Here is a 71,774-nt window from a genome sequence, read left to right on the forward strand (position 1 = left end):
AATACAAACCTAACGTGGGAACCTGAGGGCGCCAATAATACATAAGACTAAAAAAACAGCGTGCACCCGAAGCAGCTAATATCACTATTCAGGACTACGTACTATTTTTCTAGAAACCAAGGTGAAGATGTGGCAAGGGAAGAGAAAAAAATGACTCGTTATGATACATGACGGAAGCGCGGCCACCGAATCTTAGGAGCATAGGGGATGTGTTTTTCTTTAATTTGCGCTGTTTATCAATGGAAGATTAATAGGGTAATCATCTCTTTAAAGATAACTGATTAGAAAGGAGAACAATAAACAACCGCATGCGGCCTGTGGGATTCGAAACCACAACATCTGAATTACGCGTCCGGTTCCCTACCAACTGAGATACGGCGACTTTTTTTTTCTTTACTGAACTGAGCTAAGGCGAAGGATGCCCAATCTTTGCTTTCAAGGATATTTGTGTATTGTGCGTAACCTAACTTTGAGAGTGTCGTTATTAGCACGTGTCCCCGTTTGTTAGTCGTCATCTAGTCATGAACGCGAGGGAGGATGTTCGACTGTTCGCTCGTCAGCGGCCTCACCTCCGTGGACGCTGGTTCTTTCTTTCCCCACGGGGTCTATGTGAGTGGCCGAAATAGCTTGTCGCGGGACGGGGGCTCGGCGAACGATAGCGGACCGAGGTAGGTGCGCGATGCTCGAGACGAGGGAGACCACTGCAGCTCCGGCACGTCGACAGGCAATCCTCGATTTCGCGTGGGCCTTCATCATTGCGTGAGCACGGGGCCTTCGGGTGAAACGACAAAGGCTAGCCCGGCGATAAGGGCACAGCCGCAACAAGTGGTCAGCCTCGTCGCCGGGGCAACAAAGGGTCTGTGGTCGGACGCTCGCAACACGTCAGTTTTCCGGAGTCTGGCTTCGGCCAGCTGTGGGGCACGGGGGGGTCTCGCCTTGAACGCAGGTGAGTTGGCACTGGAACAGTTGTGGCCGCCGTTCTTCCCGAGCACCGACACGTACGTCTGCGGGATGGGTGTCGGTGGTACCTAGGGCAGCAGCCGCAGCTGGTTCAGGAACCGCCTGCATCACTTCTTCTCGAATAACGTCCGCTAACGACGAAAACTGAGGAGGCGGTGGCAGTGCGCAGCTCTTTCACAACAGACCGGACGAGCTCCCTCAGGGCGTTGGCGGAGCCGCTGGAGCCTGGCGCAAGGACGGCTGACGATACGGTGTTCACGTCGTGGCTGTAGTAGCGAGCGCGTTGTTGCAGGGTGTTTTCGACGCTGACGGCCTCCGCTTGAAATTCCGAAGTGGTGTCAGGTGGGGTGCGCACAAGCCCATGGAATAGTTCTTGCTTGATGCCACTGATCGGATGGCGCACTTTCTTGTCCTCGGGCATGTTCGGATCCGCCCTTTTGAACAGGCGGGTCATGTCTACAAAGCGCATTGTGACGCTGTCACTCGGTCGCTGGTTCATATGGATTGCAGTCCATACTCTGCTCGTTCTCGTCGGTCGTTTTTGGCGTAAGTCGCCAACAGCTGGCTACAGAACCAGTCCCGATAAGGTAGCGTTATTGCCTGCCTCGTGACTCTCATATATGCCACGTCCGCACCTAGTCGTCAGAGCGAAGTAAACGTTGTGGGGCTTCCGTTCCGCATCCCAGCCGCTGTACCTGGCGACGCGTTCGAATTGATCAAGCTCCGCGGCCTCGAACACCTCGTCATAGAAGGTCGGTGGTGTTTGCGGCTGGAGGGCTAGGAAGTGAGCGGCTGAGCTTCCGCTGCCAGCTAGTGTTGCTGCGTCAACCCTGTGCACAGCAGCTCCAGCGCTGGTCGTAGGAGTCGGCGGCTCGCACTGTTGTGGACCGGAGTAAAATCCACGTTCAGAGACGACCTTTTGAGGGTTCGTAGAAACTGGAATCTACCTATCAGCCCTCCACCAGAAAGTGCAACGAACGCTTGCCACAGTAGCACACATCGCCACTGGTTTCAATAAATGACTGCTTTACATTCAGTTATTTCCCTCGTGCTTGCAATGATTGGAGCACTCTCCCATACGCCGCTGTATCATCATCTACATTGACCGAATACCTTCATCGTACTGAGATTGTCGTGTTTGCCACTGAGACAGAGCAGCAGGATCACATGGCCTCTTTCAAGCTGGCTGATGTTTTTGTGCCTTTATGATGCTTAGCTCTTTTGTGTTGTGCGTGGAGATTGTATTTCCAAATGCCGTATGTTGAAAATCTGCGCATCCTTGTATTCTGTACTTACTATTATATTCAAATTCGTGCTTTCAACTCCTGTAATAGTCCCTGCTTGAAAGAAAACACACTTGGTGAAGAAACGCTTGTACTTTTTGTGACCTTTCGGCTGGGGACCGGCCTTCGTTTGAAGACATTGAGCTGCGGGCAGTCTCTTATATTTATACTGGGACGTTATCATTATCTGCACCTGTGACGATGAATATAAAATAGCTAAAATGGGGAACAGTCATGCAATCGCAAAAGCGCCAAGTGATGCAATCAGGTTTGATATAGAATACCGAGAGAACATAGACACGTGTCGAACTTACAAGGTGCAGAATAATGCGGAGCGCAAACGTGCGAAAAGGGTGCGGTGCAAAAAATAAACAAATAAAAAATAAAAAGACCCCTGGTGGTGGGGGGGAGGCCGGGGGCACGATGCGGAGCTACATGCTGGATGATACCACACCAAATGCGAGTGATTCAGAGCGGCATGCAGTCACAGTACAGGCATGTTGCCTAGTCACGAAGAACGCTCAAGTTGGCAGGCAAGTTAGCTTACCTACACTTTGGTTTATACTTGACGAGACGGCTCTAAACTTGTGAGTTAAAAATGATTCTCGGGCTTCTCAGGTGTATTGTGATCGAAACCCAGGTTCCAAGATAGTGGCTTTTAATTTATCAAATGAGTGACGTGAAAGCAATTACATGCTTAGAGAAGTGCAGCAGGTTATATATATATATATATATATATATATATATATATATATATATATATATATATATATATATATATATATATATATATATATATATATATATATATATATATATTAAGGAAACCAACAGTCGCAGAAACCAAGGTGCATAGGGGAATGTTTGTAATTTTATTTTATTTGTAATGTCAATCAATCGGTTTTAAAGAAAATTACTTATAAAGCAGCAGAAAAAACAACCATACCGCCAATCGGATCCGAACCCACGACCTCCGAATATCGCGTCCGGAGCCCTTACCAACTGAGCTACGGTGACGGCTGTCCAATCTGCTGCTTTCGTGGGTATATATGTTTACAGTGTGTAAGCGAACCTTGAGAGTGTTCACCAGCGCCACCCTCGTCCATAGCGGTGGACGTGGCACGTCCTATAATACCGGGAGTGTGACGTAGAACGTCATCTAACGACGAGGGCGGAAACTGTGCGAGAGCCCTCTTATGCTACCTATAGCATCAAGACTGCCAGAACCGAGACCCCCGTTAAGCCATTAGCAGACAAGGCAAATGAAGTGAGGGGCTCGTTTGACAAACATATTAAGGAAGCCAACAGTCACCGACACTACGGTGCTTAGGGGAATGTTTCTATTTTTTTTAATATCTGGTGCCAATCAATTAGTTTTAAAGAAAATTACTTATAAAGCAGCAGAAAAAACAACCATGCCGCCGGTGGGATCCGAACCCACGACCTCCGAATATCGCGTCCGGTGCTCTTACACACTGAGCGACGGCGACGGCTGTCCAATCTGATGCTTTCGTGGGTATTTATGTTTTTGCGTGTAAGCGAACCTTCAGAGTGTTCACTATAGCGCCACCGTCGTCCATGACGGTGGACGTAGCGCGTCCTGTAATACCACAACTGTGACATAGAACGTCACCGGACGCGATATTCGGAGGTCGTGGGTTCGGATCCCACCGGCGGCATGGTTGTTTTTTCTGCTGCTTTATAAGTAATTTTCTTTAAAACTAATTGATTGGCACCAGATATTAAAAAAAATAGAAACATTCATCTAAGCACCGTAGTGTCGGTGACTGTTGGCTTCCTTGTTTTATATATATATATATATATATATATATATATATATATATATATATATATATATATATATATATATATATATATATATATAATGCATACATTCCTCAGCAGGCCAATAGTGAATTTCGTTTTCTGCGAACGGTAATACTTTGGGGACAGAAATTTATGAACGACGTTGTGGCAGAAGCCGCGTTTTCGTGCAAAGCGCTATTTCGCAACTTTTACTTCCACGTATGCAAGCCACTATGAATATATTTTTGCAAGCTCAACGAGTTATAAGGCCTGCCAAAAATTAAGGTGAGAAAGAGTATGTCAGAGATACTTCCGACATGTCAAGAAGTTACCGCTTCCTTGAAATTTCACGAATGCCACGAATCTCAAGCCTGCATTCAAGAATTTTTTTCTGCGCGACTGTGAGCCACAGCTCTTTCAAATCTACAGAATATATTGCGCATGTAGGTGCTAAAGGACTATATCTACTTTCTGTGTTATGTAAGAAAGGAAAGCGCAAAGAACTTTTCCAAATATGTCATTATTTGATACAGTAGTCTTTTTCAAAAATGAAAAAAAAAAACATGCCAAAATTTTTAAAGATTTTTGTAACAAGTGTTTAGAAAAAGGTGAAAAGAATGCGAAAGAACGGTTAACATTGTATTCTTTCCAGCGTGATCAAACCTTGAACTTGTAGCTTCTCGAGCATCGGCAGAAGCGTCTAGATGAGGGCGCGGAAACAGTAATTACTTCTCCTGCTACTCAAAATGTTTATAATGTGGCAAGAATGAGACTCTTATGTTGAAGAGAGGGCATACCTAATTACATTATTATGGACTAACACCAATCTGTTACGTAAGCAGGGTGCGGAGGCACCGCCATCTCCGGATGCGGGCAACAGATGGCAGTGCGTCTCATATATGTTTACGTAAACACAATTTTTTATGTACTTTTATAATTTCGCAGTGCACCTATGAGGTCGCCTATCGTTAATAAAACCGTGCTCATTCTAGAACAGATTATGGACTTGTAAAACTTAATTTCGAAGACAATATTTCTAAAACACCCTGAGGCGCTCTTGCAGGAGACTTTACACTTCCACAATCTGTTCTATAGCTTTTACTCGGCTTTTGTTGACAAAAGGACGGCCTCATTTCCTCATTTCAGAATCCCTCTGATAAGGAAATCAAGAAGAAAATCACAAAACACAGTGAAGAAATGCCTGGCCCAGCATAGCTATTCGAGCAATCTCACTAAGCGTAGTTTACGTGTTGTGCATCAGATGCCACAATGTTTAGGTCTCATTTACATTGGGCAAACAGGTGGCGTTTCAAATAAGCGCGCTAGTGAACAGAACCGAAATGTGCGCGACAATAAATAGGGTTTTCTGGCTGACCAATGCAAAACACGAGAATATGTTGCCCCGTCTGGAGTTTGGAAAAAAAAACACGAAGTTTTTGGAAGGCGGTAACGACAAAATTGGGCAAGAGATTATTGAAGATTTTTTCACCAGTACACAAAGATACAGCTGCATTAGCAGGCCATTCATAATGCTGCTCAGTTACGCGGTGACCACTATTCTCGAAGGGTTACTGTAGGTCTTATGTCGTATGTTCGCACTTTTTACGGCGGTATTTTTGGTCATCTGTTTCTCGTCTTTCACGCGTTTTTGTTTGCATGCGTTTTATTTATTTTAGACTTAAAATCATATTGACGTTAATGCAGCATCACTTTAGGGCTTTTCATCTCTGGACATGTGTACAGCCATGAGCAATATGCGGGGGAACAACAATGCACAAAATTCGAATTTTCTGGTTTTGACGACAGCGGACGACAGCACATCCAAATACATCTCGTCAAATCTCTAGCAAAGTACAGAGACCAGAAAGTGCTTGCGTGAGCGCCATATCTGTCTATCTCTGTGACAAAGAACTTGCTTACCGCTGTTCTCGATAGAAGTCACTCATGTCATTTGTTGCCGCGGCCGTGGTACGTCTATAAACAATCGTACATTTTCATAAAAAAATTGTTTCAAGTTAGCGCTGTGTGCGTCCCTCTTCTGAATCCATTCCTTGATTTTGACCTGCTACAACCTTCGCAAAGCTCTGTAGTCTTCGCACTCGTACAAGTTTGTGTTGTGTTGGCTTTTATGGCACATTGGCAACACAGGCCATCATGCGGAAAATTCAAGGTAAAGAGCCCTCGTACGAGTGAAAATACCCTCAATGACTTATGTGGTGTTCGCTAGTGGCGACCGACACCTGGTGCAGGTTGGTGATGTCCATGAAAGCTGTGCTAGGGAAAATGTGCAGACTCAAAGCAGGTGCTTTTGGCACGATTGCTGCTTCGGAGACCAGCAGGAATGAGACAGTATACGGAACTCGTACATTTTACAAATATAAAAGACAGAGGAGGGGGGAGAAAAATACTTTTTTTAGGGCGAACTAAGACATATAGGTGGTCCTCCGACAGCCAAATGGAGGAGGCGAGTGGCAGGAATTATCATCCTGTTTTGTTTCGACTCACAGCTCCCAATTCAAAGATGTATTACTGTAAACAGGCTGCAGTTTTCCTCACGAGAAAAGGAAACGCATGTGAGTGCATTCAATAATTTATTGCGCTCAGGAAATAATATTTCGGGCTGCTATACGCGTCGATCTTTCAAACCAATCGCAATATAAAGTGACTAAGAGAATTTATGTATGATACAAGTGGTCACTGTAAGTCAGCCGCGCGTCCCCTGCTTAGCTTTGCCTCACTTTTCTGCGTTCGGCGTCATTTCCATAAGTCTTCAATATCGCGACGCCCTCTGCAGCATGCAACCACAACCCGATGACAGGGCCGGTGATTCGCGTTCATCTGTACTTCATAACAAACTACGATTAAAAAATGATTTGCATTAGCTCTAATTTAGTTGCGTTTCAAGGCCTTTAAGGTCTTCAAGACAGGCTTGTCGCCAGGAGTTTAGCGTCCAAATGACGAGGAGCTGCTGCAGAAGACCACGCACACAAGCCAACCCCTTTCTCTTTGCGGATGTGATTTGCTTTTTGAGACCTGCGACGAGACGAAAGCGCTAGTATTCTAATCACAGTGCATACATGCGTATGGGTAACTTGCTGGCAAAAATAACTTGTTTTGGTTTATGGGCTTTAACGCCCTAAAGGGATACAGGCTATATTTGACGAAGTAGTAGAGAGGCTTAGGTAATTTCGACCACCTGGGGTTCTTTAACGTGCACTGGCATCTAGCATTTCGCCTCCACCGTTATGCGAGTTCCGCGGTCGGGATCGAACCCGCGTCTTTCCGGACAGCACCTGACTACCATAACCACTGAGTCACCACGGCGGCTCGAAAAGGACTGTATGAACAAATAAGTAAATGGTCACTTGAGTATGACACCAAATGCGAGACCGAGAGATGGTTTAGTAAAGGAATGCGGAACAAATCGTCACACGAATGATCGCCACAGTGCAAGCAAGCGGGCCCGACATTACAAAGAAGAGCCTTCCAGAGAAGGATTATCCGCCTTCTGCAGACGCATTGTTTGGCGGAAAAAGTAATGCGCTTACACGGACGCACTTCCTGAACCAGAACAAATGCTAACAGTCAGCAATACTGGAGACTGATTGGCCGATGCTCATCAAGTTCCCGTTAGTGCCTAGGAATTTTACCATGCTACGTCTGTGCCGAGTAACCTGGGCTGGGCTTGATCCACACTCCGGAAATCCTCTTTCGCACAAAGGATGTATATCAAGCAGAGGCTGTATACTATGTAAAGAGCTTTGCTACTCACGGCTCCAGGAAACCGACTGTCGGAATGAACGACAATAAAAAATAAAAACGAAGCAAGAAGCGCACTCCGATGAGCTAATCAATTATAATGAAGCCCCTCCCTGAGGCCTTCTGAAGCTAATTATATGATATTTGAGTGCGGAGCTTTTAAAAATCTTGCACGGTGACAATTTCTAGCAAAGGAATCTGATAACGCTTTCAGAACCTTTGCGCTGTCAGCACTAGCATGCTATGAAACGTGAAACGTATGCTATGTAACGTGAATAAAGAATGAATAGTTAAAAAGTGAACTGTTACTTTTTATCGGGCGTGAAACAACTAACGTGTGCTTCATTAGGAAGAATAATGAAGGAGCACGATTTTAGTCCATTGAGAGTGTTATCTTCCTTACATTTAAAATTCTTATTTGGGGTTATATATTCTCCTATTCTGCCCTTTGCCCTGATTAGTATCGAAAAGGCGGTATTTTCTTTCTGCTGCCATCAGGATTATACGCGACAACTATGAAGTTCTAATAACCATAACACACACAAAAACAAGCTCAGAGCCTAACGCGGAATTCCAGATGTATTCAAATAACGAACCCTGGTCGCAAAAGCTATCCAATCACTGTATTGAGAAATCTATCAATCCATCAACCAATTTATTTGTGACACATTCCAAAAGGTGAAGAAATGGGCGTAACACATACAGGAGGAGGTCCCAGGTACCTCTGTCTGTAGCAAATAAAATTATTCCTGCAATCAAAGCAAAAATATCACACACAAAAGTTAAGATATGCATGGAATGAAGAAAAGCACGCAGATTTAATGGAAATGTTAGAATTAGAATAAAATTAGAATTATAATTAGGATTTATTTTGTGTAAATTATATAGGAAGGGGTATAAAAAAAGCTGCACGGGGCAGCTTGAAATACCCACCACACTTGGTTACACATGGCAGCACCGGCAAACAGACGTATGTTGAAACGTTGAAATATTACGTAGTTCCTTGATGGTGCTCGGTAACGAATTTCATAAACTAGCGCCGGTGATATTAGTTGATATTTTACGAATAATTTGTTCACGGTACAGGTAATTATTAGCTGTTATGAGATGCGAAATGTGTTGAACTAGATTGAGGGTGTTAGCTAGTGCGAATTGGTGAATACGGAAGCTTCGCATTAATTGTAACAAATACCCTTGTTAATATTGAACATGCTTGCTTACTGGTAATAAATTATGATTCCGAAGCAATGAGGAAGCACTCGAAGTGTAATTGCTGAAAACGATGGTTCGGATGGTCTGGTTGCGAAATTGTTTCAAAAGGTGTTAGTCGTGTTGGGTATGTGTTCCCCAGGATGAGATGCAGTTGTTAATATGGGTGACTATGAATGCATTCTAGACAATGAGATTGTCCAAGAGACTAAAATAACAAGGGATTAAGATTGGAATCCTAATGCTATAACCCGCTTTCTTTGTTACTCAGTTAATGTGTTTGCGTAATTTTACTTGCCTATGGAATTCAACTCCGAGAAAAGCTGCGTGATGAGCAGAATGGATTATTTCAGTGTTAATAAGTATTGATTAGATCATAGTGCTCATTCTTTGCGGTGAAGAAAATCTTGCAAATTTTGACTTTTACTGCACGATTCCTGTGGCTGCAGTTCATTACATCGTGGGAATCGATGCCTTGCTTTGACATTATTGAGCCAATACTGCTGTCAAAAAATGGAGTTGTAGGATCAGCATAGCTTAAAGAATCGGATGACGTCAAACAGTGGAGGAGTAACTAGCTCTCGTATATGAGAAACAAGACGGGACCAAGTATTGAACCCTGAGTAACCAGTATCATTATTTTAGAACGGGAGATTGTACCGGATAAAAAATGTTGGCTTGAGACGAGTCTGTCTAAAAGGTAGATACGAATTATTGTTAAAGCTGCAACTGTAATTCCGATGCCATGCAATTTATCAAATAGCATGTTATTGAGAATTGAATCAAAGTGCTTTGGAAAGGTCAAGAAACAAAGCACCAACATAATTACCGTTATTAGTCTCAACACTAATTTTATCGGTTAAGGAAACTAATCTAATCCAGTAGAATAACTCACCCTTAAACCAAGCTGAGAATGAGACAGAAGAGTAAATTTTGAAAGGTGATTAGTAAGACAAAAGAACTTAGAAAGTGATTTGCCAATTTATTTACCAAAGAATGACAGGACTTCGACTGGCCGATATTAGATTCAAGGCACTTGCCAGCTTTTGGTGAATTGCAATTACTTTTTGCTTTTCTAAGCACCAGAGCGAATGTACCGGTTCTGAAAATCAGGTTAATAAAAGCTAGTTAGCCACAGATTATATGTGCTATTAGTTTCATACGCAAAGAGAAATTATTTGCACGAGGACTTATGTATCTGCGGTTATTAGTTCGTGCCATACCTCCTCGGGACGCCGGAAAAAGATAAAAACTTTGAGACACGCGTGGGCAAACGTAATGTCGAGGAATTGTTAAACGAATTAGCAATGCCAGAGCAATGTTATATATGTGGTCGCCAGAGTAGATTGTTTTGATCGCATCATTTTTTGAGACACTGCGCAAAACAGCAGTTATTATTTTTCATTGGTTTTTTAAACCCCGGCCAGGTTGCCTAAATGCATCTTCATAATACCGTTTCTAAGAATTTTCGGAAAGTTTGGCTAGTGCCATTTTGAATCGAGCAAAGGAACAAACACAGGAAGACACAGAAGCAGAAAGGCGCTCTTTCTTTCTCTGTGTCTTCCTGTGCTTGTTCCTTTGCGGCATTCAAATTTATGATGAACCAACTAGCCCAACAACAAGTACTTCTGGCGGCTGTGTTAGAGTAACTTCTGTAACGAAGACGTAAAGAGATGTTAAACGGTTAGTTTTTAGTTGTTTTTAACTTTTTAGTAGTGTAGCGTTTTAGAAGATTACTTGTTATTTATGGGTATCGAGATGCCAAATGCAGTGTTTTTTATGACAACGTAGGTGTAGATATATAGTAACACCATTGGAAATAATGAGAGAAAATAGTCCATACGCCACAGCGGGATCCAGTACCTCATAAAAAGGTGGTCAATCTACACTATCTTTTCGGTTTATGAATAAAGATGGGCGGAGGACTTTCTAATAAATTGCATATCATTACTGCATGCACTGGATTTTACTCTAACGAAAAGAGGGTAATGATCTGATATGAATTTTTCGGCTATTCCAGCATCCGGAGGAGGTAGAAGGTTAGACAGAACTTGGTTAGTGAGGATACACTGTCCAGTCTCAGCTAGTGAAGCGAATAGGTGCTGTTATCCGACCTTGGAAACAATTATCGCTTAGACAGTTATATTCATGGCATGTTGTATTTGTGTTATCGAAAAGGATGATATTAAGATCACCTACAGTTAGTACATTTTTCCTTCTTGACGTAATTTATGAAATAATTCTAGCCTTGTCAGACCAGACCAAAAGTTCGGTCTCCCAGCGCTAATCCAAATGCATATCTCAAGCGTTGCGGTGGTGCGGTCCTGTGAATGCACACAAAAAATATGACAGCCGGAGGTCCAGTAGTTCTTCCCTCATGAGTTTTCTCCCTGCTCTTTGCTACGAGCCTCTGGGCCTACATAAACATGCAGCAACGTTTTATAGTGTACATTTTGTTAGTAGATGCAAAACAAAATGCGTATTTGAATCACAATTACAAGCAATCTCAATGCAAAGCACGAGAGCCTTGGCAGCTGCTGAGCCGCTGGGAGCAGAAATCCTATTTAGATCTACCAACCAACCTAGGCGGCTGCTCAGGGCGCCCCTATATTTTCACACTTGTTGAACAGCTGACTCCGTGGGAGCACAGTCAGTACTCTCTGACTTCCAATGGCACTTAGGCTACAGAAGTGATGCGTTTTTTTTTAGAATTCAATAAAAGACAAATGTTGATTATAATGTACGCGGGGTCTGAGGAGGCTAGAGCAACACAAAAGGAACTTACAGATTACTATAGCGATTTATAAATGGAACCAGAAACCCAGTTCTTCTTTTTGAAGAGAGTAGAATAATTCGTCTGTCTCAATCCAAATAGACCCACAATTGGATATTCTTAGAGTGAAATCAAGACGAGATCGGCAGATACATGCAGCTTTTAGAAGAGTAAGGATGGCCCCTCTGTTCTCCTTTGTTCCGACTTATTCCGTTTTACACGTAAAATCAATGCAATAATTCTGGTAAATAATAGGTCGCCGCAAGAATACAGGCGCCAAATCAGCTGAATTTAGTTACTGATTCTAAGAAGCTACGAAAACCGCGAAGTTTGATTTAGTTCTCTACACTGCACCTTCTCCTAACAGTGCTTCTTTGTTAGTACGCCAGAAAAAAAAATGACATGAAAAGAATAGTGCCCAGAGCGCCCCAGGTTCTCGTATCAAGTACTTCGCATGTGGTGATATTGATGTGTGACCATAATCTGCTCTCCTACCTGAAGACAAGTTCGTCGCTCGTGGCGCTCGTAGTTACTGCTGTAGGAGGCTGAACTCATCGATACAGGTCACATGAAAATCAAATCCAGTATATTTTTTCAACATTTTACAATGTATTTGGCCCCCTTGGGAAAATCAGTGAAGACAGTTTGACTAGGCCTGAGGACCATTTTGGCAGCATCGACACTAACACAGTGCAATGCAATAAAAAAGTTGTTCAAATGCAAGTGAGAAATGCAAACAATTATGGCCAGGATTCTGGTTCATGCGCCGCTAGTTCCCAAAGCCGCCACCACGCGCCGCATTAAGTTGAGCGCCTCCTCCATCTCTTACATTCTCCCTCCCTGGTTTGGGAGAGAGACGCCGATAAGCTTCGCCCACTGTCCACTTCGTGTGTCCTCCCCTCACGCCCAGCTTTTCGGGGAGGGTGGGCGGCTTTGAATGTCTGTTTCTTTTTTTCTTTTCTCACCCAGCGTGTTCAAGGGAGACAGAGTGTGTGGCTCCCCTACTCATTTCTTTGGCTGGGTTGCAAGAAAAGGAAAAAAGTCGGGTCGCGGCTAACGCGGCGTACCCGCGCAGTCTTTATCGAACGTTGAGCGGACATCTGTCAAAAAAGATGCCGGCCCGTCACTGTCAGGAAGACGTGTAAGTAACGAGCGTTAAGTGCCAACTTCAAGGGCCCTCTCCGGGCGTACGCGTTCAGAATCGGCGCTCTTCGTGTACGCGGGAACGGGCGTCGAAAAGGGGCATGCATCTCCATGTTCCTGGCGCTGGCTCGCTTCCCCTTTCGAGCCGAGGGAGAGAATTTCGAGCCGTGAAGAGAAGGGGTTGGGAGCGATGAAAGGACAACTTAAACCGCGACGAAAACTTCGGGGAACCTGGAAGAGCTTCAAGCCATGAAGAAAAGAGTCACCGAGGTCCCCGCGATCCTCCCATTGTTATAAACCTGACCCCTCTTCCGACGCGTGCGCGAGCGCCCGTGTGCTGACGCCGATATCTAGCACAGACAGATATCGGCGCTTCGCCGAGGCTCGCTGGCGTCTTCTGCTGTGCGCATGCGCAGACCGGTTTTGGCGTACGCCAAGAGCGCCGACGCTGAGTGCGTACCCCAAGGAAGGGCGCTTGGAGTTGGCGCTTTTGCCGTGTGGTTTACTAGAATTGATATGAGTGAGATTAAATCGAGAGGACACCAATTGAAACACAAATTTGACATCTTGCATTTATAATTGATAAAAGCAATCAATGACCAATTCAATATATTTGCGATGTTGCCAGTCAATCACAAAATGGGTTGCAAAATCGATTTACTGAGGGAGCTGCCATCTTGAATTCCTCGGACTTCCCAAGAAATTCTCAAGAAATGGAGAAACGCGATGAGTAGGAGCTAACGCTCTTAAATCTACTGCAAGTATTCACGTCACACAAGAAATGGTCTGCTTCTCGCCTTTTTTACGGCTACATAAAAGCTGCTCTGGGTGACAAAGACGAGCCTTACTTTATCGTTAATCACTCGTACGCTTTCACTGCACGGCCCCTGCGAAACAGAGAACGAAACGATGAATGATGACGATGACGACAATATATTTAACTCCTACCAACAAGCACTTATCATAACGCGGGATGCCACGGCTCTCCAGGCTCAGTGGTATGAAGCGTACGCAAAGAAAGAATGGCCATTTTTTGCAGCGTTGGTCATAATCCCTCTCTGCGCTCTTGGTTGCAAAGTTTACTTTTTTTTAGTACCGTCGAACTCATTCCGGAAGGTTTCGCCTCAGTCTGCTGAATCTAAGGGCTAGATGATTTTCTGCGCTAAAACTGTAGTTGGAAGCTCACTACGGTCATTATTTAAAAAAAAAATATTGAAATACCGGGACACTGTCAGACTGGGACGCTTTTTTCGAAAAATTTTGCGAAGCAGAGAGCGCCGCGACGCGTCGACGCTCAGCTGGGGGTACATAAAGGAAAAAAAATGGGTATGCTGTATCGCTCAATGCTAAAGCTAAATGTCATCAACGAGGGGCAAGTACTGCTAAGCGATAAGGCCTGCCAAAGCAGCGACGGTGGTCCTTCTGTTAAAGTGGCAAAAGTTGACTTCGGCGCCGCTGCACTAACAATAGGATGCGGGCATAGTTATCTAAAAGAATTAGCGTGTTCGATTGACCGAAGCAGGCCTAATTTGGGTGGCCTGCCCAGCCGCAAACACCACCAGGGATGCGGTTTTCCTCCGACGCCGACACCTCGAAGAAACACGACCATTTCGATCCGACATTAGGTCATGTCCTCATAAAAAAAAAGATTTTATGCTCTATTAATCGGTTATCTTCAAGATAGTCAGGCTTCCGTGCACGGCGACAGACTTCCCAGTTTTGTTAGCCAGGAAGCCACTCTGTTACACACCTGCACATGAGAATGAGTCAACCTGTGTATACACACGTGACGCGGCCAATCCTTTCCTTTAATTTTTTTTTAAAACGCCGCATTTTCTTGCATAAATCCTAACGTAACAAGATAGCAAGTCTGTATCCTTGTTCGAACATTGCTCAGCGCGGTTCCGAGTGCACATGTGCTTTCAGGAAGACCTTCGACCGGTCTAAACAACGCGACGTCAAGAGATTGCAACTGAAGGTGCAAAAGTGCTTTCTCTACGGAGCCGGTTAGGTAACATTCCTCCACCACCTCTGTTCTCCCGTTTAAAGGGACCTCGTTATGCATTTCAGCCTTTCTTCTTTTGCTATGCGGAATTCACAGAGCAAGAATTCCAGCAATCTCTAGGGTACGTTGTTCACACGTCCCAAACGCTTCCTGCCTCCAAGAGAAGTCAGCTCGGGGACGCAGTCAGCGCAGGGAAACAAAGCGATAGGGTCTCACCTCTTGACCATGTTAGCATGGTTTTATATGTTGTTAACACTTCTCTCAGTATAGTTCCATGCACATGTTCGTGCGCCCCAGCCAATGATTCTTATTATCTTAGAATGGAAAAAAACATTGGAAAATTGCCTTCCTTCTACCGATGCAGACACCCTTGCTGCGCCTTCGACGCTGATTTCCAGGAAGATGTTTAAGATCACCGAATAATTTTTTTGTGAGTTCACTAAACTAGCCCAGACTACCAAGTAAGACTTAGGTCCAAGTTTTAAATGCGTGGCTTGAACCCCAACAGAACTCTTCCTGAATTACCACTTGTCCTCGACGAGTTCTAGAACACATGCTAGATTTTCATCTTCGCTCTATAGCTTCGTCACTGTAGAGAGACATGCTTCAGTGGAGACTATAGACAACACACAAGCAGCGCCAACTTCCTTTATTGCAAGACTGCCGTATAGACTACAGGCTTTTCCATAAAACACGTAGGAGTCAGGGACGATTAACAAAAAACAGCAGCTCAGCAGATAGGAATCAACATGAGCACAAGCTCTCGGCCAAAATTATGCAGAGATGAGAAGGCGCCTAACCGTCACAGCCAAGTGCACTTAAGAGGTGAAAATACAATATTAAGAAGACAAAAATAAATTGCTACAAACTATAATCGTCGCAACCACGCCTACACACGCCTGCGCATGCCCGTGATTGGACCCGTGATTGGAACGCTCGCCCCGCCAGGCAACTTCCTGGAAGCTCTGCTCTGCTGGGAACGATCGGCTAAGTTTCGGGTGGCTGGTTGTGGCATTTTCGCTCTGCGTCTTTGCGCGGTAAGGCAGTAAGCACGGGCTATGTCGACCCAGTCTCCTGGCCAGGGGAGCTCCCCCTGGTCGGCTTCTCTGTCCCCTGATCTCCTGCCGTTGGAAGCTTTTTTGCGCAGTGGTGTCGGCAGTATCCCCGTCGCGCTGGTGCCTAAGGATGGTGGTGCAATCAAGATGAACAACCCTGGTGCTGTTCGGGCTGCTCTCCAGTCGGCGACTTCTCGTTATGGGTCGATCTCAGAGGTACGCCAGTTTGGACGCGGCGGGATTCAGTGCAGATCTAGCGTAAGAGATTTGCTAAACTCCTCATCCTTTGCCTCCCTTCGGGTAAGTTCCTGAGTGAGGTTTCATGGTGAGGAGCCTGAGTGAGGTTTCATGGCTTAGTGAGCTCCGGGAAATCCGCCAACACTTTTTCGAACTGAGAGGGAGGTATCAGCGTGCGAATGCCCATGAGAGCAAGGTAGGACGAGACTCCCGAGATGGAGAGATGAGTCAGACCGTCGGTAAGGCGACGATGCCGCACGCTCATGTCTAAGTCGAGGTAGGAGAGGAAGTCTGAGCCGATGATCGGGCGAACCACATCTGCGATGACGAAGACCCATCGAAAAGTGCGGCATAGGCCGAAGTCGAGGGTGAGAGATCGTAGCCCTTACGCGGGTATAGGCGAGGCGTTTGCAGCACGGAGCGACAGTCCTGATGGCTTTGAACGATCTGTCTTAGTCGGTGGAACCACGCTGATTTCCATGCCCGTGTCGATAAGAAACCGGGTGCCGGAGAACTTGTCAGTGACCATAAACAGGCGGCTCGAATGACTGCGGGAACCACACGCCGCCGTTAGTGATCCCGGCGGGCGTTTACCGGCCATGAACAGGGCGGTGTAGACTTCGTGGCCCGGTGGCGAAAACGCCTGCGGTACCAGCAGAGAGATGTAGGGCTGGGACTCCGAGCTTGACGCTAGCGCGAAAGAGCGCGATGATAAGGACGGGACGGACGGGTCTCCAGAGGTCGGCTCTAGAGTGCGGCGACTGAGGCGGCAAGCTCCTCGAAACGGGCCTCAAGGCGAGAAAACGCTGGGTCTCTTGGCAGCAAAACAGCAGTGACGGACGGGGAGATGTCCTCATGAACGTTATCTGCGAGCTCAGCCAGGCGGTCGAGGGTGACGTCACTGGCCGCCGCAAGGACGAGGCGGAAGCGCTGGGGAAGGCGTTGGAGGAAAAGCTCTCGAAGCAACGCTGAGTGGTTGGGGATGTCGTGCTCTCCGAGAAGCTCTCCGAGAAGTATGTGAAAACTGAGTTGAACAATAACCGTCTTTGCCAAAAGTAACCGAGCAGCCACGTCGGTGGCCGGGGCGTGCTTGCAGCCGATCAAAGGTGCTGCTGTCTTCGACGCTGGCCGCTGCTCCCCGGCTGCGAGTGTAAACTGGCGACGTAAGCCTGAGCCCTCGCACAGTACCCCAAATGCGCAAAATTTCTTGCCACACATGCTACCTCTTACTTATCACCCGAGGAAGGAGGGCCACAGCGCGGGCTTACGTCACCCAGTTTACACTCGCAGCCGGGGAGCTGTGGCCAGCGCCTGGGACCGCAGCGCCGCCGCTCGGCTGAGAGCCCGCTCCCGCTGCTGTCGCGGCTGCTCGGTTACTTTTGGCAGAAACGCTACATGTATGCACATACACTTGCACAGAATGAATATATGTTCGTAAAAGCAGTCGCACCGTGGTCAGAATGGCCGAGCGGTCTAAGGCGCCAGATTTAAGCTCTGGTCCTCGTAAGAGGGCGTGGGTTCGAACCCCACTTCTGACAACATTCCTTTTTTAGCTTTGGCTTATTTTGGACCTACAGTGAAGGTTACACGTACGCAGCACTAACATATTTTTATTAAGCAGCACTGCCCTGTTTTTTTTTTTCATTTTTGCTCTGTAGTAGAATACAATTAAAAAATTACAGGACTGCCCTTATGTCTGCTTAAATGTGCACTAAGAGGAATCTGAACTCGTCTTTTTACTGCAGGAACTTGGTCTACACATTCTGAGCATTCTTATAAACTTCGAAATATTTTCCTGTGTATCCGATTTGTATAATTTAAATCGGATTAAACGTCCCGGCTCCCGCCTTTCTTTTTTTAACTCAACGCTGAAGGTAGGAAGAGTCAACCAACGCAAGGAGTGCCGCTCAGCCAGTCCCGTGGCGGCTTGCCGCTGTATCATCGGCTTAGTGATACGTAAACCAAAGTCCACGCGTATTTTTACTTCCGTGGGCCTAGTTTGCTACTATGGTGTCTGCGACTGGAACTATTCAGTCACAGAAACCTAAAAACAAAACAAAAGCAAAAGAGAAATGTCACGCGACTGTCTGAAAAGCACTCCACGCGTTGAATGACTCCTGCTACATTCAGCGTTGGGTTAAAAAACCTGGCCCTCCTTGGCTTTCTTAGTAGCTTTTTGTCGGGGCTCCTCGAGCAGCCGCCACACCGGTGCCGCTCGAATTTGTTTGTTTTTAAAACAAACGTTGCAGGCGAAATTCCAGAGGTGGTTTTGGGGAAAGGAAATGTCGCAGCATCCGTCTCACATATCGGTGGACACAGGAACCGCGCCATAAGGGAAGGAATAAAGGAGGGACTGAGAGAACAAAGGAGGAGGTGCCTTAGTGGAGTGCTCCGAAATAATTTCGACCACCTGGGGACCTTTAACGTGCACTGACATCGCACAGAACACCGGCGCCTTTGCGTTTCGCCTCTATCGAAACGAGGCCGCCGCGGTAAGGTTCGTATAGTAACCGAGCGTCCTAACCACTGTGCCACCACGGCGGGTCTGGTTTAAAAGCCAGGAAATTTTAAAAGTGGTTTAAAAGCCAGTTTAAAAATTTCCTCCACGTGTAGCAGTGTTTTCGTGCAGAAGAGAACCGAGAAAATATCCTATATTTTCTTAGCTCCAGCTTGGTTAAAGCGGATAAAAAAAGCTCAGTACGAAACTAGAGCAGACCTGTACTTCGTTCTGCATTCGATCAAGCGGGAACTGGAAAGCAAGCACGATGTTGTGCCTAAGCCCCGAATTGTTCTTCAACTGAATGATAACGTGCATTATGCCCACTTTTCCTGCTTTTTTGTCACCGCCATTATTCATGATGTTGTCTGGAATAATTGTTGAATATGTTTTTAAGGACCACTAGGCTGTTTCCGTTTTTTTTCTAGACTTCCATGCCTTAGAAAATAAGATTTTTTCCTAATTTCTGTCTATTATTTTTGAGCCGTCCACTCACTAGTGGCGACCTGCGAGATTGTGATGAAAAGAAATGGACAGGAGAGCTAGGATTTCCTTCCGTCAGATCAGACAGACGGGTGCAGTCGTGCAACGATGCTTTGTGCTCCACCGAACAGGATCTGCGCGATCATGTCACAGATGTTGACTCCGAGTGCGAAGCACCTAGCTATGAGGATGAAAATGAAAGGGCTGAAGATGAATCAACTAGTGCGCGGTCAGGCTTGAAAAATCGCTGGAAAGGTCGCTGAAAACAAAATTGCAGCAGAGTAAGCTGCGATTCACAAGAAACAACCGAGCAGCCCGGCAATGTAGACACCAACTATATCTGAACAAGCAGCCAGCGGTGGCTTAATAGAGCCACAACGGCATTCGAGACATGAATGCAAGCACCGCTGGTCGCTAATTATGAACAGCGCCATGCGCATCGGGAAAGACCCGTAGCTTCCCCTTTTTGGAGGGATAATTAGGCGTGCAAGAACTATAACTCGCGCAACACGTGTTACAGTGACGAACAGGAGACATGAAGCAGCTTGCATTGAACCGCGGTATTAGGCTTTGGTAACTCAGGCAGGCGCCCGTGTGCTGTGCGATGTCAGTGCACGTTAAAGATCCCCAGGTGGTCGAAATTATTCCGGAGCCCTCCACTACGGCACCTATTCTTCCTTTCTTTCACAGGCGCCCGTGTGCTGTGCGATGTCAGTGCACATTAAAGATCCCCAGGTGGTCGAAATTATTCCGGAGCCCTCCACTAGGGCACCTATTCTTCCTTTGTTTCACTCCCTCCTTTATCCCTTCCCTTACGGCGCGGTTCAGGTGTCCAAAGATATATGAGACAGATACAGCGCCATTTCCTTTCCCCCAAAACCAATTATATAATTATATATATATATATATAACTCAGGCAGCGTGAAGGTTACTGTTGTATGCCCCGGTACCACTGACACAACGACGAATGCACGCACGCTTCTTTCGCAGTCTTAACAGTCTTTTCCGGTACTACATGTGTGGCATGGAAGGTAAAAGTGGTGCGAAAGCCGAAGGCAGAAACTCAAAACGGGGTATACAAAGGTGCTCGTTGGCTCAGCCGGTTCCCTCCGGGCAGTAAGCGTTAAAGGTGAATCAGCGCTAGACAGGAAGTTGCTTGAACTGGCACGTCGCACTGCGCTACTGTGCATGGCGCTTTCTTTTTGACCATTTAGTTCAGTACCCCTTCGAAAGTGGTAAACAAAGGCTCATTCATTCATTCAGACGATGGTCGAAACTATTGTGCGACCCACCCCTTGTGAGACGTCTCAACAGAGTCAACTTCGAACGATCCCGTATGCGAAATTCAGAGGCTTGTGGCTTCCCCTTCAAGTAAGAAAAATAGTAACGTTGGGTGCACCGGCATCCTGGGCCGCATTATCTTTTGCACATGCTCAAGCGCGCTGAGACGGTGGCCAAGCGTGTGCGTGTGTGTGTGAGGTGTGGGGCGCAGGGCGAGCCGGCTTCAAAAAATGAGACATAGCCGCCTCTCCTGATTTCTTTCCACCCTCTATTGGTCTACCGATATACATCTCCGCTAATACATCTCAGGTATGGACTGACGGACGGACAGAAATCTGTGGACAAAGAGAGATGAAAAAGTAGCCACTAAACGCATTGCTGCATTTAAAAATTGATTTAAACGCGAAATCCTTTCTCTGTTCACTCATTGTCCCTTCATTTCTCATTTTTATTTCCTTTATTTTCTCAAGTTTTCTATTTCTGGTTTATATTTTTATTTCTTGGGTTTTAACTTTCCACTCCTTGTTTTTATTTTTATTTTTAAATTTCGTGTTCTCGTTTGTTTTTATTCAAACTTTGAATTTCTGTTTTTATTAATTTACTTATATATTTCATTTCGTTTGACTGACAGGTGGAGCGGATACATCTTGGACACGTTTCTTCCATACAGGTCTTGAGCCTACTCATAACACAACAAAAACTTCGCCTTAGAAAGCCTGCAAATAATTGGCAGCGGTGACGTCGTTTTCACCGCTTTCCATACGTTTCCTAGGACCGCGGTGTCTAAAGACGTCGTGCAGATTGTTTTCATTAGTCGCCGCCAGGATTCGCGCTTGCACAGATCGGTCACACGAAATAAGCTCAATCGCGCTCAGCGTTGCGAGGAGGAGGCCAAGGTAAAGGACAGGCGGATGCACTCCTGCAGTGCAAATTGTAACCTTACCAAGTATGTGAAAACTGAGTTGAACAATTACCGTCTTTGCCAAAAGTAACCGAGCAGCCACGTCGGTGGCCGGGGCGGGCTTGCAGCCGATCAAAGGTGCTGCTGCCTTCGACGCTGGCCGCTGCTCCCCGGCTGCGAGTGTAAACTGGTGACGTAAGCCTGAGCCCTCACTCAGTACCCCAAATGCGCAAAATTTCTTGCTACACATGCTACCTCTTACTTATCATCCGAGGAAGGAGGGCCACAGCGCGGGCTTACGTCACCCAGTTTACACTCGCAGCCGGGGAGCTGTGGCCAGCGCTTGGGACCGCAGCGCCGCCGCTCGGCTGAGAGCCCGCTCCCGCTGCTATCGCGGCTGCTCGGTTACTTTTGGCAGAAACGCTACATGTATGCACATACACTTGCACAGAATGAATATATGTTCGTAAGAGGAGTCGCACCGTGGTCAGAATGGCCGAGCGGGATTCGACTTCCGGCCACCGAGCGTGACGGACGTGCGATGACGGGCTCCGTTGGAGCAGCTACAGCGGTCATGTCTGGCCGCGGAAACAGGGCTTTTGCCTCGGATGAAGAGTATCAGGTGATTCTGCCTACCCTTCCTACAGGACGTGTTGTGTTGAACACAGTTTTTTTGCACGCTGACGTGCGGGCCCGTCCTTATCGGGTCGAAGATTTCAGGGATGCGCTGGCTCAGCTGATGCTGCTCCCCGAGGTTATCGCCTTGGGGGCGTATCGCATGAGCCATGTATGGGCTGTTACTTTCGCGAGTGCTGAGGCGGTGACGAAAATTCTTTCTGCCGGAGACCAGAAAGTCAAGGACCGCCGCTGTCTCGTCATCGACCCGGCAAACCAGGACGTCCGCGTCAAGCTGCACTGGCTGCTGCACAACGTGCCCGACGAAGACGTGAGGGTAGCCTTTGCTCCGTACGGCAAGGTGAGCGAAGTCTCCAAGGAGCGGTGGCGCGTCCAGGGTGTCGCCAGCAAGGGGTCGACGACACGCTTGGTTTCATTGAAAATGAACCCTGGCGTGAAGCTGGAAGACCTCCCTCACGAAGTCAGGGTTGGCGGTGAGCTGGCTCTCGTGGTTGTACCGGGCAGAGCTCCGCTGTGTCTGCGCTGCCACGGTACTGGGCACATTCGCCGTGAGTGCAAGGTTCCACGATGCGGCGCCTGTCGTCGCTACGGGCACGAAGAAAGCAGCTGCGTACGCACGTACGCGAGTGCTGCCGTCCCAGTCAACACTGACATTTCGTCCGAACTTGTCATGGACGAGGCTGACGCGGAAGACGCTGCAGCAGAGGCAGGGGACAGCGTGGAGAAGGCCCCTGCTGTGCCCCCTACGGAGATATCCACAAGCGTAGAGGAGCCCAGCAGTAAGCGGCAGCAACAGGTAGCGCAGCCTGCAGAAGTCAAGGCGCCAACGGACGAAGTCTTGAGCGGTGGGGCGTCAGCTCCCGTCGTTCCCCAGCATGGTGACAGCATGGAAGTGTCACATGCATCAACCAGCAACCAAGCAGGGAAGCGACCGCACGAGCACAGTGCGAATGGAGAGCCCAAAGTGAGCGAAGGCGACGAGCCGCCGCAGAAGACTGTTGGTGTCAGGCGACCGACGTTGAAACCGCGGCCGAATGTACAGGCCGATCAACGAGCGGCGGCTAAGCCGCCGCCTTAGTTGGAGTGAGTGCCCTGTGAGTGGTTTCTGTGGGCGTGAGATGGCCTTTTTCGGTAACAGACTGCATGGGCTGATTTTCCAGTCCATACGCAAGAGGCACTTGTGCAAGAGACTTTGGATTACCGGCACCGCACCCATCGAGCACCTCAGATTATGCAAGTCACCCGCACCGTCGCCTTGTGTCCCGAGGTATGCACCATATGGCTCCTGTACCTAAACTAGATGGCTTCTACACCTCTTAGAGCGTTGCGCATTGCAACAATTAATGTCAGGGGACTGGCTTCCAAGAAGCGTCAGTACCAGCTAAGCCGGCTGTTCGTTGATAATGACCTAGACATAATAGCCGTACAGGAGACGAAAGTCGAAAGACAGGAACAGGCGGACCTTATGGTGCAGCCTTTTACGGCACGCTACAATGTTTGTGTGTGCCATTCTTCTGGCACATCGGGCGGTTGTGCTGTATTTATTAGGAATTCTCTGGGGATTGTCGAGCAGAATTTAACTGTGTGTCAAACTGGCCGTTTGGTTGTAGTGGATTTTTTTTATTGCAATTTGCTATGGAGAGTCATATGCGTGTATGCTCCTAACAGGGAGAACGAGCGCAAGGAATTTTTTGAGCGCGTTGAACAATATGTGTGCTGTGAGCGGTTAATTGTGCTTTTGGGCGACTTTAACTGCGTTTGTAAAGCAGAGGATAGAATTACACAAAGACTCCTTCGTGACAAAAGTGCGGAATTGTTGAATTCGATTGTGCAAGAAAATGGTTTAGATGATGTTGCTGAAGTTCTTTCGGTAGCGCCGCATTTTACTCACTTCCAGGGTGAAAGTCACGCGAGACTTGACAGAGCGTATGTGTCGCTTGATCTGATTCCTTTGTGCAATAGCTACGAGGTAAAACACATGTCTTTTACCGACCACAGCTTAGTTACGTTTACCCTGGGGAACAAAGACAAGAAATCTCGTTTCTCGTGGGACCTCTGGAAGTTTAACGCACAATTACTCGAGGATGAACGCTTTGACATTAAAGTTAATGAATGCATTAAAGCATTGCTATCAGCAGAGCCTGGGAACTGGGTAATTAGGTGGGAAGATTTCAAAGAACAAGTGAAAATAAACGCGATTGAAAGGGCAAGCATCATATGCCACGATAAACGTGTTAAAGAAAAAGAACTACATTGCCAACTTGACTTGCTCGTAAGCCTGGAAAGTTCCCAGCCGGGAAGATATAAGAAAGAAATAAGAGATACAAAAAGTAAACTTGAGATTATCGAAAAAGACAAGTATACAGCTGCCATGATACGGGCCCGTGCTGAACGTCTCTGGCTTGACCAAGTACCTACTAAACGCTCGCTTAGTGACGAAAAGAAGTACGCGACTCAGAACGAAGTAAGACAAATCAGGTACAGAAACGAGGTAACGAATGATAGCAAAGTGATTCAGTTGGCGTTTGTTGAGCAGTATCGGGAATTGCTTGGGCGGCGACGGCTTGAAGAAGAGGGGTTTGCAAACACGTTCTTGTCTCGTATGCCAAAACTAGGAGACGATATAAAACAAGGGCTGGAGGTACCAATCAGCGTAAGCGAAGTGGGAAGAGCAATCGAAGAGCTGAGTGCCGGAAAATCTCCCGGTCCTGACGGCTTAAGTAGTGAATTTTATAAGAAGTTCAAAGCCGAACTCACCCAAGCTCTCCACTGCGTCTTCACCGAAATTTATGAGACAAAGAAAATGCCACCATCATTTAAAACAGCACACGTGGTTTTAATACCCAAGAGTGAGGACCAGGCTAAACTTCTGTCCGTTGGGGCTTATCGGCCGATAAGCCTAACCAACGTTGACTATAAAGTGTTTATGAAGATTCTTGCCAACAGACTGCAAAAGGTCATAAAGGACCTTGTAGGGCCCCACCAAACGTGCGGTATTAAAGGCCGCACCATTGGAACAAATGTGCACATTGCCAGAACTGTTCTTGAATGCTGCGATGCCTTCGGGGGCCGAGTTGCCATGATACAGCTTGACCTTGCAAAGGCCTTCGATCGAGTGTCGCACGACATTCTTTTCGCCATTCTAGAATATGCCAACGTCGGCTCTGTGATAATACAAGGTGTACAGATGGCGTACGACAACTGTGTTACCCGAATTATAGTGAACAAACAGCTGACTGAACCTGTACCTGTGTGTTCTTCGGTCAGGCAGGGTTGCCCGCTCTCGCCTTTGCTCTTTGCGATCTACCTTGAGCCTTTTCTGTTATCACTGTTGCACAATGATGGGATCTGCGGTTTCACTCTTCTGTCGGCGCAAGTAAAAGTGCTTGCTTACGCTGATGATATTGCTGTTTTTTGCGCGGATCAAGAAAGCGTTAAAGAAGTTGTGAAAGCTGCGGGGGAATATTGCAAAAAGACTGGGTCCGAAATTAACTGGGATAAGTGCATAGGTTTTTGGCACGGTGATTGGGACAGCACACCTGCCGTGTTTGCTAACATGAAATGGACGACCGCCCCTGCGAAGTACTTGGGGGTACCCTTGGAGCACTATAAAAGCAGTACGGAGTTGTGGGGTGAGATAACGCAGAGTGCAAGGAGAAAAGCGGATGGCTGGAAAGGACGTGACCTTTCTGTTTTCGCGCGCGCAAGTGTGTGCAATGTATTTTTAATAGCCAGAATTTGGTATATATTGCAGTTCGTGCTCATTACCCGAGCAAACCTGCAGAAGCTGCATAGAGTGTTTGCTGTCTTTATTTGGAGCTCAAATTGGGAGCGAACAAGTCGAGTTAATCTGTTCCTTCCGGTCAAAAGGGGCGGCCTTGGTCTTTCTAATTTGTTTCTGAAGCAAGTTGTCTCAAGATTTTTGTTTCTACGTGATCAAACCGATCCCTTGTTGCGCACAATGTTGCAGGTGCGCTTAGGCAACGTGTTGCCGGAATTTGTTGTGTCCAGTTACCCGGCCACGAATCGTGCTGTAACAGGTTTTTTGCGTGAAGTTGTGGCAGCCTTTCGCACTTTGAGCGCTCACTTTTCTACACAGTATCTATCTGCTGTACCCAGGAAAAAACTGTACAAAGATTTGCTAGATATATTTATACCTGCTCCCTTATACCGTTCCTTTTGCTGCGGAGGCCCAGGCAAAGATGTGTTAAAGCGAGTTAAGAAGATGCCGGTAAGACCGACTGTCAAATCCTTTTTCTTTAAACTTCATACCGGTACCCTTCCTGTGAAAACATGGCTAAACGATAAAGGCATTTTTGTGCCCTGGACCACCGACTGCATACTCTGCAAAAAACCCGAGACCATCGAACATGTGTTTATCGACTGCTGGGACCCGGTTTTCCACTGGGACATCTTGCAAAGAACATTGAAGAAAGAACTACCTGTAACTCCTTATGGCATCCGGTTTCTACCTGTAGAAAGTGAGGAGGTTCCTTACGACATGTTTATGCTACTGGGCCTCCACAGCATCTGGAAAGCGAGAATGGCGGCCAGGCACGCCGACGCAAATGTGCGACCAGTGAGAGAAAACTTTATAGAAAGTGCAGTTTTCCTGAGAGATGTTCTCCGCAGTCAACCCCAGCCGCCGGACTGGGTGGCAGTTATGGATGAACTGATTAACATGAAAAAGTTTTAACCTATTGTCTCGGCCAAAGTGTGGCTAGAGATTTTTATGTATTGTTTACCGGTAATAAAGAAAAAAAAAAGTCAGAATGGCCGAGCGGTCTAAGGCGCCGGATTTAAGCTCTGGTCCTCGTAAGAGGGCGTGGGTTCGAACCCCACTTCTGACAACTTTCTTTTTTTAGCTTTGGCTTATTTTGGACCTACAGTGAACGTTACACGTACGCAGCACTAACATATATTTATTAGGCAGCACTGTCCTGTTTTTTTTTCATTTTTTGCTCTGTAGTCGGATAGAATGAAAAAAATTACAGGACTGCACTTATGTCTGCTTAAATGTGAACTAAGAGGAATCTGAATTCGTCTTTTTACTGCAGGAACTCGGTCTACACGTTCTGAGCATTCTTATAAACTTCGAAATATTTTCCTGTGTATCCGATTTCTCAATTTAAACCGGATTAAACGTCCCGGCTCCCGCCTTTCTTTTTTAACTCAACGCTGAAGGTAGGAAGAGTCAACCAACGCAAGGAGTGCCGCTCAGCCAGTCCCGTGGCGGCTTGCCGCTGTATCATCGGCTTAGTGATACGTAAACCAGAGTCCACGCGTATTTTTACTTCCGTGGGCCTAGTTTGCTGCTATGGTGTCTGCGACTGGAACTATTCAGTCACAGAAACATAAAAACAAAACAAAAGCGAAAGAGAAATGTCACGCGACTGTCTGAAAGGCACTCCATGCGTTGAATGACTCCTGCTACCTTCAGCGTTGGTTTAAAAAACCTGGCCCTCCTTAGTTTTCTTAGTAGCTTTTTGTCGGGCGTCCTCGAGCAGCCGCCAACCCGGTGCCGCTCGAATTTGTTTGTTTTTAAAACAAACGTTGGAGGCGAAATTCTAGAGGTGGTTTTGGGGAAAGAAAATGTCGCAGCATCCGCCTCACATATCGGTGGACACAGGAACCGCGCCATAACGGAAGGAATAAAGGAGGGACTGAGAGAACAAAGGAAGAGGTGCCTTAGTGGAGTGCTCCGAAATTTCGACCACCTGGGGACCTTTAACGTGCACTGACATCGCACAGCACACCGGCGCCTTTGCGTTTCGCCTCTATCGAAACGAGGCCGCCGCGGTAAGGTTCGTTTAGTAACCGAGCGTCCTAACCACTGAGCCACCACGGCGGGTCTGGTTTAAAAGCCAGGAAATTTTAAAAGTGGTTTAAAAGCCAGTTTCAAAATTTCATCCACGTGTAGCAGTGTTTTCGTGCAGAAGAGAACCGAGAAAATATCTTATATTTTCTTAGCTCCAGCTTGGTTAAAGCGGATAAAAAAAGCTCAGTACGAAACTAGAGGAGACCTGTACTTCGTTCCTCATTCGTTCAAGCGGGAACTGGAAAGCAAGCACGATGTTGTGGCTAAGCCCCGAATTGTTCTTCAACTGAATGATAACGTGCATTATGCCCACTTTTCCTGCTTTTTTGTCACCGCCATTATTCATGATGTTGTCTGGAATAATTGTTGATTATGTTTTTAAGGACCACTAGGCTGTTACCGTTTTTTTCTAGACTTCCATGCCTTAGAAAATAAGATTTTTTCCTAATTTCTGTCTATTATTTTTGAGCCGTCCACTCACTAGTGGCGACCTGCGAGATTGTGATGAAAAGAAATGGACAGGAGAGCTAGGATTTCCTTCCGTCAGATCAGACAGACGGGTGCAGTCGTGCAACGATGCTTTGTGCTCCACCGAACAGGATCTGCGCGATCATGTCACAGATGTTGACTCCGAGTGCGAAGCACCTAGCTATGAGGATGAACATGAAAGGGCTGAAGATGAATCAACTACTGCGCGGTCAGGCTTGAAAAATCGCTGGAAAGGTCGCTGAAAACATAATTGCAGCAGAGTAAGCTGCGATTCACAAGAAACAACCGAGCAGCCCCGCAATGTAGACACCAACTATATCTGAACAAGCAGCCAGCGGTGGCTTAATAGAGCCACAACGGCATTCGAGACATGAATGCAAGCACCGCTGGTCGCTAATTATGAACAGCGCCATGCGCATCGGGAAAGACCCGTAGCTTCCCCTTTTTGGAGGGATAATTAGGCGTGCAAGAACTATAACTCGCGCAACACGTGCTACAGTGACGAACAGGAGACATGAAGCAGCTTCCATTGAACCGCGCTATTAGGCTTTGGTAACTCAGGCAGCGTGAAGGTTACTGTTGTATGCTCCGGTACCGCTGACACAACGACGAATGCACGCACGCTTCTTTCGCAGTCTTAACAGTCTTTTCCGGTACTACATGTGTGGCATGGAAGGTAGAAGTGGTGCGAAGGCCGAAGGCAGAAACTCAAAACGGGGTATACAAAGGTGCTCGTTGGCTCAGCCGGTTCCCTCCGGGCAGTAAGCGTTAAAGATGAATCAGCGCTAGACAGGAAGTTGCTTGAACTGGCACGTCGCACTGCGCTACTGTGCATGGCGCTTTCTTTTTGACCATTTAGTTCAGTACCAATTCGAAAGTGGTAAACAAAGGCTCATTCATTCATTCAGACGATGGTCGAAACTATTGTGCGACCCACTCCTTGTGAGACGTCTCAACGGTGTCAACTTCGAACGATCCCGTATGCGAAATTCAGAGGCTTGTGGCTTCCCCTTCAAGTAAGAAAAATAGTAACGTTGGGTGCACCGGCATCCTGTGCCGCATTATCTTTTGCACATGCTCAAGCGCGCTGTCTAACGGCTATGCAAAACCTTCCTGTATATTGTTTTTAGAAGCTTTGAAAAGGTAATTTTTCTTAAACCGCGCCGTATATTGATAATATATTTCAATAATCTTAAATGCTGACATGTAGAGCGAGGAAAGGCACCCATTTCTGAAGTAAGGGTGCTGCAAACTGTACCACATAAAACGAACATGCTCTCCCTTAAAGGAAAAGCTCGAGAATATACCATTACATCGTTCTATCGTTACTGTCAAACAGGCTTAATTAAGAAGCATTTCATCAGTGACTGTACATTTATTTCCCCTTAAACACTCCTGTAAAATAACGGGGAATAACGGAGGTGAGAATTCAAGGATGCGTCCATCTCTCAGAAACATGATTAGAAGAGTCTCAAATATCTTGGTTCTCTGAGGAATTAAGATATGCCATTTATACCTTTGCAGTTTGCATTCACGTGAAAAAGTGCTGCGACTCAACAACCAGAAACCCAGTATATTTTCGTTCTTCGCCCTAGACCTGCTGCATCGGAGGCAATAACACGCTGTTGTCCATACCGGTTTTCCAAACACGAGCACGCGCCAAAAAGACGTTATGCTATGCAGCATTATAATTATTTGAAAAGTGCACCACATACTATTCGATGGGAGATGTGTCGCGCATGGACAAACTAGTAAGGTTTCGGTTTTGTTTTTCGCGAAAGTAATAAGGTTTTTAAAGCGCGAGTGGAGAATTTATGCTTTAAAAAAATGACACTTTGTGGTCTTGGATGCTACAGCAAGCTACACTTGGCAAGAGTGCAACCAATATAGACATGACCGTAAAATTGGTTTATATTTCACTTTTTACCCATTTTGCCCGGTGGCGGCGGAAAATCATCCGGGCAGCAAACTGTGGGCACCGGTCGGTCGGCGTCGGCGGCGTTTTCTCTCGTAGATTACATTTTGATTGAAATTTAACTTAATCGGCCACTTACGGTAAGTCTACACGATTATTTTTATTCATTTGGTCTCCTTAGCCACTCTAAGCAGTACTGTGTGTGCAGAGCAGATTATGTGCGCAGCGACAAACTTGCTATCCACATTGAGTGAGGCATAATTATGCACAAACCAGCACAAAGGCAGAGACGGTTACATGATGCTCGCAGTTACCGTCACCACTGCCAAGTGAGGTCCCAGTGCAAGGAATCTTCTTCTATAGCCCACAGTGAACCGATGATTGTGGTGGTAGTGGTTTTATTAAAAATAGTAAAAAGGAAGGAAAATATTTTTGCTGGCACCGGCATCTGCCATCGATACTGAAGCACCTGAGCTGGGGCAGCGGAAATAAAGCATAGCAGGCAGAATAGAGAAATGAAATGAAAGAGGTGAGGGGACAGGAACAGAGGATAGGGGAGAAGTAATATGTGCAAACTATTTACACAATAAGAAATGTGTCCAGGTTGTGCGCGTGATTAGTTCATTTTAGAGGAATTAAACCACACACACGCACCGCACTGTGTTAGTTACAACTAGAGTGGGGCGTCCAGTTATTAATCGTTCAAGGTAGAACTCGCGGAGCGTTCGGTCACTGCGTGTAACTGTGTAACCACCTGACGGAGAACAGACGGGACGTCAAGCCCGTGTGTTCGAGGAATGCACAGAGGCTCACCAAAGTTCGCTCACGAGTGCGCGCACCGCCCTGCGGCAACAATAGCGTCTTGATGAAGTCTGGTAGTATGCCCTGCGCCCTATAGGCCGTGAGCATATCGCGACGAGCATCGGCGAACGCGGCACAGTGAAGAAGCAGGTGTTCTAGTGTTTCCACTGCACAGCATCCGTCACACACATCACTCGTCGCGATTCCGTGACGCACCCGTCGTTCCCCGCGCCACACGCAGCCAATGCGTGCGCGGAGGATCATTGCACGTTGTGACAGTGTAAGTGTGCGACAAGCCGGTGACACTGTCGATGCACTCACCTCCCGCGATGCGTGGGTCGGGGTGCTGCTTTCGGAGATGGTCGTGGATGGCCGCACGCACGTCCTCCAGCGCAAGGGGTCCTCCAGCGCAAAGACACCGCTTTGTGGTGTCTCCCCTCGAGTCCGTGTTTGTCTTTGCACTGTGAATGAAAGCAAGGGGTAGATCGCTGGCAGGTAGTTTGTGTGCAGCGGTCGCGAGGTTGTCAGCTCCTTCGTTGCCGGCGATGCCGCAGTGACCGTGCACCCACTGTCCACGCACGGCACAACCTCTCTGCTCGAGCGAATTGCCCGCTCTAGTGGGGTACCGCGGCCGTTAGACTGCAGGCGGCTGAGGGCGGCGCCGGAGTCGCACAGCAGAGCACTCCTGGGTGGCGAGGGCCGAGGGTGAGCAGCAGGTCCAGCCCGAGCCGGATCCCCATCAACTCCGCCGTGGTGGAGGAGCCCAGGAAGACTGCGTGTTGCTGACTGTGCAGTCGCAGGGCGGGGTTGGTAGCCGCAGCAGCAAGGGAGCAGCTGTCGCGGACCACTGAGCTGTCGGTGTACACTAGAAGATGGTGCTGGAACTCCTCGTGTATGACGACTCTGGCCAGCTGCTGCACAGCACAGAGGGGTGTGCTCCGCTTTCCCGCAATGCTGATGATCTCTCGCTGCACCTCCGAAGATGCTGTGCCGGATTTCCGGGTGACACCGACGACCACGCTTTTCTGGTCTGTTGCTCGAGACTACCGTCCGTCTTCAGGGCACGTGCGATGGCCAGTGAGATGTACGGCTGCACAGTGGGTAATCTGCACAAAGGCAGAGACAGTTATGTGATGCTCGCAGTTATGGTCGCTACTTTGCAGTGGTGACGATAACTTGACGTAGCTTTACATAACATAACTGACAACTTGGCATATTGAGCACCTGAAGAACACGACAACCACTGAGCCATCGCGCCTGATTCATAATTTCAGTAAATATGCCTGACAAATTCTAAGTGGCGTTCATAAAACATTGTAACTAATACCCACATTCAGTGCAGTACCCTACCTTTACACTAAGTACCTACTGCCAATATTGACCTCTGTATGCATTCTCTTTACATTAATTGGAATAGAATACTTAGAAAACTGGTGCCACTTATCATCATTGACTCGCTACGAGCTGTTGAGAATGCTGCCCCATAAAATGTACATTCAGTGCTCCTTGGAAAAGGATCCCAGCTGGAGAATATTCAAGCATTTATTCTTATACCCGCTATTGAACAAGCGCTTCAATATACCATGCATGAAGCCTGGTACCTACGCCGATACTCAAACGCGCACAAGCCATGCGAACCCTAACAGGCAGACTGCGAAGCAGTTCACCACGGTTTTGCGCCCACAACTTGAAACACTATGACGAAACAGCATGCTCATACACCAGCGTGCGCTCTTGGGAGCAAGCGGGTTACAGCGCTTCCATGCCGTGCTCATTATCCAGAAAAACTCAAAGAGCACATAGTCGCTGCAGCAGCGCCATTTCAGAACGAGCCGTGAGCTTCAGACAACAAGCTCATTATTGTAAGGATGAAATGCCATCTCAAATTCATTTAAGTCTTTACTTCAAGTGCAGCCCGTACAGAGCAGTAAAAAGGAGATTCTTGCATGCAGGTACCCTAAACTAACGCTTATAGAAAAATCAACGAAAGCAACGAACACGCTCAAAGTAAGAATTATTTCATTGAAACAATTAACGTGTTCATCAAAAAGCGCAGCCATAATTAAACAGCGCGAGCAGAATTGCATTCGTGGCGCAAATAAGCGCCAAGTTACATTGGCGCTTTTGTAATGTAGCAGTCTGAGATCAGAAACGCATACTCTGCCTCTCGCACAATTGGTACTAGAGAAATTTGTGCACGCGTAAGCGGAGTTCATGAACGAGCCTCTCGAAACGAAATGTAAGCCATCTCTTGTCGAGGCGACATTTAGTCAGCTTACGAAATTAATTGTCCGGAGGCAAGCGGCGGCGGCCAGCGGCTCGGATAACAGGAATGGACGAATCCATACGTGTGGAACGAAAGGGGAGACGGGATGCAGCACGTAGGTTCTTCGCGGTGTTTGTACACGCTCGCCATTTGCGCCGCAACCACTTTCTTTTTCAACCATCACTCTTTCAACCATCATTAGCATTCCTCCACCGCCGCTTCACTAGAACTTTGACAAACGCCTCGAGCTCTTGTCAATAGCGTTACAAAACATATTTGGTGAAACGTCGCTGCCCACGACGCGCACCGATTGAGCGGCTGTAACAAACAAGCAATTAATGCACACCTTTCAATGAACAGCACTCCATGGTCCCGACAGGCGATAACACAAAGAATAAAAAATAAATGTAATCCACCTCAGAACTTGATTGTGCGTTTCCACAGATGCCAAGTAAATCGTGCTCACACGGCTCTAACTAACGCATAGTTTCATTCCGTCCTTCACTCAAGGGCTAAGCGATATTTCTGGCTGTGCACCTACCTTTCAACACGGAAAAGCCAGTAGACAGCTCGCGAGGAGGGCTTACCGTCCCGGGTTTCGCACCGACTAACTTTCCACGCGTTGGGAAAGACAGCGGCACAGACGTAAGGGCATTATTCGTGAACATTGCGGCTGCCGCTGCTCGCACAAACGGGCTTACAAACGCCGCTTACAAACGTGGATAGGAAGTTTGTCGCAGCGCACATAATCTGCTCTGCACACACAGCACTGCTTACAGTGGCTAAGGAGAACAAATGAATAAAAATATTCGTGTAGACTTACCGTAAGTGGCCGATTAAGTTGAATTTCAATCAAAATGTAATCTACGAGAGAAAACGCCGCGGACGCCGACCCACCGGTGCCCACAGTTGTTTGCTGCCCGGATGATTTTCCGCCGCCTCCGGGCAAAATAGGTAAAAAGTTAAATATAAACCAATTTTACGGTCATGTCTATATTGGTTGTACTCTCGCCAAGTGTAGCTTGCTGTAGCACCCAAAACCACAAAGTGCCATTTTTTTAAAGCATAAATTCTCCACTCGCGCTTTAAAAACCTTATTACTTTCGCGAAAACCAAAACCGATACCTTACTACTTTGTCCATGCGCGCCGCATCTCCCAACGAATAGTATGTGGCGCCCTTTTCAAATAATTATAATGCTGCATAGAGTAACGTCTTTTTGGCGCGTGCTCGTGTTTGGAAAACCGGTATGGACAACAGCGTGTTATTGCCTCCGATGCAGCAGGTCTAGGGCGAAGAACGAAAATATACTGGGTTTCTGGTTGTTGAGTCGCAGCACTTTTTCACGTGAATGCAAACTGCAAAGGTATAAATGGCATATCTTAATTCCTCAGAGAACCAAGATATTTGATACTCTTCTAATCATGTTTCTGAGAGATGGACACACCCTTGAATTCTCACCCCCGTTATTCCCCGTTATTTTACAGGAGGGTTTAAGCAGAAATAAATGAACAGTCACTGATGAAATGCTTCTAAATTAAGCGTGTCTGACAGTAACGATAGAACGATGTAATGGTATATTCTCGAGCGATTCCTTTAAGGGAGAGCATGTTCGTTTTAAGTGGTACAGTTTGCAGCACCCTTACTTCAGAAATGGGTGCCTTTCCTCGCTCTACCTGTCAGCAACAAATATTATTGAATTATATTATCAATATACGGCGCGGTTTAAGAAAAATTAGCTTTTCAAAGCTTCTAAAAACAATATACAGGAAGGTATTGCATAGCCGTTAGACAACATTTTTTTTATTCCTGAAATAGCAAAAGGAAGCGGAGGACTCTGAAAATGGTTACGGTCACCCGATGCAGTTTGGTTCGTGGGGGTTTAACGTCCCAACCCAACTCAGGGAATGAGGGACGCCGTAGTGAAGAGCTCCGGAAATTTCGACCGCCTGGGGTTTTTTAACGCGCATTGACATCGCACACTACACGGGCCTCAGGAATTTCACATACATCGAAATTCGACCGCCGCGGCTGGCATCGAAACCGCGTCTTTCGGGTCTGCAGCCGAGTGCCATAACCACTCAACCACCGCGGTGGCCCGATGCAGTTCTACTCAGCATGCAGTGCGAAAAGAAAAGAATATTTTATGGACTTAGTCGAAAGCCAGTGTATACATTGTTAGATAAAATTGGGATTGTTATAAACAATAGACAATAGGTCTATAGACAATAGTCTATATGCAGTCTAAAGATTGTCAATAGACGATAGGAAATTTTGGCGGTAAAAGATTTTGGTCTATATATTGTCTATTGGCCGTCTATATCCAAATGGCTGCTAAGCCGGTTATAGACTTTAATCTATAGGTGGTTTATAAATTGTCTATAGACAAAAGGAAATTATGGCGGTTATAGGCTTTTGTCAATAGATGGTCTAAAAATTGTCTATGGACACAAAAGGAAATAAGGCAGGTATAGACTTTAGTCTATAGATAATCTATTGACCGTGTATAGACAAAGAAAACTTGTCTGTTATACACTTTTGTCTACAGATATTCTATTGACCATCTGTAGGCAGGAGAAAATTAAGTCGGTTATATACTTTAGTCTATAGATAGTCCATGGACCACCTATAGATAGAAGGAAATTAGAGCTGTTATAGACTTTAGTCTATAGACAATCTATTGACTGTATATAGACAAAGGAAAATTGTCTGTTATGGACTTCAGTTTTTAGATGATTTATAGACAGTCTATGACAAAAGGAAATAAGGAGGTTATATACTTTAGTCTATAGATAAATAGAAAAAGGAAAATTGTCTTTTATAGACTTTAGTCTAGAGATAGTCTATGGACCATCTATAGACAGAAGGAAATTGCCAAGGTTATAGACTTCAGCAGTCTACGGACCATCTATAGACAAAAGGAAATGAGGGCGGTTATAGACTTTAGTCTATAGATTCTCTATAGCCTGTATATTGAAAAAAAAAAGTCTAAAGGGCGGCTATTGAGTCTATAAAAAGTCTATAGACCATTTTGCATAAGGGCGGTACTTATACAATCTTTTCTGCTGCCCCCAATCTCCTCTTTAGTTGTCTGTAACTCTTCATTAGCAGTTAGTGTTGTCATTAATGTCGAAGGAGTGGAGAGCCTGCGTTTCAACTTTGGACGAGGATGGGTACCTTATGAAACGCTGTCGCGGAATCCAGAAGCAAGGGATCAATTTTTCCACAAAACATAAACGGCAAGACGGAGATCATTTAATCAAAACATCGTATATCTCACATAAAACTACTACGTTGAAACCCACGCTGATGGAGGAGAAAAAATGTTCTTGCCCAGTTTGGCAAAAGAGAAAAAAATACTGTCAGAAGTGGGGTTCGAACCCACGCCCTCTTCCGAGGACCAGAGCTTAAATCTGGCGCCTTAGACCGCTCGGCCATTCTGACCACCACGCATTCGCTTTTACGAATATATATTTACTCTGCGAATGTGCGTTTGCATAAATGTAGCGTCTCTTCCAAAAGGAACCGAGCAGCCGCGAAGGCAGCGGGAGCGGGCTCTCAGCCGAGCGGCGGTGCTGCGGTCCCAGACGCCGGCCACAGCACCCCGGCTGCGAGTGTAAACAGGGCGACGTAATCCCGCGCTCTCGCTCTCCTTCCTCGGATAAGAAGTAAGCAGGTAGCATGTGAATGAAATATGTTTTTTTAGGGAAAGGAAATGGCGCAGTATCTTCCTCACATATCGGCGAACTCCTTAACCGCGCCGTAACGGAAGGGACAATGGAGAGATTGAAAGAAGAAAGGAAGAAAGAGGGGCCTTTGTGGAGGGCTCCGGAATAATTTCGTAGCGACGAATTTCGAACTTCGGCGTGCTGTCATAATGCACGAGGTGAGGCTTACGTTAGTCGTAATTTTTTAATTGTATCTGACTGCAGAGGAAAGAAAAAATTGATGTCGGTTTAGATTTGGCTAACCCTGGTCGAAAGGAAAAAGCTCCATCTCCCTAGCTACGTTTGTGGTCCAGCGTCTGGAGGTCTCCACGCAGGCGTCGCATCGAACACACCAAGCGTTAGGCTGAATGCACCAAAGTGCTCCGACGTTTTATGCAGAACCGAATTTGATGCCCAGCTCAGTGCGCATGTGAATCCAGCGGACGCTTCCCGCTCCACTCAGTCAAGGTGTGTGACGTCACGGAGGAAGTAGGCAGCACACTTGGGATGCCTCCTTCCCTCCTCTCTGAAACGCGGGGACGGAGCGCACATCTGCCGCTCTCCATGACACGCGTGGCGTTGATCACACCTAGCATTCCGCTGAACGCAACAACGGTACCGGCGTATAATAATAATAATAATAATAATAATAATAATAATAATAATAATAATAATAATAATAATAATAATAATATTAATAATAATAATAATAATGATGATAATAATAATAATGTTAATAATAATAATAATAATAATAATAATAAAATTATAGGTTTTGGCGGAAAGGAAATGGCGCAGTATCTATCTGATATTTCATTGGACACCTGAAGGGAACGGATAAAGGAGGGAGTCAAAGAAGAAAGGAATAAAGAGATGCGACAGTGGAGGGCTCCGGAATAATTTCGACCACCTGGGGATCTTTAGCGTGCACTGACATCGCACAGCACGCGGGCGCGTTAGCGTATTCCCTCCATAAAAACGCAGCTGCAGCGGTTGGGCTCGAAACCGGGAACTCGGGCGTTTTATAATAATAATAATAATATTAATAATAATAATATAGGTTTTGGGGAAAGGAAATGGCGCCGTATCTGTCTCATATTTCATTGGACACCTGAAGGGAACGGATAAAGGAGGGAGTCAAAGAAGAAAGGAATAAAGAGATGCGACAGTGGAGGGCTCCGGAATAATTTCGACTACCTGGGGATCTTTAACGTGCACTGACATCGCACAGCACGCGGGCGCATTAGCGTTCTCCCTCCATAAAAACGCAGCTGCAGCGGTCGGGTTCGAAACCGGGAACTCGGGCGTTTTATAATAATAATAATAATAATAATAATAATAATAATAATAATAATAATAATAATAATAATAATAATAATAATAATAATAATAATAATAATAATAATAATAATAATAATAATAATTGGTTTTGGGGGAAAGGAAATGGCGCAGTATCTGTCTCATATATCGTTGGACACCTGAACCGCGCTGTAAGGAAAGGGATAAAGGAGGGAGCGAAAGAAGAAAGAGGTGTCTTCGTGGAGGGCTCCGGAATAATTTCGACCACCTGGGGATCTTTAACGTGCACTGACATCGCACAGCACACGGGCGCCTTTTCTCCTCCTCCATAAAAACGCAGCCACCGCAGTCGGGTTCGAAACCAGGAACTCGGGCGTTTTAATATTAATAATAATAATAATTGTTTTTTGGGGGAAGGAAATGGCGCAGTATCTGTCTCATATATCGTTGGACACCTGAACCGCGCCGTGAAGGAAGGGATAAAGGAGGGAGTGAAAGAAGAAAGGAAGAATAGGTGCCTTAGTGGAGGGCTCGGGAATAATTTCGACCACCTGGGGATCTTTAACGTGCACTGACATCGCACCGCACACGGGCGCCTTAGCGTTTTTCCTCCATAAAAACGCAACCGCCACGGTCGGGTTCGAACCCGGGAACTCCGGATAAGTAGTCGAGCGCCCTAACCACTGAGCCACCGCGGAGGGTCGGGTGTTTAATGCAGAACCCACTTTCATGATGAGAGCATGCGATGAAGGCAGACGCTTTCCCGCTTAACCGGAGGTCCATGCCAAGGTCAAAAGCCATAGGTGAAAGTAGAGATGTTTGGTGTAACAGCCGCTGGTGTCGCTGCTGTAGCTGACGTTATGCGTCGAACCTGACTACCACCCGTTATGCTCATGGTTTGAACTCTAGCTACACTCAAGGTCAAACTTGCGACCACGCTGACCTCTAGCCACATTCAAAGCAAACTTGCGGCCCGGCTGAAATCTCGAAAATCTGGCGTAGTGAATCTTTTCGCTTCAAAAGAAACAGGGCAGTGCTGCTTAATTAAAAAGTGTGTTAGTGCTGCCTACATACAACGTTCACAACAGGTCCAAAGGGAGCAAAAGGTATAGAAGCATTGTCAGAAGTGGGGTTCAAACCCACGTCCTCTTTTGAGGACCAGAGCTCTTGCGACCCTCTTGCGAGGACCAGAGAGAGACCAATAACGTCACATGCTCATCAGCCACAGGTCTTTATCATTTTCTTCGCGATGACGCCCGACTTATCTCGATTGATTGCGGCTGCGCGCAATTGCTTCCACATTGTTTGACTGTTGTAGCTGCTTTGGTGGCTTATATCGATGACGTCATCAGATTCATTGAGAGCAATAGTTTCACACTTTTCTGGGTACATCCCTGTTGGCGAGTCATGAGACTATAAAAGCTTTCGCCCTTAAATCTTGAAGCCCGGTAAGGAAGACGTGCGGCCTGAGACAGCAGCACTAAAGCGCAGCGCACTCACATTAAGCTTGGCTTCCCGGCACTCCGGAGGAAGGAGGGGACTTCTTAGGAGGCTACTACTCCGGGCGATCGTATTGAGCTCTGTTACAACCAGAGGTCGCAGATTGAACCCAACGCTTCACGTCCCGCAGAAACCCCATCTATACATCGCACCCAGTAAGTTCAGTCAGTGTTGGGGAATTCCATTCACCAAAAGCGAATGAGCCGCTGGAATCATAAAAGTCGCGTTGTTGGCTCTCAAGCGTAAGCTGGCATGCTCCGATGGTGGCTCCTGTAGCTCCTTGCGCAATGTCAGCAGTTTTTTCACGCATCCCGTTAGATTCGCCAGTGCACTGCGAATTTTCGTGAGGACCGCAGCCGCGTGCGTGGTCATTTTCATGACTCGGCCAGTTTGTTTTCACAGGTACCGCGGACATTGCACGTACTCGCAGCCGCAGGCGTCGACTACACATTTTTACGCGAGCTACGCAGACGTGCCCAGCGGTGCAGGAGGCGCCGACGTGGCGGCAGCAGGAACCACCTCGATTGTGCACCTACCACATAATTAAAGGGAGGGGGGCAGTGGCAATCATTTGATCAGCTGCGAACACAGACACAGAAGCAACAGGTTCAGGACCGCCACGTCTTTGCAGGGCATTCCTTCAGCCGCCGCAAAAAGTGCCGAAAGTGACAGTTTGCCTAATGAGGGAGCTTCCGCCGAGTCCGTTTGTGCCTCTTCTCGGTTCTTTGTCGACCGAGTTTAATATCCGTCGCTGGTTCGAGCGATGGGAAGGCGCCAGTGGCCTCGTCTGAATAGCAGCGGCGCAGAGAATACGTCACATTCGGCTGGTGATCACTTCAGCGTCGGGAGAGCTGGTCGAAGACTCCGCTCCAGTGGCTGTGGACACCGCAGCGTCCTCAGGAATGCTCCGAGCATTGCGCCCGAAAGTGGTCCGAAGAGCCACACCGCCGGCAAACGCGCTGCATACCTTTCTAATTCCCATGGGCTCGACACAGTAGACTTCGCGTAAACCATGTATTCTGGCCTGCCCGTATCCGACAATCTGAAGACTGGTCCTCGGAGGCACGGCGGCACCGCCTAAGACCATCTCTTGAGGAGCCCGCAATGCCATTGCGAGAAAATAAGAACGCTCCTAACGTTAAGCACATAGGTACGCCGGCGTTTCCTCGTTTCCACATCAACACATACCACTTTTATTTTGGCGAAATTCCGGAAACACATCTTCGGGAGGGCATTTTTATTATTGACACCGAAAAAGAGCCCATTTAATGCTTTAAAAAATAGGGGCATAGAGAGAGAGAGAGAAGTTGCCGCCAGGAAGAAAGAAAAGGAAAGTGCACAGGCCTGCCCACTGGCTCAAGCCGAGCCAAAATCGCTACCATGTGCAGATAGTAGGAGAGAGTAAGGATGGGATAGAAAGACAGGATAGTAAAGACGCGCTAAAGACAAGGCCGATCCCGGAGGCAGTGCATTACCGGGCCAACCGGTGGCGGGAGTGAAGCATCCCTCAAACTCTCCGCCACATTTCCAAAAATAAGTCCAATTGGACCCGTAACAGATACACTATCGGGTCCGGAGAATACATCAACACATTCCACTCCTAATTGGGCGAAAGTCCGGGAACATCTATTGAGAAAGGTATTTTTATCATTCATGCCAAAAAAGAGCCCATTTAATGCTAAAACAAATCGGAGGCATAGGCCATGCCTGCATAGTATAGTAGAAAGAAACCTACAATGTGCACTAGTTATTGGGAGATTTAATGAATGTTTTCCATGCTAAATCGCAAGATTCTCTTATGATGTAGCGCTTCACTCATCGCATCGAAAGTCACGTTTCTTTAACGCAGAATCCCGCTAGGTGGCGAGAAAATTGCCGAGAAAATATGCTGTCGCTGCTGAATCAACACACACAAGGTAGCCAGAAGGGTGTCTCGAACCCTATGTGAAAAAATTGGTTTTGAGGAAAGGAAATGGCGGAGGAATTGTCTCGCATATCTCGGTGCACACCCGAATTGCGTCGTAAGGGAAGGCAGCAATATGGAAGGGAAAGAAGGAACAGAAAGAGGTGCCGTAGTGGAGGGCTCCGGAATAATTTCGATCCCCTGGGGTTTTTTTAACGTGCACAGACATCGGCCACGGCCACCTTTGCATTTCTCCTCCATCGATACGTCGCCGCTGCGGTCCGGTGGTGGCGGTGGTGGAAAACATTTATTTACGGCTGTTTGCCGGAGAGAGTGGCGACTGGCCTTAAGAATCAGCCCCTTAGAAATTCTAGGAGAGGTCTCTAGTGCGGGACCCCTGTGGCTTCCGCGGCAGCTCAGGCCCTAGCGACGAGGGATATTTGGCTCTCTAACATAGAGCAGCCGAGCAGGGCAGCCTCCAAGCTCGCTCGCGTAGGTGAGGAGAAAAGGGGGAAACCCAGGCGCTTTCACCCCCTGCGAAACGGCTAATCAGAAGAGAGAATGGCGAAATGGCTAACCAAATGCGAGAACGATAATATGCCCGGCAGCCAGCTCGGCTAGTCGCGTGGTCGCACTTCAGGCGTATGCCGTATGCTGTGGACCAAGATCGACCTTGAGCTCCCTAGCAACGCCGCAACCGCGCTCGAACAGGTGGCGCCGCCGTCGACGTCGCTTCTGTCGCCGCTCACTACACCAGGGGCGGTATTACGGATAACTCTCAAAAACAGTCTCAATGTTCAGATTGTGACGTCAATGTGACGACACCGCCAGATGCCGACCGCGGAATCGGCCAATGAGAAGCAAGGTTGCGGTGGCTAGTAGCAGGGCTCCGCCGCGGAACCATCTATTCGCACAACAAGTGACCGTAGAGTAATGTTTTGCTGTAAAGACGCAGTGAATAAAACAAGTAATGTTTAATTTTGCAAAGAAACTGTATTTCAAACTCAACAACACTGTAGCACCCTCTCTTGGGCGGCGCCGACAACCCGGCTAGCGCGCGCCACCATGCAAAGAGAATAAAGACGGCACCTGGTCGTGGCTCGTGCAGCCACGACTGGCAGTGCTGTTCTGGTGTCGGCTCGTAGCAGTGGTCTCGTTTCCTTCGCTCCTGAGGCGTTAAGCCTACATTGGTGACCTGGGACGAGCAATGACCGATCGCGCAACATCCACGCAGCAGGATTCGCGTCCGCAGGACGTCTCGTCGCTGCAGGTTCGCCTTCCACCTTTCTGGCCCCAGAACCCGCAAGTTTGGTTCCACCAGGTTGAGGCGCAATTTTGCCTAGCCCGCATCACGTAGGAGACGACGCGCTATTACCATGTTGCCTCAAGCCTGGCTCCTGACGTTGCCGGTGAGCTCTAGGACGTTATCTCCGCCCCCATGGGTGCCACACCATATCAGCACCTGAAAACCAAGGTGCTGGAGAGATTTATGCCGTCGGACCGCACCCGCCTCCAGCAGCTCCTTACCGGAGAAGGCCTTGGCGACCGGCGCCCCTCCCAGATTCTGCGCCGCATGCAACAGCTTCTCGGGGAGCGCGACATCCTCAACCACTCAGCGTTCCTTCGAGAGCTTTTCCTCCAACGCCTTCCCCAGCCCATCCGCCTCGTCCTTGCGGCGGCCGGTGACGTCACCCTCGACCGCCTGGCTGAGCTCGCAGATAACGTTCATGAGGCCACCTCCCCGTCCGTCACTGCTGTTTTGCCGCCAAGAGACCCAGCGATTTCGCGCCTTGAGGCCCGTCTCGAGGAGCTTGCCGCCTCAGTCGCCGCACTCTGGAGCCGACCTCTGGAGACCCGTCCGTCTCGTCTTGATCATCGCGCTCTTTCGCGCTCACGTCAAGTTCGGAGTCCCAGCCCTACATCTCTCTGCTGGTACTACAGGCGTTTTCGCCACCGGGCCACGAAGTCTACACGGCCCTGTTCGTGGCCGGGAAACGCCCGCCGGCATCACTAACGGCTGCGTGTGGTTCCCGCAGTCATTCGAGCCGCCTGTTTATTGTCACTGACAAGTTCTCCGGCACCCGGTTTCTTATCGACACGGGCGCGGAAATCAGCGTGGTTCCACCGACTAAGGCAGATCGTTCCAAGCCATCAGGACTGTCGCTCCGTGCTGCCAACGCCTCGTCTATACCCACGTAAGGGCTACGATCTCTCACCCTCGACTTCGGCCTACGCCGCACTTTTCGATGGGTCTTCGTCATCGCAGACGTGGTTCGCCCGATCATCGGCTCAGACTTCCTCTCCTACTTCGACTTAGACATCAGCGTGCGGCATCGTCGCCTTACCGACAGTCTGACTCATCTCTCCATCTCGGGAGTCTCGTCCTACCTAGCTCTCATGGGCATTCGCACTCTGATACCTTCCTCTCAGTTCGAAAAAGTGTTGACGGATTTCCCGGAGCTCACTAAGCCATGAAACCTCACTCAGGCGCCTAAACATACTGTGACACACCACATCGTCACCCGGGGTCCACCCGCAGCTGCTCGACCGCGGCGCTTGTTTGGAGACCGTCTAGCTATCGCCAAACGTGAGTTTGACCACATGCTGGAGCTCGGCATTATACGCCCGTCGTCCAGCGCGTGGGCGTCTCCGCTGCGTCTAGTGCCCAAGCGTGATCCCGGTGCCTGGCGTCCCTGCGGCGACTATCGGGCGTTGAATGCCAACACTGTCCACGACAGCTATCCGCTGTCCCACATCCAGGACTTTACTTCGCGCCTCGCCGGCTGCGCCATTTTTAGCAAAGTTGACCTGGTTAAGGCATATCACCAAATTCCCATTGAACCCGCCGACATACCTAAAACCGCCATCACGACACCCTTTGGTTTGTTTGAGTACGTCCGGATGCCTTTTAGACTACGCAATTCGGCTCAAACCTTCCAGCGGTTCATGGCTGAGGTCACGCGGGGAATACCGAGTGTATTCCCGTACCTTGACGATGTCCTCATTGCCAGCCCTACACATCATGATCATGAGCAAGACCTACGTGCTTTATTCAAGCGTCTACAGCACTACGGCGTGGTTGTGAATGCCTCCAAGTGTGTTTTCGGTGCTTCTGACCTCGAGGTTTTGGGTCATCACATATCCTCAGTGGGTATCCGCCATCTCGCCTCCCACGTCCAGACCATCGGGACTTTTCCCCTGCCCACAACCCTGCGCCTTCTGTGACAAATCCTAGGGCTGGTGAATTTCTCCCGCTGTTTTATTCCGCACTGTGCAGAGCTACTTCGCCCGCTCACCGACCTCCTCCGGTCAACCGCTGGCCGTCCTCCGCAATCTCTTGGTCATCAGAAGCCCAGGCCGCCTTTACTGCCGCGAAGCAAGCAGTCGCTAACGCCGTGCTTCTAGTCCATCCGCGCAACGACGCCCCTACGAGATTGATGGTGGATGCCTCCAGCGTGGCCATCGGAGCCGTCTTACAGCAATACATTAACTCCGAGTGGAGACCATTGTCGTTTTACTCTCGGAAGCTACTTCCTGCTGAGACCCGCTACAGCGTCTTCGGTCGAGAGCTCCTAGCCATCTACTCCGCTATCCAGCACTTTCGGCATTTTGTAGAAGGATGCAAGTTTCACGTGCTAACCGATCATAAACCGCTGGCATATGTGTTCCGGACCAACTCATCGAAGTGCGTGTCACGTGAACTCCGTCAGCTCGCTTATATCTCGGAGTTTACTACCGACATCCGGCATGTGAAAGGTGCAGCCAACACCGCCGCTGACGCCCTCTCTCGTATAGTCGCGGTAGACGCTCCATCTTCCACCGTCGACTGGGTCGCATTTTCTTCTGCCCAGCAGAATGACGATGAGCTCGCCACTTTTCGAGCGAACCCTCGTTCTCTCCGATTATGGCTTGTGCCCCATCCTTGCTCGCCTGAGGCCTTGTGGTGCGATGTTTCAACGGACTTTCCTCGCCCTTTTGTTTCGGCTTCACTATGTCACCCCATCTTTCATTCTATGACATATGCCATCCAGGCATTCGGGCTACTCAGCGCCTTCTCACCCAGCGCTATGTTTGGCCCGGAATCAACGCTGATGTGCATGCTTGGACGCGCGGGTGCCTACCCTGTCAGTCGACCAAGATCTGTCGACATACCAAGACACCTTCCCAAGCCATTCTACACCCTGGCCGTCGTTTCGACCATGTTCATCTCGACATCGTGGGCCCTCTACCCATCTCTCAAGGCTACCGCTATATCTTGACCATAGTCGACAGCTTCACTCGCTGGCCGGAGGCAGTCCCCATTCCTGACATCACCGCAGAGACTGTTTTTGCGCGCCTTCATTTCTGCGTGGGTATCTCGATTTGGTTGTCCTGGCCCTGTGACAACCGACCGTGGACGCCAGTTTGAGTCCTCCCTGTTTGCTTCCCTTAATATTCTCGGCGCCAGGCATTGCCGTACCACTGCATATCACCCGTGTGCTAACGGCATGGTGGAACGCCTTCACCGCCAATTGAAGGCCGCCCTCGCTGCCCGCCTCAATTGCGCCTCCTGGGTCGACTCCTTGCCCCTTGTGCTGCTTGGTATAAGGGCCGTCATCCGAGAAGGCTTACAGTGCTCAGCTGCAGAGCTCGTGTATGGAAGTGCTTTGCGTCTTCCAGGCGACTTCTTTACATCCCAGCAGCTTCCAGCCCAGCCCCAAGAATTCCCCCAATGCCTGCTGGACTGCGTTAAAGACCTCCGGCCTACTCCCCCACGTCCGTCCCGCCACCATACAATTTTCGTACACCCCGACCTGGCCACTTCGACCCACGTTTTTGTGCGCCGCGACGCTGTCCGAGCTACACTCACACCGGCTTACGACGAACCTTTCCGCGTTCTCCGCCGCACCCCGAAAACCGCCACCATCCTCCAAAACGGCCGCGAAGAGACCGTCAGTCTAGACAGCCTTAAGCCGGCTTACATGGAGACCGCCCTGGGACGACTCCCAGCGCCGCCTGACCTAGCACTCGAGTGCCATCGCCGGCCCTCCGTCCGTCTCGACTTCCAGTCTAGGCGGGGGCCCTGTAGCACCCTCTCTTGGGCGGCGCCGACAACCCGGCTAGCGCGCGCCACCCTGCGAAGAGAATAAAGACGGCACCTGGTCGCGGCTCGTGCAGCGACGGCTGGCAGTGCTGTTCTGGTGTCGGCTCGTAGCAGTGGTCTCGTTTCCTTCCCTCCTGAGGCGTTAAGCCTACAACAACAAGCTAAACAAGCAGTGTTTTCTGTTTTGCAATTAAGTTTGCTCTTCAGTCACTGTTGTTGCCGCGAAGGTGTGCTTTCAGTGGTAAAGCGTGAACATGTTAGTCTAAAAATAAACAGGAACGCAATGAAGAAAAGAAATGTTTTATTTTGGTAATAAACTGTGTTGCAAAGTTAATAACTCGAAGGAAAATTAGAAGCGTTCTTATTTTTTCAAATAAATTTGCTGTATTGTAACTTCTTCCGCCGTGAGTGTGCGCTGGCAGTGATATCGCGTGAACATGGCGGCCTGCAAGAAAAGAGCTTATTCCATGGCTAGTTCCTGTTTTTTGCGGGTCTTCTGAAATCAAGGTACTTTGCGCATATCTTAAGTGCGCAGAAAAATCTGTTTGAAGGCAGTGTATGCTACGGGCTTGTAGAGATCAACTTACAAGGAGTGCTGGGCTCTAAAATCGACGACGACAACTTTATCTCTGTTCTCGGTCGGCGCCTATCGATGACCGAGTGACGTGTAGTTCTGTTTATTTTCTTTAGAAAATAACAGAATACCATGTATCATAACACAGAAGCAACTGCCGACAGACAGGAGCAGACAGGTGCAGCTGCTGATAGCTTGCAATCTCGGTGCGGGAAATGAGAGCCGACACGGCCTGCCTATGTGGCAGCAATCACTTTTCTGCCTCGTAACCAAGTGATGCCGCCCACATCTGGCTAAGCACTTGATCTTCCGTTGGTATTTTTGTAGCTCCGTTCTGTTCATGTGCAGTTGTTGCGGTAGTTTCTTTTTCTTTATGTGCAAGATGCAGAAAATGTGATGTTTATGCTACGCTTAGTTTGTTTAGAGAGAAAAGAAGCACTTGATTTGATAACTTTGCTATTGTCACCGAGGACAGAACGAGCTTGTTCCATTAACGCTATTTGCTGATCTTGTAGTAGAGCCAGGGTCAACCAGGAAAGAAGTAGTTTGCTTGTATAGTTTGTGTAGAGGCTTATTGCAGCTGGGCAGAAAGTTGAGAAAGTTTGTTCATGCTTGCTGGTACACAGCGCTTGAATTGCATAAGATCCAGGGCAGTGCTGTGTAGGAAAGGGCAGTGATGTGTAATATGTTATTGTATTTTGCTCAGAAAGCGGAGTGATGTTGGTATAACTGGGTTTGTTGAGGGCAGTGTTTGAAGGGCTTTAAATACTTTGCAAAGGTTCTAACATGCACTTCCTTTGAGGTCAGAAGACCACTTGGTTTTTTTTAATTATGGTTCATTATATCTGAGGCACCCTGTATAGAGGCCGCTCCAGTTAGAAAGGAAACAGCCAGTTGAAAATGACCTGGATATTAAATAGCCAGAAGAAAAGTAGCTTGAAAGCAATTGCACTTATCACACATATTATGGGATAGCATGAGGAGCCTGTCCGGCCATTCGGCATTGTCATCGTCTCGTGTCATCATGGACAAGACTTCATAGCCCTGTGTTATACAAACCAAGCTACCTGTCAGTTATGGGGCAATAACCGACAGCTCAAAATTTCGCATAATGGAGCTGCCTGTATATTCTTAGAGCTGTAGAGCATTTCCAGTAATGGTGTTGCATGATTTGTGATTGTAAACTAACCTCTAATCACACACCATCTCCTTGATAATGTGTCTGTGACGTTTACACATCTTTGTCTATCAGTGAAAATTTTCTAGTCATTCAGCAGCCATTGTAGCCACTCCACCTTACAATAATTATTCTGCATTGTTTTACAGCGCTATCCTTGAAGTAGGTACAGCGTTCTGCACAGAGTGAAACCCCTAGCCACATACAATTAAGCTAAAAGCTTAGCTTCGGTATTTACACATCTTATAAGTGCCAAAATGTTTTCTAGTCCTTAAAATGCGTTATGTACACTGTACTATGCCGTATTTATTATACAGGTAGCCTCTGTATGAAAGAAAACATGCACTGCGAACTCAATATTTCAATTTTTTTTCTTAACTGCACTCAGAAATGCCACATGGTAATTGTACATCAAGGTGAAGTATGCTTGTATGTACACCGCCTTTTCGGCAACAGAAACACTCGTGTAAAATGCTGTGCATAAAAAAATAAACGCGCTTACTGAATGTATGATGCACTAAAAACAGCTTTGGTGTTGCTTTTTGATTCCAATAAGCATGACAAATATTTCGTGCCTTATTCCAGCACTACACATTTAGTCCATGCATGTTCGTCCCACAGGTAATGAGCACAGGCACTACACCAGGCTGGAAGGAGATAGCAGAGAAGGGGCAGGTAGGCTGACATAATCATTGAAAGAAGAGTGTTCAAAATGATGCTTTTTACAAATTGGTCGCGCTGCTATAACGCCTTTTCCGCCTTCAGGAAGAGACTGTGCAACACGCTGCTGAGGGACTAGGAGGTATGCTGGCAAACACACTGAAAATGAAGTGGCAGCCGGTGGGGTCACTTGTTTGTCATGGCAGGCTTCTGGCCGCACATAGGTTGGACAAGGGCACAACCACATCACACAGTTGCTCACAGACTTGCACAAGTGTGTTGTGCACTGAAACAAAGCAATGACAGTGGCAACAGGAACAGTTGTTGATATGACTCTACACCAGCATGGTGAGTCGCTAGACGCTGCAGTTTCCACCGCAAACAATTGTTGCTGCCCCATCCCTAGGTACGCCTGCCTCTTGAGACTGGTCGTACTACAGAGGCTGAAAATACAGTAGCGCATTGCTCTTCCTGAGGAGGGAGCCTGTCTCTACGAGGTAGCCACCATTTAAAGGTAGGCCATTGTTATCTGGGTCAGTGGCAGTGTCGCCTGCACCCTCTGCTGATTTGGGTGCATCCAAACAGAGGCCGTGAAGTGCAGCCCGTGTGATGATGCGCACTGTCCACTCCCACTGGCAGTGGTGCATCCGGTGCCCTTGAAAACACCGGAAGCAGCCCTTCGCCACAGCAATACAGCGCTCAGCCACAAATTGCGTGAAAGCATGTGGCGTGTTGTGCAGGCCTTCTGCAGAGTCGTGTCTTTGATGCCACGCAACTGGTGCAAGTAACCATAGCTCCAGTGGGCAGACAGTCTCCTGCATAACAAATAATGACGCAGTTAAGCATGTCCTTTCTCAGTGATCTCAGCAGCCTTACAGGACGATCTGCTATACAATAGAAGACATGACAAGTAGCCCACACCCAGGCTTTGATGAATATGACATTCAAGAGCATACAGACACGCAGCATTGAGATGTATAAGCGAGCACTGCTGTAAGGTCAGTCTTTTACCACCATATTGATATAAATGATGCGCTATGATAGCCTACAAAACACAAGTGCTGTCAGGTGCATTTTCCTTTGGTTTCTTCAACAGGAAAGGCTATGCATTTCAACAATGTAATACGTGTCCTGTGTTTCTGCTGCAATTATAATTAACAAAAGGGTGGCAATACACTGTGTCATACTGTAACCTGTCTGCATTGGCGTAACTAGCCAGACTGATTCTTGTAGCTTTCAGATCCGGGTAAATGCATAGTGCTGGAGCTCAACATATGTGACTGAGTTCGGCCGACGGTTAACACGGCTCTTTTACTGCTTACCCAGAAGAAACTCACCGTCGTCCAGCAGGCCTTGCTCCGCCTCGGAGTGTCGCTAGACGAACGTGTCGTGGAAGGAAGCGCGTCAGCGCGTGTCCACGGCCAGATTGCGCATGTTCGCGCCACAGATCTGAGAAAAACCACGCACAGCACGAACTTACTCTACCTGACGAGGCCGGCACTTGTAGCTGAAATCATGCGGTCAAAAACAGCGGCTGAGGTATACTCACTATTACGCTGCCCCCAGGCTTCCTGATAGCGATGAGTGCCCAATCAATGCTGCCGCGGCGCAAGTTTAGGCATAGGAAGCCCTCCTTCGCTGCCGCCTTCTCCTCGGGCCTCCTCGGAAAGCGAACACACCCTTTCTGCGACCCAACGTTGACATTAGTCTCTGCTACCCGCCGCAAACACTTGTTAACAGTCGGTTGTGCTGCGCCGACGTTTTAATTTCCAACGGCGCCTTGAAACCCACCGGTGGCGAAGAAGCGCAGTGCGCACAGCACATGCAGCTCCACTGAAAGCGCACCTCCCAGTTCAACGGCGAGGTCGTCGCATAGCCACTACACAGTCTCCTTCTTAAGTCGAAGCGTCGAAATAACTAGTCCCGCGCCTCAAAGTAGTCTTCATGCACCCTCCTACACTGTTGCTCGCGCGGTCACCCGCGTATACGACGATGTAAACAGCCATCATTTTGTGCCTCAAACGCTTTGAGACTACTTTTCCTAGTCTCAAAATATCGTCTCAATCTGCCCGCATAATTAGGTGGCCAACGTCAACACTTCTGTTTCTTTACAACGTCAGTCAGTGACGTAAAAAATTAAAATGGCCGCCACCCACGGCGAACCAATAGGAGAAGGGCATATGAGACACTTTTTGAGACAGTTTCGATTGAGAGCGATCCGTAATACCGCTACCGATGTGCTCCGCTGGGGTAGAGGGAGAGGAGGTGTTGGCTAGCAGGTATATATATATATATATATATATATATATATATATATATATATATATATATATATATATATATAATATATACGCTTCGCGTCAGTGGATTCTAGCCGTTATGGAGATCGCTAAAGATAGGCAACAACGAAAGAATGAAGCGAGGAAGAGACAAAAGGCTCAAGAGACGGCATAAGAACGCGCCGCATGACTCGAGAAGAGTCTAACGAAGATGAGGGCAGAAGAAGTCGTACCATGTTCTGGAGTGACTTCTACTGTGGAAGAGACCAGTTTGAGTTCTCGAAGGCGTCGGAATGAGAGGCTGCGTAGACAACGTGCGGAGGAAACGAAGCTTTCGCAGTTCAACTAGAGTTAACCAGAGCTAAACCACACCCAATTTTTTAAATCCGTCTTGTAAGGGGGAGTGCCGCATTGTGGATGCACGCTCTTAGACGTCTACCACCTGGTGTTAGCACGCCCCTCTAACCATGATAAGCCTTCTTTCCCCTCGCCGCGGTCGGGATCGAACCCGGTACTAGGGATTAGTAACTGAGCGTTCTAACCACTGAGACACCCCGGCGGGTAGCCCTAGACTTTCGGATCTAATGGGCACGCATTGTGTATCGCTAGTTGCCATAGCATCTGTGGCAGCAAGTGGCACGAACTTGGCCCGGACCACCGCCAAAATTTGACGTTGCTCAATTTGGGCCAAAATCGATGTCCGACCAAAATTAACCGTGACCGACACGATTGTGTCCTACAAATGTGCTCCGAGTCATTTCCGAAAATGTGACCCGGGCAACCCCCGAAATTTGACCTTGGCTGAATTGGACCAAAATCGATGTCCAGACATAATTGAGCGTCCGCGGCAACCTGGAATTTCGTCCCGTGACATTTCCAAAAAAGTCGTCGCGGTGGCTGAGTGGTTATGGCACTCGGCTACCGGCCCGAAAGACGCGGGTTCGATCCCGGCCGCGGCGGTCGAATTTCGATGGAGGCGAAATTCTAGAGGCCCGTGTGCTGTGTGATGTAAGTGCACGTAAAAAAGAACCCCAGGTGGTCGATATTTCTGGAGCCCTTCACTACGACGTCCCTCATAGCCTGAGTCGCTTTGGGACGTTAAACCCCCATAAACCACGAACTATTTCCAAAAATTTGTCCTGGGCCACTCCCGAAATTTCACCTAACCTATTTGGACCAAAATCAATGTCTAGCCGTAATTGAGCGTCCCCGGCGCGAAATTGAAAATTCGTTTTTGGGGAAAGAAAATGGCGCAATATGTCTCACATATAGCCTTACACCTAAACCGGGCATAAGGGAAGGAACAAGAGCGGGTCTGAAAAAGAAAGAGGTGTCGTAGTGCTGTGCTCCGGAATATTTTCCCCCACCTGAGGATCCTTAACGTGCGCTGATATCGCACAGCAAGCGAGCGCCTTAGCGTTTCGCCTCCAACGAAACGGGGCAGCTGCAGTCCGGTTCTACCGCGTTTCGATCGCGATTCTAGATGAGCAGTGCGTTACAGAGGAAAGAGGCAAGGAGGCAAGGAGGCCAGCTTTGATTATGATGAAGGTTTCCAAGTTGCGAGTGAAAAAATTTATGTGGATTAGCTCAGCTAATCCAGGATATAAAAAGCGAGACAAGTCGGCTCTTCACAGTTTTCGTTGGCATTGACAATGTTCTACACGGCGATGGCTTTGAGCAAAGCAAGGGCGCATAACTGGCGACCTGGAAATGCGGACGCCTCATTCGTGCTTTGATACATGTGGCGGTGGTGAGAGAGAGATGTGGCCTGAATGCATTAGCGCTGACACCGTTGTGGCTGACATGCGGCACTGCAGTAAAAGCTAGGCCGCAGCGGTCATTTGGTGATCAATCTCTCGCGAACAACCATAGACTGCGTGCCACCTCCCAGGGTGGCAGGGAGGGTGCGCTGCCTATCCAGTGTGCGGAGAGCAATCAAAGCAGGCTTTTCCAGTTGGACACTAACGCCACGTTCATGAAAGCGAGAGTGACGTCTCCACTGGCCCACGGAGCCGGTTGTGCGCCTTTGCTTTCGTGAAAATGAACGGCCTTTATAAAGTTGTCAAAGCCAATGAACTCTATGAACGCCTTCGGCTTACTTGGTTTGTTTGGTTTTTGAGGAAAGGAAATGGCACAGTAACCGTCTCACTTATCTCGGTGGACACCCGAACCGCGCCGTAAAGGAAGGGATAAAGGAGGGAGGGAAAGAAGACAGAACTGAAAATTAAAAGTTGGTTTTTGAGGAAAGGCGCAACGCTGCGCAGCGGCTGAACACCTACGGCTCGGTGCTACTAGTGGCGCATGCGCAGTAGTGACTAGGGAGGGAGAGAGAAAAAGACGTCACGCGCGGCAGCGGCGAACGGTCAAGCGACGGAGTCGGCGGCGGCCATCTGCGCCGTGCGTGACGTCACTAGTTCCCCGACATACGCCGGCTCGCGCGAAGCGCATTGTTGACTCCCGTGGTGAAGGTTTTCGCTTCAATACTAAAGGAAACTAGTTCTGATCAGGAGACGCGCACGGAACAGTCTTAGCGAAATAAAAGAAAAAGGACAAGAACCGAGAAAAAGGGGAGTGATAGTCAAGTCCTAAATTGAAGTGCGTAGACAGGTGATAATGTTAGCACATATAGAAATGCGGCAGAAGGAAAAGAAAATCCTTCCTGCATTGGACCTTTATTCTTGCAGCTACAGTTACTGGTCAGGCGGCACGCGCAGGTGCCTTTAAAGTTGACCATAGTAACAGAAAGGGGTAATAATAATAATTGATTTTTGGGGAAAGGAAATGGCGCAGCATCTGTCTCATGTATCGTTGGGCACCTGAACAGCGCCTAAGGAAATGGATAAAGGAGGGACAGAAAGAAGAAAAGAAGCGGTGCCGTAGGGGAGGGCTCCGGAATAATTTCGACCACCGGGGGATCCTTAGGGCTCATTCACACTTGAGAGTCGCATAGGTCGCGCGACCATGAGTGGCCAGCGACTACACCACAGTTCGACAGCTCCATATGTTCACACTACCAAAGGCGACCTGGGGGTCGCCTTCTCGTTCGATTCTGGTTTGAAATGAGAACTCTTAGGAATGACGCCATTCGCGCGCTTTCGACAGTTTTGTCTGCTTTGGCCGCGTCTCCTGCGCTCGCGCTTGGCCCTCGAAAGTGCTTTGGTTCCTCGATATTAGCAATGTTCTGCGACGACCTGAGCGAAGAGGAAGATAAAGCGGCAATGTGCACCGCGGCCATACAAGCGTCCTGCCAGCCAGCCGCTATCGTCAGAAAAATACGCTAGAATGTTGTTTGTTCGCGTTCATACCATGCTATGGGAATTCGAAATTGAAAACAAGAATCAATTTTGAGGATCGTTGGCCAATACCGAGCTGCTGGATACAACCAAATTTCTTCTCATAGCCGCTTTGCTGCTGTTGCCCAAAGCGGCTCGATCACCTGGTGTCTGCTTTCTCCGATGCTGAAGGCGTGGCGGAAAAAGAGCATATTTTTATATTATCATGAGACGGGGTACACAACAAAGCCGTGGCGAAGATAGTATCTTGGTTACAGCGCTGGTCAGCTCCGAAACGCCCTCAGCTGCGGCATCGACACTAAACCGGCTAGGCTTAGCGACGACTGTGGCGCACCCGCGAGCGGTGTCGTTGCCGAAAGCTCGGCTTGCTCGCTGATTGGTTCAGCGGTTTGCCAGTCGCTATCAATTTTGGCTATCAATTTTGGCACATGTTTGCTTTTGTGTGTTCAGTAGATTAGGGCGTGTCAAACTTGGTTTAGATACCAAGGGTTTGTTGCTACATTAACGACAGTGTAGCTAACGCATTGCAGGGGCAATGAAAGCGCGTGTAGTTGTGCGCTTTTGCGTACCCATGTTTAGAGGCGCGTGGCTAGTTAGCTGTTTGTGTTATGCGGAGGTTAACCGTATGAAGTGAGGCTGCAAAATTTTGTGAAGAACAGCTGTAGCAACTTTGGGTAGAGGTTATGGTGACGAGGTGCAGCATTGACTCAGTGAGTTTAAGAGAAGCCTTCCACAAGTACGGGTTGTCTACTTTGCGGGTGGAGTCAGTGAGCTGGATGCATTTGTGACATTCCGTGTGTGCTACGAGGATCCACGTTCGACGGCGCGGCGTAGACGGAGACCCGTGACAGCGGCATCATCAATTACCCAGCCATGCTCTTTGAGTGACGACCAGAAAAACCGGACCCGCCGCCGCCCCGGGGAAACAGGCTTTATCCTCCCCAATTTCCGGTTACATTCCAGGACAAGGGAGCTGTCAGCGGGCCAGAGCGCGCCGTACCACAGCCGACGCTATGCGCTACCGCGAAGACGACATTCTTTCCCTCCCCCCCCTTTGTCGTGGGCTATCGCCGGGAAGGCACCCACAGCTTCCCAGAAGGGCCGCGACGGACACCTGTCATGGCGGACAGGCAGTACTCGCCAAGAATGTGGAAAGACAGGCGCTAGTGAATTAGCTCCGAAGAGAGAGCCTGTGTATACTCTCACTTGAGAGAGAGTGGTGGCGTTTTTGTTGTTTATTTAGTTTGTATTGTTAACAGACTCTGGGTTCGAGGCTAAGCCCAACCCAAAGGGGTGGTCCCCATCTCGCATGTTATTTTGGATTGGAGAATTGATGCTTTGGGCGGGCCACTGGAAATGACCGCCCTTAGTCCTTTGTTAATCAAGTGCTTAAAAGCACATGTAAACGGATACAGTCCAGTCTGAGCTGGGGCTCCATGCTTAGCATGTAATGTGATGCTACTTAGGCACTAACCTGCCCGGTCGATGAGTAAAGTAGTGCAAAGTTTGTTCTTTTGTAAATTCAGTTCTGCTTTTTCCAGTTTAACTCTCTGCATATGTATGTTGTAAAATATGCTCTGCTGTCATCATCTACAAGCTCGCCTCCTGTTCATCTTCCAAGCCGAACGACACTAGAGGAAGGGTTTGTGAACCATCCTCGAAGAAACGGACGACTATTGAAATTCTACTGCATAGAGCTGAGGACGACATCGGTCGCCAAGAGGACCTTCAGCGCCGAAGCCCGACGGCGTGCAGCTTCTGCCAGCTCTGCATCTCTCACAACCTTGAAGAGCTCTGCTCTGCCGTCATCGACATCTGCCAGCAACCGCTCGAGCCCAACTCCGGAGCCACTCCATCGCCCCCATGAAGTCGTCGGCACGTAAGCTCGGACGCCCCAGCCTCTGATGTATAACCTTAATCATGTGTAATTATTGAATATACCTGTTTGTTTAAACTGAGCCATACGGTGTCTCTTTGCCTCTCCGTCCCGTGTGGACCTGCGCATTGTGGTGGTCATCACACTGGTGTCAGAAGTGGGGTCTCAAAAGCAAATGTCCTCTGAATGCTGTGACATTCATGACTTCAAAATTGTAATCAAAAGGGAATCACGGGACTGATTGTGGGACTTTTACCCCCATTTGAGAGGCTTGAGGCACTGGAGGGCTTGAAAAAAAAATGACTGTATCTGAGGGAGCTCCCACTCCACAGCCGTCGCTCGGAGCAAGCATGCTGGCATTAGGAAGCGTCATTCCGACGTTTACGGGAGATAAGACAGGTGTTCCAATCTGCGATTTCTTTTCCATGCTAGAAGAGATTGGGAAAATGGGGGGATGGTCCGATGCTCAAATGCTGGGAATGGCGAGGTGTAAGATGGCAGGAGCTGCTCATGATTTTGCATGGCGAGACGAAGAAGTAAAATCCACAAAATCATTTGCGGAATTTAAGAAGCTCGCGTTTGAGCATTTTGACACTGAACCACGTCACGTGCGAGTACAGAGGTTCCGTGACGCCGGACAGATGGTAGGGTAGGACGTGCGAACGTTTGCGTCGCGGCTTCAGCGCTTAGCGCGCGATACGTTAAGCAGGGAGGAGGAAGGAGACCAGCTTAAGAAGAAATACGCGGAGGATATACTTAAAGAGGAAATGACCGCTTTGTTCGTGGCTGGTCTGCAAGACCCCGTGCGCCGGTTCGTGCTCTCGCGCAAGCCGAGCAATTTCGACCAAGCCGTGGAGGCCGCATTGGATGAGGAACAAAATGAGGCGTTAACGACAGCCGCAGCGAGAGTACGCGTCATAGAGAGAGCGGTGCTCAACCCTGAGGTTGCTCTCTTGACAGAGCGGTTAGATCGCTTAGAACAGCTGCTATCTCAGCAGGTAGAATGCCAGGTTGAAGCGCGCGCTCAACAGCGCCCATTCGCTGGAAACCGGAGACCGCCACAAAGCTACAGGCGCGGTATGCGAGATTTTGAAGAAATCGTATGCTTCGCTTGCCAGGGTCGCGGACACATCGCCAGGTTCTGCCAAAACGTGCGCCGTGGGGAGCCACAAAGAGAAGCAGGCGAGACACGCCCTAAGCAAGCCTACAGCGGGGCTCCAGATACCGAGTCAAAAAACTAGTTAGTCCTCCCCAGCCTGAGGAGCGTGGGGAGGGAGCAGTAGATGATGAGGTGGTGGTAGTTTGTGTGGCCGACGAGGCATGCCCTGTTGTGCGTTGCAAGTTAAATGGTTGTTGTATGGAATTGTTGATAGATACGGGGTAAAAGGTGACATTGCTTAAGGAGAGCAGTTTTAACACGCTTCGAAGGAAGGGGGACCGCGAGGTGTTGGAAGCGTCTGGTGGTATGGCAACCAAATTTGTAGGCATAACGGGGGATCCTCTTGGCATAAGTGGACTCTACCGGTTACACTTCTCTCTCGGCGGAATTGCATTGGAGCACCCCTGCTACGTATGCCCGGACACGGTGTCTCTGCCAAACGGAGTGTCAGGTATATTAGGGCAGGATTTTTTGAGAAAAGGGAAGGTAGTAGTCTCATTCTCTGAGGAAGAGGTTAATGCGGGCGGCTCAAAAGTTCCGCTTTTGAACAGGAGAGGGGCTGAGATTCGCATTACCGATATTGACACCCGTCAAACAGTGGGATCATTGGAGAAGGTATATTCGCGGGTTGCCGTCCGGCTGGTCGAGGAGGCGGTCGTCCTTCCTTGGTCGGAGCACATTTTGTACGCGTTTGTGCCTTCAGATGTAGAGAGCGGCGCCGTGGGAGTGCTTGAGCCGGTCGACTCTCTCAGCAATGGCCTGAAGGCAGCCGCGTGCCTCGTGACAGTTAATGGCGCCCACAGAGTGCCCCTACGGGTGGTTAACTGTAGCCAGCAGCCACTGAGCCTTCCCAAGAACAAAACATTGGCTTTCTTCACCTCTGCGATAGAGCAACGTGAGCCCACCGATACGGTACTCGCAACTGTAGAGCATGCTAGTCCTTCGGCTGCTCCAAAGGTGTCGTTCGATCTTTCTCACGTAAAATCCAGGGAGAGGGAGGCTCTGGCTGGTTTGCTGAACGACTACTCGGAGGTATTCGCCGCGTCCAACCTGGATTTGGGCTGCTGTGGCGTTATAAAGCACAGGATAGAAACCGGCACTTCATCGCCCGTTTACCAGCGTGCGTACAGGATTCCTTACTCCCAACGTGAGGAGATGGAGCGGCAGGTGCAGGACCTGATTGATCGCGGCATTGTCGAACACTCAAAGTCACCCTGGGGAGCACCAGCACTATTGGTGGAAAAGCCAGATGGCTCGTATCGATTGGTAGTGGACTACCGCAAACTAAATGCCGTAACTCGCATCGATCCATACCCCATCCCCAATATACAGGAGACGCTTTCTCAGCTGGGCTCTGCCAGGTACTTCACGGTAGTGGACATGGCGACGGGAGTCTGGCAGATAGCAATGGATCCGGCAGATGCCGAGAAAAGGGCATTCAACACGCCCTCAGGGCACTATGAATGGAAAAGAATGCCGATGAGTCTGGCCAACAGCCCTGCTGTCTGGCAGAGAACCGCTGATGTTATCCTGGCAGGTCTTCTGGGGAGGCTGTGCTTCGTGTATATGGATGACATTATCATATACAGTGGCAGTTTTGATAACCATTTGCGCGATATTGAGCAGGTTTTGGTGCGACTAAGAGCAGCGGTTCTCAAACTGAAGCCCTCTAAGTGCCAATTCCTCAAAAACGAGGTGAAATACCTCGGGCACGTTGTTTCAGCTGACGGCGTGCGACCGGACCCTGAGAAACTAAGGTGTGTCTCGGATTTTCCATCCCCGACTAGCGTCCGCCAGGTCCGGCAGTTTCTCGGCCTGATCGGTTACTACCGAAGGCACATAGAGGAGTTCGCCAAGCTCGCTAAGCCGCTCACCGCCTGAACAGCCAAAAATGTCACCTTTCATTGGGACGAAAACGCGGAGAATGCTTTTGGGGCCCTGAAAAGGAAGCTAATGAGTGCACCGCTGTTACGCCACCCGGATTTTAGTTTGCCCTTCGTTATCGCCACAGATGCGTCAAAGTTCGCAGTTGGTGCCGTGCTATCTCAGGTTATCGAGGGCAAAGAACATCCCGTTGCTTTTGCTAGCCGACAGTTGAGCCCCACAGAGCAAAAGTACGGAGCTACGGAAAGGGAGTGCCTCGCCGTTGTCTGGGCAGTAAAGCACTTCAGATGCTACCTTTACGGCCGCAAATTCAAGCTAGTCACAGACTGCCATCCTCTGAAATGGGTGATGAGTGTCAGGGACCCTAGCTCGCGACTCGCTAGATGGAATCTACACCTGCAGGAATACTGCTTTGAAGTTGAGCACAAGTCAGGAAAGACACATCTGAATGCTGATGCACTCAGCCGCACAGCTGCCATGGCAGCTATAGAAGAGTTTGTCCCCGTAGTCGACCCCGCCGAATTACGCACAGAGCAGTGCAAAGATCCTGACCTGAAGCGAATAATCGAAAGCTTAGAGGGCGCACCGTCTCATCCCGAACAGCTAGGTTATTTCATTGACAAAGACGGCACCCTGTGTCGGCGCACGAGGGCAACCAGGAAAGGGAGACCAGAGAAAACCGCTTGGGAGAGAGTCGTCATGCCTCGGTCGTGGACAGAAAGGGTTCTTCGCGCGTTTCACGATGCGCCATGCGCCGGTCATTTTGGCGTAGCGAAGACACGCAGGCGTGTGGAGCGTTTGTACTTTTGGAGTGGCATGCGACAGGATGTTAGAGACTACTGTGCGAAGTGTCATTCCTGTCTCGAAAGAAAAACACCCAAGGGACGAAGACCAGCTCCAATTCAGCCGTTCCCTGAGGTTTCGGCTCCCTTCGAGCGGACAGGTATGGACATAATGGGCCCATTGCCCACGACCACTTCCGGAAACAAGTACATTTTAGTATTTGTCGACCACCTTTCAAAATACGCGGAAGCGGTAGCACTCCCAGATCAGAAGGCAGACACGGTTGCAAGAGCATTTGTCGAACAGATCGTGCTCCGACATGGACCCCCGAGGCAACTCTTGACAGATCGGGGAACGAACTTCGTGTCGCAGCTAATGAGGAGAGTTTGCGAGCTGCTTAAGATCGCTAAGAAGCAGACAACACCGTACCATCCGGCTTGCAACGGCGCGGTGGAGCGACTGAACCAAACCGTGGCCGGGTTCCTGTCGCATTTTGTTTCGCGCGACCAGCGGGACTGGGACTTGTGGCTCCCGTATGCAATGTTTGCCTACAATTCCGCAGCACACGAGAGCACGGGCGAATCGCCATTCTTTCTTCTCTACGGCCGAGACCCGGACCAGCCTAGTGAAGTGCCAGAGGGCCCCCGTCGTGTCCCATACGCTTCACTGGACGACTATAAGGTTGAGCTAGAATCGCGCTTGCAAGTGGCGAGGGACATCGCAAAGGAGTCCTTAAAGAAAGCGGCGAAGCGCAGGAAGGAGGTGCACGATCGCAGTGCTAGAGACGCGCCGTTTGATGTGGGGGACAGCGTGTACATTGAAAACTGCCAAAGGCAGATTGGGCTAGCTCGTAAGTTCCAGACGAAGTGGAGAGGACCGTGCGAGGTTGTCGAGAAGCTTTCTCCGGTAAACTTCAGAGTCCGAGACGTGAACCGGCGTTTGATAAGGATACACGCAAATCGCCTCAAGTCGGCACCGGTTCAGTATTCACGAAATGAGGAAAGGGAAAGCGCGGATTTTGATGGGGACAGAAGTGAAGCGGAGCGCGCAGATAGTTCGCAAGAAACGCCCTCTCCTGCATTTGTTCGGCAGGCGCCCGAGGTGACGGCCGGAATGCCACCGGATTTACTTCATGCATTGCTAGAAGAAGAAGCGCGCGAGGTTACCGCGCAAATAACGCCAGGAGAGGCTCCTGCCACGAGCCCTCGCGAGTCCCAAAGCAGACAAAGGGGCACAGACTTACTTAGTATGACTCATGAAGGCCGATATCCGCTGCGAAATCGGAAAGCTAAGTCGGACTAATGGCGTAAACAGAGCGGAGTTGTGAACTGGTTAGAACTGTGTAATGCCGCAGCTCATAACATTGCTATGTGCTTATGTGTCAAGTTATCGGAGTTGGTAGTTAAACCTTTCTGTCATTAAGTAACACCTGCACAGGAGAGCATGCGGAGCGCATGCAGAACCTGCCCTACTTCCTTTCGTTATCTTTATTTTTGTCTGTGCCGTGATCGTGCTAGAAGTGGGAGCTCCTTTGTAACTGTGGTAAATTTATTTCGTCCAGTTTGGACTAGAAAGGAGAGGCTTGGGTGCTGAGTTTCATGTTTATCTGTAAAAGAAGATCAGTGCTGCCTCTGGAGACGCCTGTATTGACAGCGGAGGCATATGGTGTTGTGCAGTGGTGTTGAGTGCAGCGAAAAGTGTTTTGTCGGACGCACTGTGCGAGGCGATTCAGAAAGACAAGGGGAGCTGCGTGGACTCAAATGTTCGGAGAACATTCTTCTGGAGGGTGAGCGAGTGTGACATTCCGTGTGTGCTACGAGGATCCACGTTCGACGGCGCGGCGTAGATGGAGACCCGTGACAGCGGCATCATCAATTACCCAGCCATGCTCTTTGAGTGACGACCAGAAAAACCGGACCCGCCGCCGCCCCGGGGAAACAGGCTTTATCCTCCCCAATTTCCGGTTACATTCCAGGACAAGGGAGCTGTCAGCGGGCCAGAGCGCGCCGTACCACAGCCGACGCTATGCGCTACCGCGAAGACGACATTCTTTCCCTCCCCCCCCCCCCCCTTTGTCGTGGGCTATCGCCGGGAAGGCACCCACAGCTTCCCAGAAGGGCCGCGACGGACACCTGTCATGGCGGACAGGCAGTACTCGCCAAGAATGTGGAAAGACAGGCGCTAGTGAATTAGCTCCGAAGAGAGAGCCTGTGTATACTCTCACTTGAGAGAGAGTGGTGGCGTTTTTGTTGTTTATTTAGTTTGTATTGTTAACAGACTCTGGGTTCGAGGCTAAGACCAACCCAAAGGGGTTGTCCCCATCTCGCATGTTATTTTGGATTGGAGAATTGATGCTTTGGGCGGGCCACTGGAAATGACCGCCCTTAGTCCTTTGTTAATCAAGTGCTTAAAAGCACATGTAAACGGATGCAGTCCAGTCTGAGCTGGGGCTCCATGCTTAGCATGTAATGTGATGCTACTTAGGCACTAACCTGCCCGGTCGATGAGTAAAGTAGTGCAAAGTTTGTTCTTTTGTAAATTCAGTTCTGCTTTTTCCAGTTTAACTCTCTGCATATGTATGTTGTAAAATATGCTCTGCTGTCATCATCTACAAGCTCGCCCCCTGTTCATCTTCCAAGCCGAACGACACTAGAGGAAGGGTTTGTGAACCATCCTCGAAGAAACGGACGACTATTGAAATTCTACTGCATAGAGCTGAGGACGACATCGGCCGCCAAGAGGACCTTCAGCGCCGAAGCCCGACGGCGTGCAGCTTCTGCCAGCTCTGCATCTCTCACAACCTTGAAGAGCTCTGCTCTACCGTCATCGACATCTGCCAGCAACCGCTCGAGCCCAACTCCGGAGCCACTCCATCGCCCCCATGAAGTCGTCGGCACGTAAGCTCGGACGCCCCAGCCTCTGATGTATAACCTTAATCATGTGTAATTATTGAATATACCTGTTTGTTTAAACTGAGCCATACGGTGTCTCTTTGCCTCTCCGTCCCGTGTGGACCTGCGCATTATGGGGGTCATCACACATTGTTCGTTTTTGCGGAGAGTTGTCATTAGAGAGGTCACCCATTCTTGATATCCCGAGCAAACAATGCTGTCAGAGGGAAGTTTCGAGAGGAGCTTAGTCTAATCGGGAATATGTGCTTGCTTTGTGCGTCGTTTAAGGGGCTGTGTGTACATTGTCGTATTAATGATGCAGTTTTCACTGCCAAGGATGTCTTGGGTGTTAAGCCAGACGGTGTGCCGAATATTGCGGGTAAGGGCCAAATCTGTGCATATATCCCTGGTTACTGAGTTGCCCTAGCGAGTGGGGTTGTCCTGATGACGCAGACCTGCAAAGCCGAGCGTCGGCTGTACCCCCCACCCCATCCCTCCCTAGACAATTATCATCAGACACTTTGGAGGCGGCTCCAAACACGCACCTTAAGCGGGATTCACACGGGGGACCTCGGCGCGGAGGGACGGGGAGACGAGGCGCGCTACGTCACCGGCCGGCCAAACCCCTCCCCCGCTCCCAAATTTAGTATTCACACGGGGAGCGGGGAGCCGCCGCGGGGGATCTAGACGCGCGAAGCGGCCGGGTGGCGTGGGAGGGGTTAAAGAAAGGGCCGGACGGCCGGTCTTGCTGTTCTTTGAAGACAGCGAAGGCTAAAAAATAATAATAAAGATTGAAGGGAGATAAGAGGGAAAAGAAACCGAAAAAGGGAAACAAACAGACAGTTCCCAGCACCGGAGCTGAATACACGTCGAACTTTCTGGCGCTAGAGGATCCAGAGCAGGAAATGGACGTCGCAAAAAGGCGCAAGTACGTGTTGTTGGCGGCTCTACTTGAAACCGAGGATGACGACGATCTTTTCAAGAAAAAGCGGCGGTGCTGGGTGAAGCCATGGATGCAAGAAAAGTCCCTTGGTGTGCAGCACAGTCTGTATAACACGCTCCGTGAAGATGACCCGGACGAATACCAGAAACTGCTTCGTGTGCCGCATGAAGTTTTCTTGTGGATGCTGGAACGCATCAGACACCGGATTGAAAAGCAGAGCACAAACATGCGGACCACCGTCAGCGCGAGAACACGTCTTGAAGTGACGCTACGTTTTTTAGCATCGGGTGAGTGTTTGGCTTCGTTTGTTGGGATAAGCGAGCTATTGACAGGGGTAGCAAGAAACTGTAAATGTGACATCGTTGCTTTGCTTTCTTTTTTTTTTGCAGGAGAAAGTCAGTTCTCGCTAAGCCGGCAGTTTCGGTTGGGCCACAGCACTGTTAACAGCGTAATATCAACAACATGCCAAGCAATCTGTGATGAATTCAAGGCAGAGACTTTGAGAGCACCCAAATCTGAGGCTGACTGGTCGCTTTTAGCTGAGGCTTTTAGAGATCGTTGGCAGTTCCCTAGTTGTGTGGGTGCTATCGACGGTAAGCACGTCGCAATTGTGAAACCAGCAAAATCGGGCTCATTGTATTTTAATTACAAGAAGACCTTCAGCATCATACTGTTCGCTCTTGTTGATGCCGACTGCAAGTTCTTGTATCTTGATGTTGGGGCACCAGGATCAAAAGGAGATGGGGCAATATGGCAGACAACACCACTGCAGAAAGCCATCGCATGCAAGAAGGCAAATATGCCCGATCTTGTATCTATGTGGATTTCCACAAACCTGCAGCTTCCGCCTGTTCTGGTGGGCGACGACGCTTTTCCCCTGTCACAGAACCTGATGAAGCCTTTTAGTGGAACTCAGCTCTCTTCTGAACAAAAGGTCTTCAACTACCGGTAATGCACCTCTTTCTGCTACTCTTGTGTTAATAACATGAAAAATTAATATTAGATAACAATGATGATATATAATGGAGATATACAATAATAGAAATAAACATAGGCAGTTGCGTGATTGATGTGGAATTTCAGCGCAATTGATTCTTAATTTCGCTTTTTATATTTTGTTTAGGTTGTCAAGGGCCCGACGAGTGTCTGAAAACGCTTTCGGCATTTTAGCTCACCGATTTCGATTCCTTCTGACTACAGTTCATGCCAAGCCGGAGAAGGTGACAATTATGGTCGAAGCAGCTTGTGTGATTCACAATATCCTTAAAGGACATCATCTTGAGCGGCCAGAAAGCATAAATACAGGGGAAAATCCTCAAGCATTTTTCGCCTTGCAACCGTGCCGGTCTCGCCCAAGTTCTCTCGCTGCAGCTGTGCGCGAACGGCTGTGCGACTACTTCAACGGAGACGGCGCTGTGAGTTGGCAAAACACCCATGCGGGCGTTGACATCAGCAATTTAAGGAGGAGTGTTTAGGTTAACATGGTTGGCATTCAGCGTTGAAATGGCCAGCTTGAGATGACCAATTGATGTCACTCAATGAAGACACTCTTCTACAGCATGATGGAAATTGAAATGTTTTGTTTATTCTGAATTAGCTTGTACTCTCAATGAAGTTGAATAAACTTACACCATTTATGCACTTGACTTACGACTCATCCTCTAAGTAAGTTGTCATTAAAGTCAGGACTGCTGCCTGGCACTTCGCCCTTTTAGCTAGCGGCAACTTCCTGAAATAATGAGCTAGTACAGAAGCGAATGCGCTGCAATCGTCCGGACTAGAATTGTCAAGGGTCTTGGCCATCTTGGACAGCGTGTCAGTCCGCTGCTGCAGAAGAGCAAGCTGGTGGTCTGCAATTCTTTTTCTTTTCGGAGCTGCCTGGTTTGCGTTAGCCAGAGCCACCGCTGATTGTGCCTCGGATGCTTGTGGCACAGGTGCTTCTGCCGCCGCTGTGTTGGACACCGACGCGTCGACCGCCGGGTCCTGAGATTCCACAACAAGGCTGTTCTCTGGAGATTGCCCATATTCCTGCAAAGAAATTACCGCAGTTAACACAAACAGTGATTTGAACAATGTAGCGTTTGCATGTAAAGCAGATCAGTTCTTCTGCATCTGAACAATTTAAATGTCATGAATTCTTGCAAGCTAGAGGAAGGTTGGGATGGGGTAGCGGCTGTGATCAACGAACAGAAGCGCAGTAAGAAAGAGGCTTTCAAAATATTCTACGGTGAAGCTCAGAAAAGGCGGGAACAAAAAGTACGAAGCAGCATGCAAAGACGCTCTCATTTTCGCGCGAGAAGTACGTGGAGAGAAAAGCAGGGCTAGCGACCGAACAAAGCTCTCAGATTGCGGCTGGAAGAACAAGTGTAGCTTCCGATGAAGGAAGGAGTGCGTATACCGCTTTCTCACCTCTTCTGTGGCCATCCCGTACGTTTCTGTGTACGTTCGGCTCTCGGCTGGGGCTCCATTGTCTATGAACATCATTGCTTTAAAGAATTTCCACTTCCCTATGTACACATCATCTGCCCCTTGGCCGCTCTTCGTATAGAGCATTTTCTTTTTCTCTACTCTGTACGTCCTCCGTTTGTTCTTTAACAGTGTTTTTACGTAGTCTGTACACAAGGAGAGGGAAAAGGACATTCGTTAGATGGGCAACACTCCACACACATACACAGACGCCAAAAAATAGTACATTTTTGCTCTCGCCATGGCCTGTGAGGCACGAGGACAAGGAGAATGGACAGCAAGTGCAGCTGTCACAACAAATTCCCTTTGCCCCTAAAGAAAATCTGGTTGTCATGCTGCGGTAAGATATGTGGTCAACACGAAGACTTAGACACATCAAATACATGATGCGGCCGTATTTACTAAGACAAAGCAATTGTACTCACCAACAGTGTACGGCTCAAACTGGGGGAAACGAGTTGCCATCTCCCGACAGATATTCTCCCAGACGGAGGCTTTCAAGCGTGTCTTGTTGTAGTCGCTGTTGCTGACATCCCACAGTGAAGGATACTGCTCAACTAACGACAAGAAGAAAAGCATTGCTTCGTCGCTCCAATGCATCTTTCGCTTCTGGCGCACGCTGAAGAAAGGCACAAAAATCGACGCACGAAGCTCGACGGGAACGTTGACGTACACAAGACAGGCGCTTCTGAAAACGAACGAATACTGACTACACAGCGAAATATTGCAGGAAAGACCGGAGGTTCAGCACAGCTGGTCCAGTTCGTTCACAGAAAGGCCAACTGCGAAGCGTAGCTGGTCTGAGTCCCCACGAGAAGCTTGGAAACCATGCGCACTGCGAACGTCAAACTGATGGGAACTATTCCGTTCCCACGCTGGTGCCGACAGCAAGCAATTCGACAAAGGAGATTATAAGTCTGCGAAGGCACAGCTCAAAGGGTTGAAAAGGAAAGAAGGGGCTGTCTGGTGTACCTCATCGTTCCTATCGTGTTTCATGCGTCTCGAATTTTGTGCATTCCTTCATTAGGGAGAGGGGGGGGGGGTTAAAATGCTAAGATGCTTTGCAGCGACGAGGCAGTTATTATTATTATTTTTTTTACAACAAAAGCCGCCATCTGGGTTTACCATGCTCAAGGAGCGGGGCTGTGCTGATCTGAGGAGGGAAAATGCCGACAGTCGAGGGGGGGAAAATTAGACGAAAAAAAGAGATGCGTGAAAGATAGAAGAGAAGAAACTCTGAGAAGATGCAGACAAACACAAAGACGACGTATGTCACAAAACGCATCTTGCTCTAACCAGTTCATAAATATAATGTTTTTATTAGTGCACGCATTCCTCTTCGTCCAACGTGCGCAAAATCCACGGCAAGAAGTAATACAGCTCCGTCGACAGCGGAGCGCCACTCACAGCGACCCCAACGCGCGCCCTGCCAAGTGCCGCCTAATCTCCCGGGGACGCGGGGACTGAACGTAGCGGCCGAGCGAACGGTCCCCTCCCCCGTCGGCGGCGGCCGCCGGACCAAAACCGGAAACTGCGTCGCCGCGAGCACTCTCGAAGGCGTGACGTGTACGCAGCCGCCGTCAGTTCGGGAGGGATTCCATCCCCCGTGTGAATACCCCTTTACTCTCCCCTTATATACGCTCGCGCTATCACCAAGTCCACACAATCCCCTCCTGTACCCTCTGCCACCACCCCAAAGCCACTCTCGATCATATCCTTTTCCTCTGCCCGGCGGATCCTCCCCCGCGGGCCCTGGAGCACCTTACCACAAGGGAGGCTTGGGATACTCTACTGCGCTCCGAGGACCCGGTGTTGTGATCCTTACGCTGGGACGACTAACCAACGGCAGATGTGGCCGTGACGAACCCACAGGCGGAGACTGGGAGGCGCCGTCGTTCGCGGAAGTCAATATGCCGGACCCTCCCTTTTTTGTCCTGGTTGCCTCGTTCGGCCTTCCTGCGGGCCTTTGGTGCGGGAACACTTTGGGGACGCTTCCGGGCCAAACCCGTCTTCCCAGAATTACTGCGGGACGCGCTGGCACAGGCTGCTACCGAGCAGCGAACTGGGAGAGGAGGATCTCGGTGTCCCGGCTGCGAGGAGGATACCCGGCTCGTAGAAAGAAACTCCGAGAAGAAGGGAGTGCAGTGTGTGTGTTCTGACTCTCGAGTAGAGTGGCCGCTCCGCCGGTCTGTCTCCGACCAAGTTTTTACGCTACCATGACAATGTAAATAGTGTACATAAAGTTCTTTCTTTTGGTTACCTTAAATCCGTCTCCGGACCGCTTCGTTCCTGTTTTGCCCGACAACACCTGCTGAGCGGCGGCATGCTACCCGATCCACGACAACTGGTGGCAGCGGTGGGATGTCCTGCGTGATGTCCTAGCTCCGGTTTGGTGAGTGCATCGCCTTCTTTCCTTGGAGTCCTGCCATGCTGAACGTTAAGTGCTGTTCTTCTTGGTAGGCAAAATTTGGTTGCAGAAGACTGTTTGAATTTTAGCCTTGCTTTGCACGAACTCTCTTGAGAGAATAGCGATCACAAAAAAGGGCAGTCATGGACTGGAGAAAGCTGCGGAAGACGGAGATGGTCTTGATATGTGGTGAATTGGGGATTGATTGTGGTAAATCTATGACAAAACGGCAAGTTGTCGACGCGATCCAAGAAGGCGGCTTCGAGGATGAGGAGATCGTAGAGTGTTGGGAGGACATAAAGAATAAAGCTGAGGAGGAGGAAAGAAAAAGGCAATATGAGCTTGAGCTAGCGAGCAAGCGACTGGAAGTAGGGCTAGCTGAGGCGGAAAAGGCAAAAGCGCCCACACCCAATGTTGAGAATAACCTGTCATCTAAGCCGCCAAAAATGAAAGATCTTTTGTCTCCTTTCAAAATGGGCGAGGACATAGGGTTATTCCTTGTAAACTTCGAGCGCACATACGAAAAAAATACAATCCTTCGCACCACCTGGCCTCAACACCTCTTGACGGTTCTTCCTTGTGAGGCTGCCGACGTGCTGGCTCGGCTTACTAAAGCGCAAGCGTACGACTATGACAAAGTGAAGGCGACATTGCTTAAGAAGTACCGATTGTCGGCCGACGCTTTCAGTAGGCGGTTCAGAAACTCCGCGAAACAGCCCACAGAGTCCAACCCAGATTTTGCGTACAATTTAAAGGCAAACTTAGTCGAATGGCTCAGGGCCGCAGAAGTTTATGAGGACTGCGACAAAGTTGTAGAACATATTTGCTTAGAACAGTTCTACAACTGTTTGAATGAGGAAACGCGCCTCTGGGTTCTAGATAGGCCCGAAAAGAAAAGCTTGGAGCGCGCCGCGGAGCTTGCAGAAGAATTTCAGGCCAGGCGCGACGGAGGGAAGGAAAACGTGCGGGCTGTCACAAAGCGGTACAGTAATTCCGTGAATCGTCCATGGCGAAGAGAGGACCGAGCGACCCCACGAAGGGAGATAAAGGGACACACGAGGGGGAGCACGGAAAAGCGCCCGTCGAGGGAGACCACGCGGACAAAGAAAAGAAGCAAAAAGAGCGGGCGAAAGCCTTCGAGGTGAGGAAACCGCCAGTCTGTTTCCGCTGTAACGAGCGTGGACATCTGGCGAACGGTTGCCGAAAGGCAAAAGTTGTTTTTTCGCTCACCGCCCTCGACGAAGAAAACACGCGCCTACTGGAACCGTATATGCGCAAAATGACAGTGAATGGGAGAGAGTGCCGCGTCCTACGCGACTCCGCCGCTACTATGGACGTGGTGCACCCCGCGCTCGTTTCGCCGAAGGAGTTCACGGGCGAGTGCGCGTGGATCAGGCAGGTGGCCCAAGAGGACAGTGTCTGTCTGCCTGTTGCGCGCGTCCCCATTGAGGGCCCGTTTGGGATATTGCACACTGAAGCGGCAGTGTCGGCGACCTTGCCAGAGCAGTGCCCCTACCTCTTTTCAAACCGCTCGGAGGAGCAGTTGGAGACGAGGGGGTTGAGCTGAGCTATGGGGATCGCTCCGTGCACGCGCTTACGCGTTCTAAATCTCGCGAAATCGCGGCCCAGTTGAGCCATTCCGGGGAAGCAGAGAGGCATGCAACGGGCGAAAAAACTGTGCAGGTGGGCGCAGAGACCATTCCTTTCGGAAATGAGACGCCTTCAGCGCCGTGTGGCGAGGCCATTGAGGAGATGGAAATTTCGGTTCTGCCTCCCCAGTTCGACGGCTTTCCCGAGTTGATTAAGGTAGACCGACAGATCATCGCAGCTGAACAGGACAGGGATGCAACTCTGCGAGATTTGCATGATCATGTCGGTGAGGGACTGGGAAAGAAAAGCGTCGCTCTGACGCAGCGCGCAGGAGTGCTTTATCGGCAGTACAAAGACAGAAAAGGTGTGCACTACGACCAGCTAGTGGTGCCCCAAAAATATCGGGCAGGCCTTCTAAAGCTGTGTCACGGAAGCGGCTGGTCCAGCCATCTCAGCATCAAAAAACAAAGGCACGGCTTTTAAGAGAATTTTATTGGCCAGGGTGCTTCAAAGATGTTGAAAGATTTATCCAGACCTGCGACGCATGTCAAAGGGTAAGAAAATCCCACGATAAATGCAAGGCGCCCTTGAAACTTGTGCCACAAACTAGCGAACCGTTCCGGCGCCTTGTGGTGGACGTTGTAGTTGCACTACCCGTGACCGCATCAGGCTATCGCTACATTTTAACACTCATCGAAGTTCCCGGAGGCTATTCCCCTGGAAGGACTGAACTCCGTGGGAATTGTCGACGGGCTGTTAAAGGTCTTTTCTAGAATAGGTTTCCCCGCCGAGTTGCAGAGTGACCAAGGCAGCGTTTTTACGAGCGCACTTACGGTCACATTTCTAGAGAAATGCGGCATTTGCCTTATCCACAGCTATATCAGACACCCTCAGAGTAACAGTGTCGAGGCGTGGCACTCCGTACTAAAAGGAGTCCCCAGGGCCTTGTGCTACGAGCACCGCTGAGACTGGGAGGCATGCTTG

The 71,774-nt window shown here is 48.9% G+C and overlaps 1 protein-coding gene and 3 non-coding genes across 4 annotated transcripts; 2 read left to right on the plus strand and 2 right to left on the minus strand.

Moving 5' to 3' along the window:
- Positions 1 to 17,684: 17,684 nt before the first annotated feature.
- Positions 17,685 to 17,768, plus strand: TRNAL-UAA (transfer RNA leucine (anticodon UAA)). The gene has a single exon. It is a non-coding gene; the product is annotated as a tRNA-Leu (tRNA).
- A 9,026-nt stretch (positions 17,769 to 26,794) lies between these two features.
- TRNAL-UAA (transfer RNA leucine (anticodon UAA)) lies at positions 26,795 to 26,878 on the plus strand. Its single transcript has one exon. It is a non-coding gene; the product is annotated as a tRNA-Leu (tRNA).
- A 9,798-nt stretch (positions 26,879 to 36,676) lies between these two features.
- TRNAL-UAA (transfer RNA leucine (anticodon UAA)) lies at positions 36,677 to 36,760 on the minus strand. Its single transcript has one exon. It is a non-coding gene; the product is annotated as a tRNA-Leu (tRNA).
- Positions 36,761 to 65,935: 29,175 nt separating this feature from the next.
- Positions 65,936 to 66,900, minus strand: LOC144133035 (uncharacterized). The gene is made up of 2 exons (XM_077665853.1): positions 66,737 to 66,900; positions 65,936 to 66,355 (listed from the first exon to the last, which is right to left on the minus strand). Exons 1-2 carry the CDS (start codon positions 66,878 to 66,880, stop codon positions 65,975 to 65,977), a joined length of 525 nt encoding a protein of 174 aa, XP_077521979.1. The 5' UTR covers positions 66,881 to 66,900; the 3' UTR covers positions 65,936 to 65,974.
- Between the last annotated feature and the right edge of the window lie 4,874 nt (positions 66,901 to 71,774).

Source organism: Amblyomma americanum, chromosome 1 (genome assembly GCF_052857255.1).
Source record: "Amblyomma americanum isolate KBUSLIRL-KWMA chromosome 1, ASM5285725v1, whole genome shotgun sequence".
Classification (NCBI taxonomy): Eukaryota; Metazoa; Arthropoda; class Arachnida; order Ixodida; family Ixodidae; genus Amblyomma; species Amblyomma americanum.

Coding starts and splice junctions, on each gene's coding strand:
- LOC144133035 (XM_077665853.1), bottom strand. CDS start 66,880: ATGCTCTATACGAAGAGCGGCCAAGGGGCAGATGATGTGTACATAGGG. Junction 66,356..66,736: donor ACGGGATGGCCACAGAAGAG/GTGAGAAAGCGG, acceptor ATTTCTTTGCAG/GAATATGGGCAATCTCCAGA.